This window comes from Phocoena sinus, chromosome 9 (genome assembly GCF_008692025.1).
Source record: "Phocoena sinus isolate mPhoSin1 chromosome 9, mPhoSin1.pri, whole genome shotgun sequence".
Taxonomy (NCBI): domain Eukaryota; kingdom Metazoa; phylum Chordata; class Mammalia; order Artiodactyla; family Phocoenidae; genus Phocoena; species Phocoena sinus.
In genome coordinates this window covers 31,139,883-31,211,971 of record NC_045771.1, presented here as the reverse complement: position 1 = coordinate 31,211,971, position 72,089 = coordinate 31,139,883, and positions in this window count along the sequence as shown.

Below are 72,089 nucleotides of genomic sequence, written 5' to 3'. Positions count from 1 at the left end.
TGGTGTCAGTACCATACTGTCTTGATGACTGGAGCTTTGTAGTATAGTCTGAAGTCAGGGAGCCTGATTCCTCCAGCTCCGTTTTTCTTTCTCAAGATTGCTTTGGCTATTTGGGGTCTTTTGTGTTTCCATACAAATTGTGAAATTTTTTGTTCTAGTTCTGTGAAAAATGCCATTGATAGTTTGATAGGGATTGCATTGAATCTGTAGACTGCTTTGGGTAGTATAGTCTTTTTCAAATGTTAATACTTCCAATCCAAGAACATGGTATGTCTTTCCATCTGTTTGTATCATCTTTAATTTCTTTCATCAGTGTCTTATAATTTTCTGCATACAGGTCTTTTGTCTCCTTAGGTAGGTTTATTCCTAGATATTTGATTCTTTTTGTTGCAATGGTAAATGTGAGTGTTTTCTTAATTTCACTTTCAGATTTTTCATCATTAGTTTATAGGAATGCAAGAGATTTTTGTGCATTAATTTTGTATCTTGCTACTTTAAAAAGTTCATTGATTAGCTCTAGTAGTTTTCTGGTTGCATCTTTAGGATTCTCTATGTATAGTATCATGTCATCTGCAAACGACAGCTTTATTTCTTCTTTTCCGATTTGGATTACTTTTATTTCTTTTTCTTCTATGATTGCTATGGCTAAAACTTCCAGAGCTATGTTAAATAATGGTGGTGAGAGTGGGCAACCTTGTCTTGTTCCTGATCTTAGTAGAAATGGTTTCAGTTTTTCACCATTGAGAACAATGTTGGCTGTGGTTTTGTCATATATGGCCTTTATTATGTTGGAGTAAGTTCCCTCTGTGCCTAGTTACTGGAGGATTTTTATCATAAATGGGTGTTGGATTTTATCGAAAGCTTTCTCTGCATCTATTGAGATGATCATATGGTTTTTCTCCTTCAATTTGTTAATATGGTGTATCACATTGATTGATTTGCGTATATTGAAGAATCCTTGCATTCCTGGGATAAATCCCACTTGATCGTGGTGTATGATCCTTTTAATGTGCTGTTGGACTCTGTTTGCTAGTATTTTGTTGAGATTTTTTGCATCTATGTTCATCAATGATAATGGCCTGTATATTTCCTTATTTGTGACATCTTTGTCTGGTTTTGGTATCAGGGTGATGGTGGCCTTGTAGAGTGAGTTTGGGAGTTTTCCCCCCTCTGCTATATTTTAGAAGAGTTTGAGAAGGATAAGTGTTAGCTCTTCTCTAAATGTTTGATAGAATTCGCCTGTAAAGGCATCTGATCCTGGGCTTTTTTTGGTTGGAAGATTTTTAATCAGAGTTTCAATTTCAGGGCTTGTGATTGGTCTATTCATATTTTCTGATTCTTTCTGGTTCAGGCTCTGAAGGTTGTGCATTTCTAAGAATTTGTCCATTTCTTCCAGGCTGCCCATTTTATTGGCATACTGTTGCCTGTAGTAATCTCTCAGGATCCTCTGTATTTCTGCAGTATTCATTGTTACTTCTCCTTTTTATTTTCTAATTCTATTGATTTGAGTCTTCTCCCTTTTTTTCTTGATAAGTCTGGCTAATGGTTTATCAATTTTATTTATCTTCTCAAAGGACCACCTTTTAGTTTTATTGATTTTTGATATCGTTTACTTCATTTCTTTTTCAGTTATTTCTGACCTGATCTTTATGATTTATTTCCCTCTGCTAACTTTGGGTGTTTTTTGTTCTTTTTTCTCTAATTGCTTTAGGTGTAAGGTTTAGTTGAAATGTTTCTTGTTTCTTGAGGTAGGATTGTATTGCTATAACCTTCCCTCTTAGAACTGCTTTTGTTGCATCCCATAGGTTTTGGGTGGTTGTGTTTTCATTGTCATTTGTTTCTAGGTATTTTTTGATTTCCTCTTTAATTTCTTCAGCGATCTCTTGGTTACTAAGTAGTATGTTTTTTAGCCTCCATGTGTTTGTATTTCTTACAGATTTTTTTCCTGTAATTGATATCTAGTCTCATAGCGTTTTGATCAGAAAAGATACTTGATATGATTTCAATTTTCTTAAATTTACCAAGGCTTGATTTGGAACCCAAGATATGATCTATCCTGGAGAATGTTCCATGAGCAGCACTTGAGAAGAAAGGGTATTCTGTTGTTTTTGGATGGAATGTCCTATAAATATCAATTAAGTCCATCCTGTTTAATGTATCATTTAAAGGTTCTGTTTCCTTATTTACTTTCATTTTGGATGATCTGTTCATTGGTGAAAGTGGGGTGTTAAAGTCCCCTACTATGATTGTGTTACTGTTAATTTCCCCTTTTATGGCTGTTAGCATTTGCCTTATGTATTGAGGTGCTCCTGTGTTGGGTGCACAAACATTTACAATTATTATATGTTTCTCTTGGATTGATCCCTTGATCATTATGTAGTGTCCTTCTTTGTCTCTTGTAATAGTCTTTGTTTTTAGTCTATTTTGTCTGACATGAGAAATGCTACTCCAGCTTTCTTTTGAATTCCATTTGCATGGAATCTTTTTCCATCCCCTCACTTTCAGTCTGTATGTGTCCCTAGGTCTGAAGTGGGTCTCTTGTCAACAGCATATATACGGGCCTTATTTCTGTATCTATTCAGCCAGTCTATTACTTTTGGTTCGAGCATTTAATCCATTTATATTTAAGGTAATTATCGATATGTATATTCCTATTCCCATTTTCTTAATTGTTTTGGGTTAGGTATTGTAGGTCTTTTCCTTCTCTTGTGTCTCTTACCTAGAGAAGTTCCTTTAGCATTTGTTGTAAAGCTGGTTTGGTGGTCCTGAACTCTCTCAGCTTTTGCTTGTTTGTAAAGATTTTAATTTCTCCATCAAATCTGAATGAGATCCTTGCTGGGTAGAGTAATCTTGGTTGTAGTTTTTTTCCCTTCTTCACTTTAAATATGTCCTTCCCCTCCCTTCTGGCTTGCAGAGTTTCTGCTGAAAGATCAGCTGTTAACCTTCTGGGGATTCCCTTGTGTGTTATTTGTTGTTTTTCTGTTGCTGCTTTTAATATTTTTTCTTTTTATTTAATTTTTGATAGTTTGATTAATATGTGTCTTGGTGTGTTTCTCTTTGGATTTATCCTGTATGGGACTCTCTGTGCTTCCTGGTCTTGACTAACTATTTCTTTTCCCATATTAGGGAAGTTTTCAACTATAATCTCTGCAAATATTTTTTCAATCCGTTTCTTTTTCTTTTCTTCTTCTGAGACCCCTATAATTCGAATGTTGGTGCATTTAATGTTGTCCCAGTGGTCTCTGAGTCTGTCCTCAATTCTTTTCATTCTTTTTTCTTTATTGTCCTCTGGAGTAGTTATTTCCACTATTTTATCTTCCAGTTCACTTATCCGTTCTTCTGCCTCAGTTATTCTGCTCCTGATCCCTTCTGGAGAATTTTTTATTTCATTTATTGTATTGTTCATCACTGTTTGTTTGCTCTTTCATTCTTCTAGGTCCTTGTTAATCATTTTTTGTATTTTCTCCATTCTATTTCCAAGATTTTGGATCATCTTTACTCTCATTATACTGAATTCTTTTTCAGGTAGACTGCCTATTTCCTCTTCATTTGTTAGGTCTGATGGTTTTTACCTTGCTCTTTCATCTGCTGTGTGTTTCTCTGTCTTCTCATTTTGTTTAACTTTCTGTGTTTGTTGTCTCCTTTTTGCAGGCTGCAGGTTTGCAGTTCCTGTTGTTTTTGGTGTCTCCCCGCAGTGGCTAATATTTGTTCAGTGGGTTGTGTAGGCTTACTGGTGGAGGGAACTAGTGCCTGTGTTCTGGTGGATGAGGCTGGATCTTGTCTTTCTGGTCAGCAGGTCCACGTCTGGTGGTATGTTTTGTGGTGTCTGTTGCCTTATTATGATTTTAGGCAGCCTCTCTGCTAATGAGTGGGGTTGTGTTTCTGTCTTGCTAGTTGTTTGGCATAGGCTGTCCAGCACTGTAGCTTGCTGGTCATTGAGTGGAGCTGGGTCTTGGCATTGAGATGGAGATCTCTGGGAGATTTTTGCCGTTTGATATTACATGGAGCTGGGAGGTCTTTTGTGGACCCATGTCCTGAACTTGCCTCTCCTACCTCAGAGGCACAGCCCTGACTCCTGGGTGGAGCACCAAGAGCCTGTCATCCACTTCGCTCAGAATAAAAGGGAGGAAAAAAGGAAAGAAGAAGGTAAACTAAAATAAAATTAAAATGTTATTAAAATAAAAATAATTATTAAAAAAATTTAAGTAATAAAATAAAAAGAAAGAAAGAAAGAAGAGAGCCACGAAACCAACAAACAAATCCACTAATGGTAACAAGCACTAAAAACTATACTAAAAACAACAACAACGAAAATGGACAGACAGAACCCTAGGAAAAATGATAAAAACAAAGCTATACAGACAAAATCACACACAGAAGCATACACATACACATTCACAAAAAGAGAAAAAGGGAATAAAAAAAATATCATTGATCCCAAAGTCCACCTCCTCAGTTTGTGATGATTCCTTGTGTATTCAGGTGTTCCACAGATGCTGGGCACATCAAGTTGATTGGGGAGATATAATCTGCTGCTCCTGAGGCTGCTGGGAGAGATTTCCCTTTCTCTTCTTCGTTCGCACAGCTCCTAGGGTTCAGCTTTGGATTTGGCCCGCCTCTGTGTGTAGTGTCACCTTAGGGTGTCTTTTCCTCTCCCAGACAGGACGGAGTTAAAGGAGCAGCTGATTCGGGGGCTCTGACTCACTCAGGCTGGAGGCAGGGAGGGGTATGGAATTTGGGGCGAGCCTGCAGTGGCAGAGGCCGGCGTGACATTGCACCAGCCTGAGGCACACTGTGTGCTCTTCCGGGTAAGTTGTCCTGGGATCACAGGACCCTGGTATTGGTGGGCTGCACAGGCTCCCTGGAGGGAAGGTGTGGATAGTGACCTGTGCTTGCACACAGGCTTCTTGGTGGCTGCAGCAGCAGCCTTAGCATCTCATGTCCGTCTCTGAGGTCTACACTGATAGCCACAGCTTGCGCCCATCTCTGGAGCTCCTTTAAGCAGCACTCTTAATCCCCTCTCTTCGCCCACCAGGAAACAGAGGCAAGACAGTCTCTTGTCTCTTCAGCAGCTCCAGACTTTTTCCCAGACTCCCTCCTGGCTAGCTGTGGTGCACTAGCCCCCTTCAGACTGTGTTTATGCAGCCAAACCGAGTCCTCTTCCTGGGATCTGACCTCCAAAGCCCAAGCCTCAGCTCCCACCCCTTGCCTGCCCTGGTGGGTGAGCAGACAAGCCTCTCGGGCTGGTGAGTGCTGCTCGGCACCAATCCTCTGTGCGGGAATCTCTCCGCTTTGCCCTCTGCACCCCTGTTGCTGCCCTCTCCTCTGTGGCTCTGAAGCTTCCCCCCTCCGCCACCCGCAGTCTCTGCCCACCAAGGGGCTTCCTAGTGTATGGAAAACTTTCCTCCTTCACAGCTCCTTCCCCTAGGTGCAGGTCCCTTCCCTATTCTTTTGTCTCTGTTTTTTCTTTTCTCTTTTGCCCTACCTAGGTACATGGGGAGTTTCTTGCCTTTTGGGAGGTCTGCGGACTTCTGCCAGCATTCAGTAGGTATTCTGTAGGAGCTGTTCCACATGTAGATGTACTTCTGATGTATTTGTGGGGAGGAAGGTGATCTCTGAGTCTTATTCTTCTGCTATCTTGAAGCTCCTCTTTTTATAATAAAGGACAGGGACTTCCCTGGCAGTCCAGTGGTTGGGAATTTGCGATTCCACTGCAGGGGGTGTGGTTTCAATCCCTGGTCAGGGAACTAGGATCCCCCATGCTGTGCGGTGTGGCCTGCATTGTTGCTAAGAATGTAAATCAGTGCAGCCACTATTGAAAACATTACTGAGGGTTCCAGCCCGCTGTCCCCAGGATGTCACGGCTTTGGCTGGTGCGGCCCCTCCAGAGCCGGCCGCCTCAGTGAGGCTGCCCTCCTCTTGGGCTCTGGGGCAGTTCAGTGATGGCAGAGGGAAGAGACCCTGAGCCAGGAGTTCCAGCTCTGCAGAAACACGGGCTCCATTCTGGGTGCAGGGGGTGGGACTACTCTCCAAAACTTTCTCTTTATCTTCGGTGTTTAAAGTTTAGATATTCAATGTTAAAAACTGTTAGAATCTTATTCTCATAGTTTCAATTTCTCATTTATGCTTTTCATCATACACATTGTACATCTTCTCTACTAGTGTCTTTATGTTAATTATAATTATTTTAAACTCTTTATCTGGTAGTTCTAATAGTTGTGCTGATATCTAAGTCTGAATCTGTTAAGTGCTTTGCCTCTTCATAGTAGGTCATTTTTTTCTTGCTTTTTAGTGTGTCTTGTAATATTTGATTGAAAGTTAGACATCATATGTTGAAAAATAGAGACTGAGGTAATTTTTGTTTAAGTCTGAGTATAGGCATGGCTCATTGTGCCTTATGACTTTACACTGGGGGAATTGAACTGATGTAGTCAGAAGTTGACCTAAATTTGAGTGTTGCTGTTATTATGGTTACTTGGGTGTACAGCTGGCTTTATAATTTATTTAGTGTTAACTAGTATACAAGGAGAGGTCTGGATTTCTGAAGGGTTTTTCTTGTTTGGTTTCATACTCATTTTAAGCTTTTTCTCATGATTCTTTCAGAGAGGGCCTGTCTCATGTTTTTGTTATTCCCCCAGCAGAAGGCTGTTACCTTGTTTGCTAGCCTGTACTGGAGTGGAGGTATGCTCTGTTGTCCTGGTCCAGACTCAGACACAGGCAGGCCCTGAGTCCCTAGATCTCTGTAATGGACTTCTCAGTTTCCCTTAATGGTAGGAGTTATCTTGTAGTCTGGACAAGGTAGTTTTATGCCACTTTCTCACTGGTAGAATTTTATGTTGCTTCCCACTCCCCAGCTGCAGTGTGTCTTGACATTTGCCTTGGGTATGACAGATTTGTTTACCTTTCCATGGCAGCTTAAAGCTTTTATCCTTGAGTGATCATCCAGAAGGGGCTTTCTGCAGGGATTTATGGCTTTTCTGCAGTAGTGTTCACTCCCCTTCCCCAATCAGGCACCACTGGTGGAGGTTTTATCCAATACCCACCCTGCCCACATTCTTTCTCCTGAATGTTCAGTGATGTTCTGTGGAGAAGAGTCTGGGATTGGGTTAAAAACTACCATTATGTCTACAGATCTAAGGGATTTCTATACTATCACCCTGATTCATACTCAACTTTTAACAATTTGTATATATATACAAATATATATATGAATTCTTAACTGCTGGCATGGCAGCCTGGTCTTCCTCCAGTGCTGTGCTTAACATGAGTCTGACCATGTGCTATGTTTCCTTGGAGGTGCCTGTATTTCCTTAAATTTTAAGCAAGTTGGCTGTCCTCCCATCGCAGTTCTCAGACATTTTCAGGAAAAGTTATGATTTTGTAGATTATCCACCTTTTTCTTGTTGTTACATGGGAGCAATGATATTTCCTACTCTCTTCATTTTAAGTGGAAGCCAGTAGTCTATGCCTAGATTTTGATATTATTTTGCCTCTATCTTTCAAACTCCACTGCAACCCTGGTATCAGTTCAATGTCACATCAGTATCTACCTCAAGCACTTAGGAATCCAGTAAAACTTCAGTGTGTGAGGATCCCACTTAATCCAAATGAGAAGTAAGAAGGAGTATCATCTGACAATTTTAATTTCCGTAAGATTCTAAACTGATTCCCAACTTCATAGCATATTCATTCTTTGGTATCTGACTTTGATTGTTCCATCATCACAATCTAAATCTACTTAAGAGCAAATTATAGAAATGTATAGTATTTAAAAACCCATCTTCAGTGTATTCTTTTTTTCCCCCTATAACCACATCTGAATTGAAGTATTGTGTTCAAGGTTCTGAAAACCGTTTAGGGGAAAATATCCCATCCCAGTGACCCTCAATGGATTAGGTCAACCAAATGCTTCTCTGTTCTCTTGTTCAAGGAAACAAATTAATCATTTCTCATGACATTAGGTAGTTTGACTGCTTCTGGTTTTTTGCATGAGCTGTCCCACTCTATGTAAGGTTTATGCCATTAAAAGGGAGCCTGAAGATAGTGTTAACATTCAGGTCTTTTGAAGAATGTCTGGAGGGTAGAAGAATGGATGCAAAAGTAATTTAAAATTCACCACCACCTTTAATTAGACTAGTTTAACCTTGAAGGCTCAACAAATGAGCTTAGCTAGATCAAGTGAGTTTTTGTTAATGTTTCTAACATCATCCTAGATATTAATTACAGGTCTGTACACAGACTCAGAATTGATGAGGCATGCAATATGGGTGTACTTCTGGCTCCAGAGAAACTGTGACCTCTTTAACAATGAGAAAATGCACAAAGGTTATAGGGAAATTCTTTTCTAGATTCCTGGAGGAATTTATTATAGCTTTTCTTGGACTGTTCCTTGGCTTAATAGTCAGTTATAGCTTTAAGAACTTAATTATCTGACAAAAGCAGAAGTTAAATTCTCATTAGAACAAACATTCACTCTGAGCCTCTGCTGCTTTGCATTTGGTTTTCATGCCTATTTTCTCTGATTAAAAATGATTCCTATGTTGAAGTTGAATGGAAAGGAAATTTTATAGCAAGGGCATAATATTAGGCAAATGTTAAAACTTTCGTTTTGTAGATATTACTCTTCCTCAGCATTATCTAGAAACATGCTGATTTATTGCTGTTCAGAAAAAAAATCAAAATGTTTAAAACACTCTAACTTAATCATATAATGTTAAGTGTCTCTGCATTGGTGCTTACAAAAATACTGCAAAGTCACATTAAGAAGAGATATTAAGGCATATTCAATATTCGTCCATTACTGATGATGAAACTTTCTGTGTCCTTGCAAAAATTATAATTTAGAGTAAATCTCATTAATTCAGACACTAGTGTTTCAAATTTGCAGAAATTTAGACAAGGATTAGGATGGTACTTAAAAGAAAAGTGTTTGCTACACAAATGCATGTTATAATAATGATTAAACTACTTAAGAATAAACACTGTAAACATCCTCAATTTCTTCAGAAAAGCAAATTTAGCTAAAAATAACCTTTAGATTTACAGATTATTTTTATCCATTTATTATAGCAGATTCTTAAAGATTTATGTCGGTCATGCTTTTTAAACCCCATTTTATAGACCATTGGTAATTAGTGTGGTCAAGTTACATTTTTTTCTTTAGAAGGTACTATACTTTAGCCTTCTTACAATGTAGATTTCTCTTCCAAATTGGTCACAGGAACTGAGGTTTCATTTAATTTTTATGTTACATATGGAATATTTTGTAGGAATACATGATTACCCATTCCCCCATGTCTAAGTCCAATGACTAATTACATAAAAAGTAATTAGAATTATTTAGTTTTGTACAATTCTTTACATTTTTTGTGGTGTCCCTTGCAATTGCTTTGCAGTCTTTTTACATACACTTTTATAAGTGAGAGTTCTACTGCCTTCATCATAATGGATTCAAGGAGTAAGAAAGCAGAGGTTATGGTAGACAATGATTTACCATGCCTTATGTTTCTAGAGTAGCATTCAGCTACATTGACATTTCTCACCTCTCTTCCCATTCAGTTAATTATGTAATTGGTGAGTACTACTAAGATCTTCTATTCACTCTCTCATTATTAGTAATAGAACATAAAATTTACCTCAAGCATCACTGTCTGACTGAAAGACTAAATTTACCACTTTGTATTGCAATAATTGTGGCCATGTGCCTGTTTTCATTGATGAGATGGGAAGAGTTGAGTGGTATTTTAGGAAGTCTCCTTAATACAGAGGGTGGGCTCTTTCCCTTTCATTTCTCTTGCTGCTGGCTGAGTGCAGATGAGATGGTGGTCTTGCTGTCATTGTGACTCATATTTAGGAGGGTCATGTCTTGTTCAGAAGGGTGGAACAGCAAGTCAAACAGCTGTAGCATTCATGGAACACTTACATCCAAGTGGCTATAATGTAGGATTGGTCTTGTTTATCAATTGATAGTTTGTATTTTTCTGTGACAAGCAGTCAAACATAAACTAAATGATACTCTGATTTTGAGAGAAGTTGCAGAGCATGCTTGGCTCAGCCTTTTCTTTCTCTTTCCCTGATCTGTAGATTTGTCTGCCTACAGGGTAGCTGCATTCAGGACTGATTGCTTAAGGGTAGTTTGCAGATGTCAGCTGGGTTGGGAACAGGAGTAAATCTATCGAGTTTTGCATCATAGGCTTAGAAAACTCATTTGACTGCAGATCTAAAAGCAGCTTCTTAAAACAGTTATCAACTGAGGGGTCATTGAGATGAATGAAAAAGCCACATAACTATATATAGCAGTATACTGGTAAGTGTTCAATATAGCAGTATACTGGTAAGCAGTATACTGCTTGTATATAGCAGTATACTGGTAAGTTTTCTTACTCTCCAGAAAAATTAGTCTTGATTTTTAAAAAAATATTTATTTATTTTATTTTCCTTATTTTTTTGGCTGCATCGGATCTTTTTTGAGGCATGTGGGATCTTTCATTACGGTGCACGGGCTCTTCATTGCAGAGCTTGGGCTTCTTTTTAGTTGTGGTGTGTGGGTTTTCTTTCTCTAGTTGTGATGTGTGGGCTCCAGAGCATGTGGGCTCTGTAGTTTGTGTCAGGTGGGCTGTCCCATTGAGGCGCACGGGCTCAGTTACCCTGCGGCATATGGAATCTTAGTTCCCTGACCAGGGATTGAACTCGCCTCCCTGCATTGGAAGGCGGATTCTTTGCTACTGGACCACCAGGGAAGTCCCTAGCCTTGATTCTTAGTGTTTGCTTATTTTGATGGTTGAAATACTCTCATAGCCAATTTCAAGCTATAAATGTGACATCACTGCGTGAAGTTGGACAGCAAGTACAGCGGCACATAATTATGTGGTATTTCTGCCACACAGAGACAAGAGATGTAATTAATCTCAAGAACTTATGTAATAGTAACATGATAAAATAATCAGAAAATGATGTTTTTAATATGAACTACCTTCATATTTACTATAATTCATTCAATTATAAGTTTATATAATTTAGTTGTTCTTTTTGTTTTGTTCTGTTTTGTTTTGTTTTGTTTTGCGGTACGCGGGCCTCTCACTATTGTGGCCTCTCCCGTTGCGGAGCACAGGCTCCAGACGCACAGGCTCAGTGGCCATGGCTCACGGGCCTAGCTGCTCCACGGTATGTGGGATCTTCCTGGACTGGGGCACGAACCCGTGTCCCCTGCATCGGCAGGCGGATTCAACCACTGTGCCACCAGGGAAGCCCTAATTTAGTTTTTAATAATAGTTGTCTTTAATAAGAAACTTTCAAAGTTTCTGAAGATTAAACATTAGCCCTCATGAGTCAGTATGTATTGGCTGTCACATTTACACACTAAATATATATATATATATATATATATAATGCATATGTGTGTGTACATATTAGAATTATTGTTTATGAAAATTCTGTATCTAAATACTACATGTGAATGTTGTGCTTATAATAAAATGCTATTTTAATAATTAATAATGCTTTGTTTCCACACTGCAACTTATTTAATCCTAAAAAGCTGGTTAATTAATCCCATGCAGAGGCAAGATGTATAGGAGTTTGTATTTCCCTTCTACATGAGCCAAGTGGAATGATTTTCTGTACTTCTCTCTTGAGGTGTCAGGTTCCTAGTACTCACTGATTATTCTTAATAACTTCCTAGGGTAATTTCACATATTATCTCCATGAATATGGGATTTCAGGTATGAAGACAAATACAATTGGAAGTATTAGTTTGGGTCTATTAAAATGCTTTGCTCATTAAGTTACATTGATTTATATTTCAATTTTTAGTTATCAAGTACTTTTTTTCAGTTTTTTTTTGTATCCAGTCTTCATATTTTGTTCAAAGTTCCCAGGAGTTGATCACTGAGAAGTGTTTTTTCTCCTTTGATGAATAAAGTGTTTTTATACTCTACCATTTAATACTATTTAATTATAGTGAAGCTCACTTTCCTTTTATGTAAAACATGTGAACAGTGATAGACTGAAGTTGCCTTGTGAGGATTAAGGAGATGACAAATGTAAAGCAGCTAGGGTATAATTGGTACATACCAAGATCTCTCTATTTGATTTTCTTACTCTTCCTTGACTCTTAAAATGCCAAACTTGTAAACCAGTTGCTAGAGTTGGGTTAGATTCCAAGAAGAAAGCTTGTTTAAAAGAGGAGTTAAGAAGTTATACATATGGGACTTCCTGTGGCACAGTGGTTAAGAATCTGCCTGCCAATGCAGGGGACGTGGGTTCGAGCCCTGGTCTGGAAGGATCCCACATGCCGCGGAGTAACTAAGCCCGTGCACCACAACTACTGAGCCTGCATGCCACAACTGCTGAAGCCTGCATGCCTAGAGCCCATGCTCCACAACAAAGAGAAGCCACCACAATAAGAAGCTGCTCACCGCAATGAAGAGTAGCCCCCTCTTGCTGCAACTAAAGAAAGCCGGTGCACAGCAACGAAGACCCAACACAGCCAAAAATTAATTAATTAATTAATTTTTTTTAAAGTTATACATATGTAGTGACACTTTGTATCCAAGGAGAACCAAATGTCAGAAGGATGAGGAATCTGAACATCAGGTCATAACAGAAGAAGGTAAGTGGCAAAACAGTAAACAGAGCCATTGATTTTTAGACTCAAAGTCTAGAAATGCATGAAAGGATCAAGAGGTCAATTTTGTCTGATGTGTAAGGGGTAAACGAGGACACTAGAGTTCTGAAGTGTTACATTAGCGTTGTTAGCTCTGCCGCTTCCAGTCATTAAAGAAAGAGAAACATTTTATATCTGACTCTTAGGGTAGACATTGACATTTATATCCATCAGAGAACATTTTTGAACAATGGACATGAATATAAAACAGAATAAATCTAACTTATTGTGACTGAGGTTATAGAAAAGCAGTTTCCATCAAAATTTGGAACTTGATGTTTCAAACTGTACTCTTGATTTCTTGACTAACTTTCCAGCTAGTATTTAAGGCTTTGTTAAAATAGATATCTGAGTTCATTCGTTATGTGTTCCTCTCAAAATCCTAGATCAAGGAATGTGAATAATACATAAATACTTAAGCTATTTTTGATATAAGTTTTATAATGTCTGATTGTGTTGTTGGAGTGAGCAGTGTCCGTACCCTGAGGAAGATGCATTTCATATTTATTACTTTTAGTATAGGTGAATTATTACCCTGTAAATAATTAATTTTATGAAATGGAAAATATTATCAGAGGATTAAGGAGATACTCATAGGATGTACTCATTCTCCTGGCAGCTGGCTGCCATTGCCAGTGTGTCATTCAAAGCTACCAGCCTGCCTCTCAGTGATGACAGTTGTTTATGTTGCTGGGAGCCTGCTTTTTAGTGATGCAGCTTTAGTCCAATCTAAAACCTCTGAAACTAAAAAAGCGTTGAGAGTCTTATTGCAGGAGAATATAAGGGAACTTTCCTAATTGGAGGGCCCTGACTGATATGTCTGTATGTAGAAAATGGTGGTTGTGCCTTATAGAAGAAACTAAGCATAGAAAGCATCTCACACACACACACACACACACACACACACACACACACACACACACACACACACACACACACCCTGATTCTTAAGATTCAAGAATCCTAAGACTCACTGATCCCTCCAATGGCCTTTGTTTAATAAGGAACAAATGACCCCCCATGGTACTGCTAGTCTCCCTACATAATTATTGAATTCAGTAGCTGGTACAGAAATATAATATTTTTGCTTATTAAAGCCTAGTCTTGAGTTTAGGTATCAGATGTTATTCCCTTTCTTCCATTTGTGTATCCAGGTGTAATATTTTTTCCATAGACAATTTACATATGTTTCATATAAATGCTGATAAGAACAGAATGATTAGTGATTAGCCTTTAGGTAAGGAAAAAAAATAGATAATGTTGTAGTAAAATTTAAGATTTTGATTACCTTAACATAAGTAAATATACCAAGTAAAATCCAGTACTTAGTTCAGATATCAACACTCAGTATACCTTGGGCCAGTCACCTAAACTAATTCCTCTGGTTTTTCTTTGGAAAAAAAAACAAAACAAAAAAGCAATACCAAACAAACAATGAAAAACCAAAAATAAGAACAAGGTACCCTGGTTTACTGGACTTTCCAATATGCTTCCCTCCTCCCCTTAAAGAAAGAGATAGATTATCATAAATCAAATCATTATGATTAATAAAGCTATATCTATGCCCTGTCATGTTCTTTATCCAGAGAACTATTGATAGTACTTTTGCCCTGACACAAGGAAAATAAAATCTGACTAGGGGGCCAGGACCTCAGGCATAATTTTGGACCTCCTTGCCTCATTCACCAGAGCTCTTGCAGAACTTCACTCTTAAAGCTGTTGACATCTGTTGAAATTGCTGTGTGTCAAAAAGATGTAGCCTGCCTTCAGATGAGGATGCTTATTGTATGTTCTGGCTATCTATTTCTGTGTAAAAACTTACTCCAATATTTAGGGCTTAAAACAACTACCATGTTTTCATACCTTATAACTGTATGGGTCAGGAATTTGGGGCCCAGCTCAGCTGGATGAGGCTTTTGCTCTATATGATACAGAGAGAAGACTTGGTAAGATTCAGCCAGCAGATGGAATGGTCTGGAGTATTCAAGGTGATTTTACACACGTATCTGTCTTCTTGTCTGGGAATGGTTGGAAGGTTGGACACACCTGTGATTGGTAAACCAAGCTCCTGAATGTCATAGCCTCTCATACATGGCTATCTCAACATAGCCGGACACTTTTGAGCTACAGGGCTGCCAAAGGGATTGTTTCATGAAACACGAGGTGAAAGTGTCCTGTCTTTAGGGCTCAGGACCTAGAGTGTCACACCCACTGTTTTCATTACTATGACTCATAAGTATTTTAAGATATCTTGAATAACGATCAAAAAGAGTGAAAATAAGTTAATGAAAACAAAACATTTTAAAAACAGTTCTAAAATATATTTTCTGAGGATTCCCGTCAATTCTACAGAAATTGCTTGTAGAACATTCATTTTACACTTGGAGGGCATTTTTACTTTGTTGTTTTCTATTTTTGTGTCTAAATATCCAACATATTCGCTTACTCAAGTTGATCTTCCTTATATTTTAACTTAGTGAAAAGGTCAATATGGATATCCTTATACCAGTACCATACTGGTTGATTATTGTAGCTTTTTATAATTTTTTGAAATTGGGAAATGTGAGTCATCCAACTTTTTCCTTCTTCATTAAGATTATTTGGCTATTACCGTAGCTTGAATTTCCATCATTTGGAAGTTTAACTTTAGGTTGTCAATATCTGCAAAGAGTTGGGAATTTGACAGTGGTTATGTTAAATCTGTAGATTACTTTGAGGAGTATTTCCATCTTAACTATATTGTTTTCCAATCCATGGACACATATGTCTTTCTATTTATTATGGCCTTCAATTTCAGTAATGTTTTGTAGTTTTCAGAGTAAAAGTTTTACACTTGTTTTGTTGAATTTTTTAAGTATGTTATCTTTTTGATGCTATTGCTAAGTATAATTATTTTCTTAATTTCATTCTCAGCTCGTTCATTTACAGTATAGAAATGGATTTGATTTTTGTATATTAATCTTATATCATTTAACCTTGCTGAACTCTTTTATTAGTTCCAGTAGATTTTTAGTGGATCTTCAGGATTTTCTGTTTACACTGTGCTACCTGAAAATAGGGATATTTTTACTGTTTCAATCTGGATGCCTTTTATTTTATTTTCTTGCCTAACTTCCCTGGCTAGACTCTCCAGTACAATGTTGAATAGAAGTGATGGAAACAGATATCCTTGTCTTGTTCTTGATCTTAGGCAAAAACATATTGTCTTTCTCTGTTAAGTATGATGTTGGTTCTAGGTTTTCCCAGCTGCTTTAAATCAAGATGGGGAATCTCCCTTCTATTCTGAATTTGTTGAACCTTTTCATCACAAAGGGTTGTTGGATTTTGTCAAATACTTTTCCTTTCTCTGTTGAAATGATCATGTGGTTTTGCCTTTATTTTATTGGTATGATGTTTTTTTTTTTTTTTTTTTTTTTTTTTTTTTTTGCGGTACGCGGGCCTCTCACTGTTGTGGCCTCTCCCGTTGCGGAGCAACAGGCTCCGGACGCGCAGGCTCAGTGGCCATGGCTCACGGGCCCAGCCGCTCCGCGGCATGTGGGATCCTCCCACACCGGGGCACGAACCCGTGTCCCCTGCATCGGCAGGCGGACTCTCAACCACTGCGCCACCAGGGAAGCCCTGGTATGATGTTTTATAGTAATTGTTTTTCTGATGTTAAACCTAACTTGCATTCCTGGGATAGATACTTGGCCATACTGTATAATCTTTTTCCATATGTTGTTGTTCACTACTAGTTTTTAGAATGTTTGCATTTATATTCATAAGATATATGATGTGAAGTTTTCTTGTGATGTCTGTCTAGTTTTGGTATTAGGATAATACTGTCATCATAGCATGAGTTGGAGAATGGTTACTGATCCTTTATTTTTTAGAAGAATTTATGAAGAACTGGTATTAATTCTTCTTTAAATGTTGCTAGGATTTACCTACTGGGTCTTGACTTTTCATTGTGGAAATATTCTGATTACTAGTTCTATCTCTTTATTTGTTATAAACATATATAGCTTTTCTATTTCTTTTTGAGTCCATTTTGGTAGTTTGTGTCTTTGTAAGAATTTGTTCATTTCATCTAAATTATCTAATTTATTGGCATATATTCTCTTACAGTGTTTTTTTCCTGTAAAATTGGCAGCGATTTCTTCTCTTTCATTCCTGATTTTAGTAATTTTACTACACTGTCTCTCTCTTTCTCTCTCTATTAATCTAGCTAAAGGTTTGTTAATGTTGCTGATTATTTTTAAAAATCAACTTTTAGTTTTGTTGAATTCCTCTATTATTTTTTCTATTCTCTATTTCACTTATTTCTAACCTAGCCTTTATTATATTTTTCTTCCTTATTATTTTAAATAGGTTTATTTCCCTGTTTTTCTCCAGTGCTTTGCAGTAGAAGGTTACGTTATTGATTAGAATTTTTCTTCTTTTAAAATAAAAGTATCTACAGCTATACATTTCCCTATGAGCACTCTTTTTATTGTATCCCATAAGTTTTAGTATGCTGTGTTTTTGTTTTCATTTATCTCTAATTTCCTTGTGCTTTTTTCTTTGACCCATACTGTTATCCATAATGACTGTACTACTTTACATTCCCACCAGCAGTGCAAGAGGGTTCTCTTTTCTCCACTCCCTCTCCAGCATTTGTTGTTTGTAGATTTTCTGATGATGCCCATTCTAACTGGTGTGAGGTGATACCTCATTGTAGTTTTGATTTTCATTTCTCTAATAATTAGTAATGTTGAGCAGCTTTTCATGTGCCTCTTGGCCATCTGTATGTCTTCTTTGGAGAAATGTCTATTTAGGTCTTCCACCCATTTTCTGAACACTTTTTTAATTTTAAACTGCTCCTCTCTGAAATGCCTTTTTAGTGTGTTATGTTACATCTGGCTTTGTAATGAATAATCACCATTTTCCTATAAACTTGCTGATTTTTCAAATTCTAATCTTAGTCCTTTAAGTCAGTGCTAGGTAAAGGCTTCTAGCTGTAAGTAGAAAATCCATTTGTAACATATGTTAATTTTAAAAATGCCCTGTCCTATTTAAATAGGAGTCATGAACAAACATAAGTATCATTTTTGCAAAGCGATAAATGAATAAGTACAAGTTTCTATGGGACCAAATGACACAGATGAGTGTATAGTTAATTCTGCGTCAAGGAGAGATTTATTTTAAGGATTGCTTATGAAAAAAGATGATACTTGATCTGGACCTTAAAGAGTAAAAATAAATAATTCCTCCATGGGATGGAGTAAGTAGGGGATTGTAGAAGAGAATAGTGTGTGCAGTAGCATGGAAGTGAAAATTTGCAAGACATGATTAGGCATCAGAAAGGAGAATTACTTTACTGAAGTCAAGTGTTGATGTGGGGAAGCAGTGAGACATAAGGAAGGACAGGATGGAGACTCTTTTTAGAGAAGTTATTTATTTCCACAAATGTTTATTGCCTCTATATGCCCAGTATTGTGAATCTGGCAGGAGAGGAAGCTATTGCTGAGACTGAGTGGAGAGGTATTGGGAATGCAGATTTGAAGGGTGACATATTTCCTTTTTTTAATTGATTATCCTTTTGTATTAGAAATGTTTTTATAATTTATGAATGTGTCAGGGAACAAATAATAAAACAAACGAACATATCTTTGAAATGGAGTCACTTCAAGAGGCAAGCCAATAACATCTAATAACTTCTTTCTACAGACAGTACATTAGAGAGTTAAGACAAATTAGACTTTTATGTCCCTAGTTGATGAAATCAAGAGAATAGTAAAAAGTTGAAAGTTCCAGGTGAGGGGTTGGATGTGAGAAAAGGTGATACTAACACTGCCTGTTAGGATTTTTTCCCCCATTTCTTGTATTTTGTCAGTTACCACTTTCAGCTTAATAGAATCTGTTTTTACCTGTTATTTAAGGAAAAAAATAAAATGAAAAATAATGAAAAGGGATGAGAAGATGGGAGAATGATGGATTGTGTGTAGAGATTAAAGGAGGGAAAATGACAAGATGAGTACATGGCAGCATGATTTTAAATCATGGGAGAGAAATTGATGGTGAAGAGCAAAAGCATAAAAAAGAATGAAGATGACAGAACACATAAAAGAGACCAATGGTGTTTTATTCCATTTATTCCCAAACTATATGATGCTGGCTTTCTGCTTAAACCTCTTACCCTTCCTTAGGTGTTGGTTTCATAGGTCATTGACTGCCCTTAAGGGTCTGAGGGTGTTTTATTTTGTGAGAAAATCTATTTCTGTGTTAGCAGATATAAACCATTTTAAACTACATATGTTAAAAATACTCATATATGTATTGATAATTAAATGCATTTACTTTAAATTTTAATATATAGGAAGGTGAATTGTTTTAAATATATGCAAAGGACTATATAGAATCATATGAAAATATCTTTCTTATTTCAAAATTTTTATATCCTTTGCACTTCAGAATTAAAACACAGATATTTTGATTATTTTGTTAAAGTTGAAATAATTATATATCCATGTTAACACAAAGACCATTTATTGAATTCTTCTATGTGGGGTACTAAATTCTAACTTTTTAAATAACTAATTATTCTACAAGTGTTCTACAAGTTCTCACTCTGTGCCATACAGAGTTTAGATATTTGAGATTCAGCAGTGGATAAGACAGACAAAGCCTCTGCTTTTATGGAGCTTAACTTTTATTAGGGAAGACAGTCCAGAGTAAATAATGCATGAACAGGGAAATATCAAACAGTAAGTGGAATAAAGATAAAAAACAGGGAGTATCTGGAGTGTCTTTTAGTGAGGTTGGCAAAAGAATGTATCACTGGAAGAAAAGGAAATAAAAGGAATCCAAATCGGAAAAGAAGAAGTAAAGCTGTCACTGTTTGCAGATGACATGATACTATACATAGAGAATCCTAAAGATGCTACCAGAAAACTACTAGAGTTAATCAATGAATTTGGTAAAGTAGCAGGATACAAAATTAATGCACAGAAATCTCTGGCATTCCTATATACTAATGATGAAAAATCTGAAAGTGAAATCAAGAAAACACCCATTTACCATTGCAACAAAAAGAATAAAATATTTAGGAATAAACCTACCTAAGGAGACAAAAGACCTGTATGCAGAAAATTATAAGACACTGATGAAAGAAATTAAAGATGATACAAATAGATGGAGAGATATACCATGTTCTTGGATGGGAAGAATCAACATTGTGAAAATGACTCTACTACCCAAAGCAATCTACAGATTAAATGCAATCCCTATCAAACTACCACTGGCATTTTTCACAGAACTAGAACAAAAAATTTCGCAATTTGTATGGAAACACAAAAGACCCCGAATAGCCAAAGCAATCTTGAGAACGAAAAAAGGAGCTGGAGGAATCAGGCTCCCTGACTTCAGACTATACTACAAAGCAACAGTCATCAAGACAGTATGGTACTGGCACAAAAACAGAAAGATAGATCAGTGGAACAGGATAGAAAGCCCAGAGATAAACCCACGCACATATGGACACCTTATCTTTGATAAAGGAGGCAGGAATGTACAGTGGAGAAAGGACAGCCTCTTCAATAAATGGTGCTGGGAAAACTGGACAGGTACATGTAAAAGTATGAGATTAGATCACTCCCTAACACCATACACAAAAATAAGCTCAAAATGGATTAAAGACCTAAATGTAAGGCCAGAAACTATCAAACTCTTAGAGGAAAACATAGGAAGAACACTCTATGACATAAATCACAGCAAGATCCTTTCTGACCCACCTCCTAGAGTAATGGAAATAAAAACAAAAATAAACAAATGGGACCTAATGAAACTTCAAAGCTTTTGCACAGCAAAGGAAACCATAATAAAGACGAAAAGACAACCCTCAGAATGGGAGAAAACATTTGCAAATGAAGCAACTGACAAAGGATTAATCTCCAAAATTTACAAGCAGCTCATGCAGCTCAATATCAAAAAAACAAACAACCCCATCCAAAAATGGGCAGAAGACCTAAACAGACATTTCTCCAAAGAAGATATACAGACTGCCAACAAACACATGAAAGAATGCTCAACATCATTAATCATTAGAGAAATGCAAATCAAAACTACAATGAGATATCATCTCACACCAGTCAGAATGGCCATCATCAAAAAATCTAGAAACAATAAATGCTGGAGAGGGTGTGGAGAAAAGGGGACACTCTTGCACTGCTGGTGGGAATGTGAATTGGTTCAGCCACTATGGAGAACAGTATGGAGGTTCCTTAAAAAACTACAAATAGAATTACCATATGACCCAGCAATCCCACTACTGGGCATATACCCTGAGAAAACCAAAATTCAAAAAGAGTCATGTACCAAAATGTTCATTGCAGCTCTATTTACAATAGCCCGGAGATGGAAAGAACCTAAGCGCCCATCATCGGACAAATGGATAAAGAAGATGTGGCACATATACACAATGGAATATTACTCAGCCTTAAAAAGAAATGAAATTGAGATATTTGTAATGAGATGGATAGACCTAGAGTCTGTCATACAGAGTGAAGTAAGTCAGAAAGACAAAGACAAATACCGTATGCTAACACATATATATGGAATTTAAGGGGAAAAAATGTCATGAAGAACCTAGGGATAAGACAGGAATAGAGGCGCAGACCTACTGGAGAACGGACTTGAGGATATGGGGAGGGGGAAGGGTGAGTTTTGACAGGGCGAGAGAGAGTCATGGACATATACACACTAACAAACGTAGTAAGGTAGATAGCTAGGGGGAAGCAGCCGCAAGGCACAGGGATATAAGCTCGGGGCTTTGGGACAGCCTGGAGGGGTGGGAGGGGGAGAGTGGGAGGGAGGGAGACGCAAGAGGGAAGACACATGGGAGCACATGTATATGTATAGCTGATTCACTTTGTTATAAATCAGAAACTAACACACCATTGTAAAGCAATTATACCCCAATAAAGATGTTAAAAAAAAAAAAAAAAAAAAAGAATGTATCACTGGAGGGATGGAATTTGAACACAACCTGAGAGATCCGAAGGAACCAGCAGTGTGAAGACTTGGGATAGCAACTTCCCAGGAGAAAGAACTGCAAGAATAAAGCAGTTTTAAGGGAACTGAAAGGAGAGCAGTATACCTAGAGTAGAAGTGATTAGAGGGAAGAGTGGGAAGAAATGGAACAGATACTTGGGCAGGGTTTGTGCCAGGGGCTCTCAGGCTCTATTTAAGAATTTTCTTGGGGCTTCCCTTGTTGTGCAGTGGTTGAGAGTCCGCCTGCTGATGCAGGGGACACGGGTTCGTGCCCCAGTCCGGGAAGATCCCACATGCCACAGAGCGGCTAGGCCCGTGAGCCATGGCCACTGAGCCTGCGCGTCCGGAGCCTGTGTTCTGCAACGGGAGAGGCCACAACAGTAAAAGGCCCGTGTACCACCAAAAAAAAAAAAAAAAAAAAATTTTCTTGAAGATTTCCTATAATATATTTTCATTTAATAGATGAATGTTGTTATGGACTGAATGCTTGGGTTCCCCTCACAATTTTTATGTTGCAGCCTTAACCACTAATGTGATGGTATTTGGAGGTGGGGCCGTTGGAAGGTAATTAGGTTTAGATGAAATCTTGAGAGTAGGAGCCCCATGATTGGATTAGTATCTGAACATTTAAGATTTAGAAATGCATTTTTAACATTTTGAGTGTACTTAAGTAGGCAATGTTGGCCATTAGCTAAGGAAAAAAGATTAGGGTCAAAAAGTCATGGACCCCTTACTCATTTGCTGTCTGACCATGGCAAATCACTAAATTTCTCTAAAGTATACTTGTCTTAGTCAGCTCAGGCTGCTATGAAAAAACACCATAGAGTGGATAGCTTAAATAAAAGACATTTATTTTTCATAGTTCTGGAGCCTAGGAAGCCTAAGATCAAAGTTCCAGCAGATTTGGTTCCTAATGAAATCCCTCTTCTGGCTTGCTGATGGATGCCTTCTCTCTGTGTCCTCCACATGGCTGAGAAAGAGAAATTTCTAGGGTCTCTTGCATACTGATAATTAGCTTAAATGTAAATGGATTAAATGCTCCAACCAAAAGACATAGACTGGCTGAATGGATGCAAAAACAAGACCCGTATATATACTGTCTACAAGAGACCCACTGCAGACCTAGGGACACATACAGACTGAAAGCGAGGGGATGCAAAAAGATATTCCATGCAAATGGAAACCAAAAGAAAGCTGTAGTAGCAATTCTTATATCAGACAAAATAGAGTTTAACATAAAGACTATTACAAGAGACAAAGAAGGGCACTACATAATGATAAAGGAATCAATGCAAGAAGAAGATATAACAATTTAAATATTTATGCACCCCACATAGGAACACCTCAATACATAAGTCAAATGCTAACAGCCATAAAAGGGGAAATAAACAGTAACACAATCATAGTAGGGGACTTCAGCACCCCACTTTCACCAATGGACAGATCATCCAAAATGAAAATAAATAAGGAAACACAGGCTTTAAATGACACATTAAACAAGATGGACTGAATTGATATTTATAGGACATTCCATCCAAAAGCAACAGAATATGCTTTCCTCTCAAGTGCTCATGGAACATTCTGCAGGATAGACCATATCTTGGGTCACAAATCAAGCCTTTGTAAATTTAAGAAAACTGACATTTTATCAAGTATCTTTTCCGACCACACTATGAGACTAGATATCAATTACAGGAAAAACACTGTAAAGAATGCAAACACATTGAGGCTAAACAATACACTACTAAATAACCAAGAGATCACTGAAGAAATCAAAGGGGAAATTTAAAAATACCTAGAAACAAATGACTGAAAACACGACCCAAAACCGATGGGAAGCAGGAAAAGCAGTTCTAAGAGGGAAGTTTATAGCAATACAATCCTACCTCAAGTAACAAGAAACATCTCAAATGAAAAACCTAACCTTACACCTAAAGCAGTTAGAAAAAGAGGAACAAAAAAACCCCAAAGTTAGCAGAAGGAAAGAAATCATAAAGATCAGCTCAGAAATAAACGAAAAAGAAATGAAGGAAGTGATAGAAAAGATCAATAAAACTGAATGCTGGTTCATTGAGAAGATAGACAAAATTGATAATCCATTAGCCAGACTCATCAAGAAAAAAAGGGAGAAGACTCAAATCAACAGCAGAGGGTGGAACACTCCCAAACTCATCCTATGAGGCCACCATCACCCTGATACCAAAACCAGACAAAGACGTCACAAAAAAAGAAAACTACATGCCAATATCTCTGGTGAACATAGATGCAAATATCCTCAACAAAATACTAGCAAACAGAATCCAACAGCATATTAAAAGGATCATACACCATGATCAAGTGGGGTTTATCTCGGGAATGCAAGGATTCTTCAGTATAAGCAAATGAATCAATGTGACACACCAATTTAACAAATTGAAGGATGAAAACCATATAATAATCTCAATAGATGCAGAAAAAGCTTTTGACAAAATTCAACACCCATTTATAATAAAAACACTCCACAAAGTAGGCATAGAGGGAACCTACCTCAACATAGTAAAGGCCATATATGACAGACCCACAGCCAACATCGTTCTCAATGGTGAAAACCTGAAACCATTTCCTCTAAGATCGGGAACATAGTTTTGGAAGTTTTAGCCATGGCAATCAGAGAAGAAAAAGAAATAAAAGGAATCTAAATTGGAAAAGAAGAAATAAAACGGCCACTGTTTGCAGATGACTTGATACTATATATAGAGAATCCTAAAGATGCAACCAGAAAACTACTAGAGCTAATCAATGAATTTGGTAGAGTAGCATGGTACAGAATTAATGCACAGAACTCTCTTGCATTCTATACACTAATGATGAAAAATCTGAAGGCAAAATTAAGGAAACACTCCCATTTACCATTGCAACAAAAAGAATAAAATACCTAGGAATAAACCTACCTTAGGAGACAAAAGACATGTATGCAGAAAACTATAAAACACTGTTGAAAGAAATTAAAAAATGAAACAAACAGATGAAGATATATACCATGTTCCTGGATTGGAAGAATCAACATTGTGAAAATGACCATACTACCCCAAACAATCTTCAGATTCAATGCAATCCCTATCAAACTACCAATGACGTTTTTCACAGAACTAGAACAAAAAATTTCACAATTTATATGGAAACACAAAAGACCCCAAATAGACAAAGCAATCTTTAGAAAGAAAAATGGGGCTGGAGGAATCAGGCTGTTGGACTTCAGACTATATTACAAAGCTACAGTAATGAAGACAGTATGGTACTGGCACAAAAACTGAAATATAGATCAAAGGAACAGGATAGAAAGCCCAGAGATAAACCCACGCCCATATGGTCACCTTATCTTTGGTAAAGGAGGCAAGAGTATACAGTGGAGAAAAGACAGTCTCTTCAATAAGTGGTGCTTATAAAACTGGACAGCTACATGTAAAAGAATGAAATTAGAATTCTCCCTAACACCATACACAAAAATAAGCTCAAAATGGATTAAAGACCTAAATGTAAGACCGGATACTATAAAACTCCTAGAGGAAAACATAGGCAGGACATCCTTTGACATAAATCACAGCAATATCTTTTTAGATCCGTCTGCTAGAGTAATGGAAATAAAAGCAAAAATAAACAAATGGGACCTAATTAAGCTTAAAAGCTTTTACACAGCAAAGGAGACCATAAACAAAATGAGAAGACAACCCTCAGAATAGGAGAAGATATTTGCAACCGACAAGGGATTAATCTCCAAAATAAACAAACAGCTTATACAGCTCAATATCAAAAAACAAATGACCCAATCAAAAAATGGGCAGAAGATCTACAATACATAGACAGTTCTCCAAAGACGACATACAGATGCCCAAAAGGCTCATGAAAAGATGCTTGACATCGCTAATTGTCAGAGAAATGCATATCAAAACTACAACAAGGTTTCACCTCACAGCAGTCAGAATGGCCATCATCAAAAATCTACAATGAATGCTGGAGAGAGTGTGGAGAAAAGGGAATGCTCGCTCTTGCACTGTTGGTGGAAATGAAAATTGATACAGCCACTATGGAGAACAGTATGGAGGTTCTTTAAAAAACTGAAAATAGAACTACCGTATGACCCAGCAATCCCAGTACTGTGCATATAGCCTGAGAAAACCGTAATTCAAAAAGAGACATGCACCACAATGTTCTTTGCAGCACTATTTACAATAGCCAGGACATGGAAGCAACCTAAGTGTCCACTGACAGATGAATGGATAAAGAAGACATGGCACATATGTACAATGGAATATTACTAAGCTATAAAAAGAAATAAATTGAATTTTTTGTAGTGAGGTGGATGGACCTAGAGTCTGTCATACAGAGTGAAGTAAGTCAGAAACAGAAAAACAAATACCATATGCTAACACATATATATGGAAACTAAAAAAGAAAATGATTCTTATTCTGATGAACCTAGGGGCAGGACAGGAATTAAGACACAGACGTAGAGAATGGACTTGAGGACACGGGGAGGGGGAAATGTAACCTGGGACGAAGTGAGAGAGTGGCATGGACATATATACAGTACCAAATGTAAACTAGATAGCTAGTGGGAAGCAGCTGCATAGCACAGGGAGATCAGCTCGGTGCTTTGCGGCCACCTAGAGGGGTGGGATAAGGAGGGTGGGAGGGAGACGCAAGAGGGAGGGGATATGGGGATGTATGTATGCATATAGCTGATTCACTTTGTTATACAGCAGAAACTAACACAACACTGTAGAGCAATAATACTCCAATAAAGATGTTAAAAAAGTTTAAAAATATCTGTGACATATTCTAGGGTACTGAATTATGATATATTTGAGTGATTTTTAGCTAAAAGTATTTTTAAGTTAGAAAAACAATTTATTTCATCTGAAATATTCAAACCATCACTTTGCTTCTAAGTGTAGCTTAAGCATGTCTATGTGGAAAAGTAAATTTTGAATATTATTGCCAGTAGCATTACAAACAATTCTGTAATACCTGCTATCGAACACCTTAAGTTAATAAAGCTTTAAATATTTATGCGACTATCCTTATCTGTTTTGAAATATTCTGGAATCTTTTCAAACACTAATGCTTATTCACTTAACAATGATTACTCGTACAAAATTCAGCTAAAACCTTTATAATATTCACCAGTCCTGCATTTTTTTCTCATTGCTTTCTGACCATCACTACATGTTTACCAAACCTTTTGATGGTGCATTAAAAATTGTTCCAAAACCTTATTTTAATGTTTTGTGGTATCAAGTGTTCCTATTATTTGCCTGAAAGAATATTCCTTTTGCTTATATTTTCATGGCAAGCTTTAAAAGATCACTATTTATACCCAGCTGAATTTTAAATATTGCATTTTATAAGTCAAATACTTGATATTTAAGTATTTAATATTAAATTTTAGATATTTTAAACTTATATATTTCAAATCCACATTTTTGAACTAATTCACATATAATTTTGAATTCTTCTCTGGGCCATACTACTTATAAAATAATCATCTTTTATTATAGTTTTATAACAGCTTTATCATCTAATATACTTGTTGCTGTGTCTATAGTAGAGAATTTATAAAAAAGCTTTTCTCTAGTCATAACCACCTCTGTCACAAATTCTTTATAGTGTTCTATATTTTTCCATTTTAGATTATTATCTAGGTATTATTATATTATTATAAGGAATTGGCTTACATGATTATGGCGACTGAGAAGTTCCATGATCTGCCATCTGCAAGCTGGAGAAGCAAGAAAGCCAGTGGTGTAATTCAGCCCCAGTCCAAAGGCCTGAGAACTGGGGAGCTGATGATGTAGTTTCCAGTCTAGGTGTAAATGCCAGTATACCAGTAGCGCCAGAGCAGGAAAATTTTCATGTCACAGCTCAAACAATCAGGCAGGAAGGACCAAAATCCTCCTTCCTCTGCATTTTTGTTCTATTCAGGCCCTCAGTGAATTGGGGAGGGCAAAACACTGGACTGAGTCCACAAAATCAAATAATAATTTTTTCCAGACATACTCTCACACCGAGAAATAATATTTAGCCAAATATTTGGGCATCTTCTGATCCCGTCAAGTTGCCACATAAAATTCGTCATTACAAAAGGACTTTGGCTTTTACTCCGAGTGAGATGGGAAGTGAATAGAAGGTTTTACGCAGAGGAGTGACATCTTAGTCCTGCAATAAAGAACACTGCTAGATAAAGAAACGACTATGCAGTGGAGATGAGGATGGGAACAAGGACACCAGCTAGGAGGATACTGCAATTATGCAGACAAGAGATGATGGTTATATGCTGCTTGATCACGATTTCTAATTTTGGATGCATTGTTGCATAGAATTAGCTAAGGTTCTATTTACAATTTCTCATGTATATTTACCTATTAATTAGGCCTAGAGATGTTTTTCTAATTTATTTTTTTAGTTTAGTTATAATGGCCTCATATTCTGAAGTAGACAGATCTCCCTCACTTTTCCTTTCCCCCCTTTTTTTTTCTTACTATTTATACCATCTCATATAAATGGGATCAAATATTTTAATATATTCTGAAAGTCTGCTGGAAATCACGTGAAATAGCATCTGGGCATGGTATTTGTTTATGAAAGGTAGGTTATGACTACCATTTCCATTTCTTCAATATCTAATTTTTCCATAATTTTCAATTCATTCTTATGCACTTTTGGCATTTTGTATTTTTTAAGAAATTTAGTAATTCTATTTTTAAGGTAACTGTGTTTAACTATTCAACTACTGTTTTATTCTGTTCTTTATTTGCAGCTTGTCTCTTTTTTCCTTTGTGAAACTTGCTAGAGATTTAAATTTAAATTATCCATTATTTCAAAGTACCATCTTTTATTTTACTAATTAGTTTTATTCTTTAATTTATATACTGTGGTGTCATTTTATTTTAATCTTTCGTATTTCTTTGATGCTTTTTTATTTCATTATTTTGGTTTTTGGATTGAATGTGCAACTTATTTTCTTCCTATTTTTTGATAAATAATGTATTTAAATTCTATTTCTGTTTTTTTAATAAATAATATATTAAAAGCTCTATTTCTCCTCTAAGCACTGTATGAACTATTTGCATATATTTCACCATGTAATTTATTGTGTGTATAAGTATTTCATACATTTTCTCTTGGGTTTATGTTTATCCTTGGATTATTAATAGCTTTGTTTTGTTAATTTTTAGACCTATGTCATTCTTAAGCTATTATCTGGCTATGGATTTCTAATGATATTGTGTTATTTTTCTCACTTCTGGAGTTCCTATAGTTCCTTGCATCTTTATATCTCAAGTTTTATTTTATATTTTCCACTCTATTTTTCCCTGGTATTGTTCAGGGTGTTTAGTGCTTTCCTACTTTTCTAATTTGTTGTAAGGCCACATCTACTGTGCTGTTTAACCTCTCTACTGAATAATTTATTTCAGTTTTCATATTTTTTATATTTAATGACTCCATTTGGTTGCTTTTATGACTGATTGTCTTTACGTCATTCATTCCATATCTTTCCTTATCCCATTAAATTTATTTTATGCTTATTGAAATTCTATTTCTTTCTGGTCCATCAATCCAGCTTACTTTGTCATAGGTGTGTCAAAGCAAAAATTGCACTAGACAATGTTAAGCACACAAGGAAGACTTTATTCAATACTGTGACAGTAGAAGGGAGAGACCAAACTCGTCTGAACTCAACTCCACTGAAATAAAAGGTGGTAGAGATTTCAAAAGCTGGAATGAAGTGGAGATCTTAGGCTTTTGTGTTTGTTAACTAGCTTTACCACAAGGAAAATTACACTTTTTGGTATCTTTATGACAGAAGATAGTTCTGGAACTTGAAACAATGTACCCTCTGAAGTTAAGCTCCTGCCCTCTCACAGACAGAAATTGGGAAGTAGGGGGACTATTATCCTCCTCAATGATTATATTTTAAAGAGATGGTTCCTAAAGGCCTTAAAACATTCTTGGGTTGTAAAACAGGCAAGAAGCTTTTAAAAACATTTACATCTCACAGGTGAAGAGAAATTATTTACAATTAAAAGTTTTTGAAAATAATTTCTCCAAGACAAGGGAGGTCAGGGCCTAGGATCAGGACGAAGCTCTTCTAAAATAAGTACCAACTGAGGGGAGGTTTAAGGTGTGTTAATTAGTTGTTCAGTTATTTGTCTCTTTCATGGTAGTCATCATCCTAAAATATTGTGGTATTTATCCCTGGGAATGCACACTTACTTGGAAATTGTAACTGCTTTGTATGGTGATACGAATTTGGAGGAGGAGGTGAAATCTCAGTGTCTAGCTTGTGAATACTCTGCAAACTATGGATGGAGATCTAGGGTGAAAAGGAAGGAAAACTACTGTAGATGAGGTAATGGGATATTTTGCCCTCTTGATCCTCAGAGACTTTCCCTCTTACTTCAATTTGTAGGAATTATACTTTTTCTAAGTACTATCGACCACAGTTGAAATAATCTAATGTAATGGGCTTGAGAGGTGGGAGGGAGTGAAGAGACAAGAGAGAAGGGTCACAGAAAATTCATGCTCCTGTTCTCATGTTTATTACCCTCTCTCCCACAGACTCAGCTCTGATACTTCCTTGATGGTACATAGCTAAGAGTTAACAGGGGCAGGAACTACTATTTTTCTTCCTCATATCAAGTAGTTCAGGCAGTGATCCATCCAGGGCAATATAGTGGAGACACAAAAGAACATGAAAAAAGGTTGATCCTACACTGCCCTCTATCCAGGAATCCAGATGCTTTCCTCTGTGAGGCTGTTTTCTCCCCACAAAATGGGTCCAAATTTTTTTGTTTTCACAGATAGTTCTCCCAGCATGTATGTTCTGGTCCAACTACTTATGTGCTCCTGCTGCATCTCTGAAGTTGGCCTCAATGTTATATCTTAATGATATGACCTCAAAAGTATAATTCCTAGAGAAAATCTCTGGAGAGTTATGAATTTGGGGATTTAGGGATTTATTGCAAAGAGTGGGAAGAAATGAGGATCATATTGAGACTGTTACATAGTTGATACATACTTGATATTTATATCTATGCAGAAGCTAGTGTTTGACTAAAGCAGTTATACTTATTTTAAATAATAAATATTATCAACCTAGACTACTGTTTGTTAAAATTTTTACTTACAGCCTACATTACTTAGAGACAAAGAATAAAGTTTCAGGTTATATTTATAATTGAAAGTGAAGCTATTGCTGATGTGTTAATAATTAATTTCAGTATTAAAGACTTATTTCTAATCCTGTCATGTGCATAGAATTCTTTCAGCAGCTTGTTATTTTTATTTTCCCAATTTTGTGCAGTCTGTCTGACCTCTTTCCTTATCTCAATGCTTAAATCTGTGTAAAGTATAAACACAGAAGGGCGATCTTTTTCAAGTGGTAAACTCTATTATACTTAATATCACTTTAAAGGTGCATTTTGGAGTTCTCATTGTTTGGAGGGAGGAATATTCAAAGATATTCCTTGAGTTTACATTCACTCTGTATATTAAATTTCTCTTTTCATTAATCATGGAATGTCTAAACTTTAAAAAAAGAGCAGAAAATGCAGATATTCTTGTCCATTGTAAATGCAAGAATTTTGTGAAAATCTTGTATATCATGATAAAAAATTGTGTGGTTTTATTCTATCATATACTAAAATGATTATTTCTGTGGTCACTGGAAGTTAGTTTTAGTGGAAGGAGAAAACTGACTTGTTAACTTAAATGAAGTGGATAAGGTGTGGGGCTCAGTGTAAGGATTATTGTAAAATACAGTTGTATTTAGGTCTTTAGTGTTTTGAGACTGATTTCCAAATTAGGAGAATGAAAAATCTATTGAACATTCTATTTTTTTTTTAACATCGTTATTGGGGTATAATTGCTTTACAATGGTGAGTTAGTTTCTGCTTTATAACAAAGTGAATCAGTTATACATATACATATGTTCCCATATGTCTTCCCTCTTGCGTCTCCCTCCCTCCCACCCTCCCTATCCCACCCCTCCAGGCTGTCACAAAGCACGGAGCCAATATCCCTGTGCCATGCGGCTGCTTCCCACTAGCTATCTACCTTACTACGTTTGTTAGTGTGTATATGTCCATGACTCTCTCTCGCCCTGTCACAGCTCACCCTTCCCCATCCCCATATCCTCAAGTCCGTTCTCCAGTAGGTCTGCGTCTTTATTCCTGTCTTACCCCTAGGTTCTTCATGACATTTTTTTTTCTTAAATTCCATATATATGTGTTAGCATACGGTATTTGTCTTTTCCTTTCTGACTTACTTCACTCTGTATGACAGACTCTAGGTCTATCCATCTCATTACAAATAGCTCAATTTCATTTCATTTTATGGCTGAGTAATATTCCATTGTATATATGTGCCACATCTTCTTAATCTGTTCATCCGATGATGGGCACTTAGGTTGTTTCCATCTCCGGGCTATTGTAAATAGAGCTGCAATGAACATTTTGGTACATGACTCTTTTGGAATTTTGGTTTTCTCAGGGTATATGCCCAGTAGTGGGATTGCTGGGTCATATGGTAGTTCTATTTGTAGTTTTTTTGGAACCTCCATACTGTTCTCCATAGTGGCTGAACCAATTCATATTTCCACCAGCAGTGCAAGAGGGTTCCCTTTTCTCCACACTCTCTCCAGCATTTATTGTTTCTAGATTTTTTGATGATGGCCATTCTGACTGGTGTGAGATGATATTTCATTGTAGTTTTGATTTGCATTTCTCTAATGATTAATGATGTTGAGCATTCTTTCATGTGTTTGTTGGCAGTCTGTATATCTTCTTTGGAGAAATGTCTATTTATCTTCTGCCCATTTTTGGATGGGGTTGTTTGTTTTTTTGTTATTGAGCTGCATGAACTGCTTGTATATTTTGGAGATTAATCCTTTGTCCGTTGCTTCATTTGCAAATATTTTCTCCCATTCTGAGGGTTGTCTTTTGGTCTTGTTTATGGTTTCCTTTGCTGTGCAAAAGCTTTGAAGTTTCATTAGGTCCCATTTGTTTATTTTTGTTTTTATTTCCATTACTCTAGGAGGTGGGTCAGAAAGGATCTTGCCGTGATTTATGTCATAGAGTGTTCTGCCTATGTTTTCCTCTAAGAGTTTGATAGTTTCTGGCCTTACATTTAGGTCTTTAATCCATTTTGAGCTTATTTTTGTGTATGGTGTTAGGGAGTGATCTAATCTCATGCTTTTACATGTACCTGTCCAGTTTTCCCAGCACCACTTATTGAAGAGGCTGTCCTTTCTCCACTGTACATTCCTGCCACCTTTATCAAAAATAAGGTGTCCATATGTGCATGAGTTTATCTCTGGGCTTTCTATCCTGTTCCACTGATCTATCTTTCTGTTTTTGTGCCAGTACCATACTGTCTTGATTACTGTAGCTTTGTAGTATAGTCTGAAGTCCAGGAGCCTGATTCCTCCAGCTCCTTTTTTCATTCTCAAGATTGCTTTGGCTATTCGGGGCCTTTTGTGTTTCTATACAAATTGTGAAATTTTTTGTTCTAGTTCTGTGAAAAATACCAGTGGTAGTTTGATAGGGATTGCATTGAATCTATAGATTGCTTTAGGTAGTAGAGTCATTTTCACAATGTTGATTCTTCCAATCCAAGAACATGGTATATCTCTCCATCTATTTGTATCATCTTTAATTTCTTTCATCTGTGTCTTATAATTTTCTGCATACAGGTCTTTTGTCTCCTTAGGTATGAACATTCTATTTTTATATTATCATTTTCCCTTCCTTTAGAAAGGTTCTTAATATAGGCAGCAGTGTTTGTTGTAATAGGTTAAAAATGTTGTGTTGAAAGAAATTTGATATTGTAGAGTAAGAATATCAAATGAAATTCTCTAAAGGGTTTACGACAGAGTGCTAATGTGCATGTCCTTGTAAGTTACCATATTTCTCTGTAGGGCAGCTGCTTTTCAAGAGACTGAAATAGTGTCCTCTGTTCTCCCATTAGTTTTTTGTCCTTTATATTTTGGGGGAGATTTTTGATCATGATATGCAAAATTATTAAATCATTACAATAAAGTGAAAGACCTTTGCAAGAGTCAGTTCACCTGAGAAGAATTAATTTCACTGAATTCATTTTTGTCATATTTAAAGTAATTTTCAAATCATTAGTTTCACAGCTGTTAAATTTGTGGAATTGAATGGGGAACAGTTTTACAAACTTTTAGAGTAAAAATGTATGTCTATGCTGAACTTCATCATAGGTAATTTATGAACTTTATGTTCAAACTTGGGACACATTAAAAATGGTTTGTGAACTTTGCTCCAGTGGAAAATATATAGTTTCATAAATCCTGCATCATAGCCAGCTGTTATTTCCTTGGATATGAGTCTGGAACAAATGCTAAGGCATGCAGATAGTGTGAAGTAAAAACACATGCACAGACGCACAACACACACAAGGTTCATGTAGCTTTATACCTCCTTAAAGCCCCCAGTTATAGATAGACAATTGAATTCTTGCCTCTGAGCATATCTGTATTGCTCTTTTATACATGCAAAAACCAATACTGAACTTGAGGTAGAAACATAGCATGAAATAATGTATTTTGCATTATTACTCAATACCTACCATGATGTAGGGGAATTGTAAATATTATACAACATTCACCAGACCCACTTCTTTGCTGTCTTTATTCTATTATGTTTTTTTATCCATCCTAGATTCTTTAATTGATGATTATTATAGCTCCTTTACAAATACTCTCAACTCTGTTGCACCTATTTGACAAAAACCTAAACCTAATATAACCAGCTGCCTAGCAGCTAATCATTGCTACAGAAAACTCACACAGCCAGGAAGGTGTATGGTGATGACTTTATACTGATACTGCAAATGGGTCCTTAATACAGCCCTCAGATCCCATTATTTTTCTATAGCAAATGAACTCTGCCTCTCATCACAAGACTTTTTCATACCTTGTCTTTACTGTCCAAAACTCCCGCCTCTTTTCCCATGTTACTTCCAGTTGACAACCTTATATCATACTTCACTGAGCAAACAAAAGACATTAGACGAGTGCTTAACTCTTCATAGTCAAATCTATAAACTAACGAATATTGGTGCCATCTTCACCTCTTGTCCTCCTTTTACAATGGGAAGAAAACCATTGTAAAATGGAGAAAACAGAATTTCCTCAATTTTGCCCTTGGGTTCTGAAGCATATTCATATACATCTCAGGGATTTAGCTTCTTTTTAAAAAATCTCCCGAAATTCTCTTGTGTCACCAGCCTTGCACTGTGTCATTCTCATCAGTGTACAAATGAGTGCTGCTTACTATTAAGACACACATCACAGTCCCTGGCACTAGGGTTTAATGTAATTTGAAATGAATGGATGAATGGATGGACTAACTGACACAGAATGTGAAATGATCCTTTAGGAATTTACCAGTTTATAAAAAAAATACTTCGATAAAAAGATGTGAAGGTTTAGATATAGTTATTTATTATTTTAAATTATTTATTAATTAAAAAAAATTTTTTTAATGTATTTATTTATTTATTTTGGCTGCTTTGGGTCTTTGTTGCTGTGCATGGGCTTTCTCTGGTTGTGGCGAGCAGGGCTACTCTTCATTGTGGTGTGCGGGCTTCTCATTGCGGTGGCTTCTCGTTGTGGGGCATGGGCTCTAGGCATGCGGGCTTCAGTAGTTGCAGCACGCAGGCTCAGTAGTTGTGGCATGTGGGCCCTAGAGTGTGCGGACTTCAGTAGTGCAGCCCGCGGGCTCTAGCACGCATGGGCTTCAGTAGTTGTAGCACTCAGGCTCAGTAATTGTGGCTTCTTTGCTCTAGAGCACAGGCTCAGTAGTTGTGGAGCATGGGCTTAGTTGATCCCACGGCATGTGGGATCTTCCTGGATCAGGGATTGATCCCATGTCCCCTGCCTTGGCAGTCAGATTCTTAACCACTGCACCACCAGGGAAGTCCCATAGATATAGTTATTTATTAAATAAAATCTACATGTGACTTTGTACAAAGTATATTACATATCTGATTAGATATTATTTAATTGTATTAGGCAAAGTGAATAAATCATGAAATTCTGTCTTGGAATATCTCTAAGTAAGATATCACACAAGATATTTACCTTGGGGAAAAACACAGGACTTTTTCAAGAAGTGTACATTATGAGGGAAGTAAAAAATGTTTCATTTTTTTCTTTTAATATAGATTCTTGATGCAAAAGCCATTAGGCATTTTCCTATAGACAGCATTATTTTAATGTAAGAGCTCTAAAGGTTGGTCTACAGTTAGTGTACAGCTTCCACATCTCTGAGAACAAGGACTAGTAGGGGAAATTAGCAGCCTTGTTTCTCATCAATGATACTTTACAGAATACTGCCAACTTTCTGTAATCATAGCATAAGTATAAACATAGTAGAAAGCATATATTTGACTTTAATATGGTTGTTTTTTGGAAGAAGAGAAAAAATACATTGAAAGTAAGGAAAAAACAAAGTCAATTAAATTTAAAGACCTACTAAGGATTATAGTTCATTGTTTATTATCCAGGTACTTAAGCTTCTTGAAGAAAAAGTGTGAAGCCAAGAAAATATTATAAAAGGTTTATGGTTGAGATCATTCTTATTGCTCTATTAATGTTAGATTGGATGGTGATGGCTTTCAAGGGATTTCATTGGAATGAAGTGTCTGCTGGTTGATGCCTTTATCTCATAGGCACACTACTAATGTGTTCTTCAATTGCCTAATCTTAATTGCAAACTGTTCTTCTATGAAGCAAGGTTTGAGATCTCTTCATTTCACTCTCATTTCTTTCTTTTTTTTAAGGTTTGTATTTTGAAGGAGAATCAGTTAATAAATGCAGATGATGATGCTGAGAATGACCTTCTCATTAATAAATTATGTTTGTAATTTCACACATTGCCAGTTGGAATAAGAAGATAACAGGATTTTTTGTTCTGAGTCTTCCCTCTCCCCATATTATTTGAAAATTCATTTAACATGCCCTCTCCTATCCTCTAGAAAAAGAAATGCAATAGCAAAAATGAAGCTAAAGAAAATCAAAATCAAAACCAAATATGCTGGTCTTTGCAATGCAAATTCTGCTTCTGTAGAGATGATTTATCTCACCTTATATCGACTGTATTTTTTTCAAAATAAAATTGGCAGTGCCCTTTGAGTAAGGGCAATGTGCCATACAAACAGATGGGCAGGAAAGTAGGTAGCTTAGAGACCACACTTATTTGTCAGATTTGTTTATGGAGGCTGACGTTCATGCCAGAATGGTGAATGTTGATTTCTCTAAGTTCCTCTGCCTTTGGGAAGACTGTTTCTCTTTTAGAGCTGAAACTCATTTGAAAAAAAAAAAAAAATTATCTCTGGTTCATGGTCAGATTCAAGAAAACACAGACTAAGTGGATCACTTTTTCTGGTGGAATAGTATTCTAATGAGTTATGTGACTATAGGGAGCTGTCACTAAATCTAAAAAAAAAAAAAAAGAAAAGTATTTGAAAAAGGCAAGAACATGATTTCAATAAATTAAGAAGGCTAAATGAGTTGGAAACATATGTTATAATTTCTCCCTCCCTTATACAAGCACAGCATGACATACATGCTAATAGTGCATTTTCAATTCTCTGGAATTCTTTCTTGGTTATCTATGAAAAGGAAAACTTTCACATAGGGATCTAGTTTCATCCTTTTACATGTTGCTATCCAGTTTTCCCACCATCAGTTGAGGAGACTATTCTTTTCCCATTGCATATTCTTGCCTTCTTTGTTGTGGATTAATTGACCATATATGCATGGGTTTATTTCTGTGCTTTCTGTTCTGTTCCATTGAGCTATTTGTCTGTTTTATGCCAATACCATGCTGTTTTGATTACTATAGCTTTATAATATAGTTTGAAATGAGGAAGTATGATGCCTCCAGCCTTGTTCTTCTTTCTAAATATTGCTTTGGTTATTCAGGAACTTTTGTGCTTTCATTAAAAAAATTAGTGTTTTTAGTTTCTGTGAAAAATGTCATTGGAGTTTTGATAGAAAATTCATTTAGCCTGTAGAATGCTTTGGGTAGTATGAATATTATATTTTTACAATATTAATCCTTACAATCCGTGAATAAGGAACACCTTTCTATTTATTTGTGTCCTCTTCAGTTTCTTTGTCAATGTCTGACAGTTTTTCAGTACAGATATTACACCTCCTTGGTTAAATTTATCTCTAAATATTTTATTTTTTTGATGCTGTCGTAAAGGGGATGGTTTTCTTAATTTCTCTTTCAGATAGCTTGTTCATGTATAGAAACACAACTGACTTTTTTTTACTGAATTTTGTGTCCTGCAAATTTACTAAATTCATTTATTAGTTCTAACAGTGTTCTGGTGGAGTCTTTAGGGTTTTCTACATATAATATTGTGTCATTTTCAAACAGAGACAATTTTACTTTTGCCTTTCTGATTTGGATGCCTTTATTTCCATTTCTTTCCTAATTACTTGCTAGGATTTCCAGTATTACATTGAATAAAAGTGGAGAAAGTGGGCATCCTTGTATGTTCCTAATCTTAAAGGAAAGCTTTCAACATTTCTCTATTGAGTATGATATTAACTGTGGGTTTGTCATATATGACCTTTTTTACACTGAGTTAAGTTTCCTCTATACCCAGTTTGTTGAAAGTTTTTATTATGAAAGGCTATTGAATTTTGTCAAATGCTTTTTCTGTATCTACTGAGATGTTCATACGATACCTATCATTCATTTTGGTTAATTCATTTACACATATTGACCATCCTTACATCTCAGTTTAAAAAATCCCACTTGATCAAGATCTTCTAATGTATTGTTTAATTTGGTTCATACTATTTTGTTGAGGATATTTGTATCTACGTTCGTCAAGGATATTGGCCTGTAATTTTTTTTTTTCTTGTAGTGTCCTTGCCTGGCTTTGGTATCAGGGTAAAGCTGCCCTCATAAAATAAGTTTGTAAGTGTTCCCTCCTATTTTTGGAAGAGTTTGAGAAGGATTGGTATTAGTTCTTTAAATGTTTGGGAGAATTTACTAGTAAAGCCATTTGATCTTGAACTTTTCTTTGTTGTGAGGTTTTTGATTACTGATTCATCTCCATACTAGTAGTAGGTCTGTTCAGATTTTCTATTTCTTCATGATGGCAATTTGTATGTTTCTAAGAATATATCCATTTCTTCTAGGTTGCCCAATTTGTTGAAGTATAATTTTTCATTGTAGTCTTTTATGATTCTGTGTATTTCTATATTATCAGTTGCAATATCTTCTTTTCATTTATATTTATTTGTGTCCTCTCTCTTTTTGTCTTGCTAAGTCTAACTAAATGTTTATATATTTTGTTTATCTTTACAAAAACATAACCCTTAGTTTCATTGATCTTTTCTGTTGTCTTTTTGTCTGTATTTTATTTATTTATGTTCATGTATATGTTATTTCTTTTTTCTTCTAACTTTGGGCTTAGTTGTTGTTTTTTTTTTCTAGTTTCTTGAGATGTAGGTTGTTTGAGATCTTTCTTTTTCCTTAATGTATGTGTTAAAATGAACTTCCCTTTTAGAACCTCTTGTGCTGCATCCCAAAGATTTAGATAAGTTCTGTTTCCATTTTCATTGCCTCAATATATCTTTTGATTTCTTCTTTGACTCATTGCTTGTTCATGTTGCTTAATCTCCACATATTTGTGATTTTTCTATTTTTCTTCTTATAAATGACTTCTGTCACCTACCATTGTGGCCTGAAAAGATGCTTGATATGATTTCAGTCTTCTTAACTTTATTACGACTTGTTTTGTGGACTAACATATAATTCATCCTGGGAAATGTTCCATGTGCTTTTGAGAAAGTGCATTCTGCTACTGTTGGATGGAATGTTCTGAATATATTTGTTAGGGCCATATGAGCTTAAGTCCAATGTTTCCTTATTGATATTCTTTCTGGATGATCTATCTATTGTTGAAAGTGGCATATTGAAGTCCCCTGTTATTATTTTATTGCTGTCTATTTCCTCCTTCAGATATGTTAATTTTGCTTTATATATTTGAGTGCTCTTATTTGGGGTACATAATAGTTATAATAGTTATATCCTTTTGATTAATTGATCCCTTTATCATTATATAGTGACCTTCTTTGTCTTAAAATTGTGCTGCTAGATGTTCCTTAAGTCCTGAGGAAGAAGCTCGGTGATGGGGATCCCCTCCTCATTATATGGTGCTGTATTGGATTTGAGGCTTATGGTGTGAGTGTCTCAGTCTTTTTCACCCATTTTTATTTGGATATTCTCTCATTTATCCAATGTGTAGGAATTGCTCAGTTAGTTTCTGGGGTCTCTTTCAGAGGGAATGTAGCAGTACATTTGGTGCATCCATGAGAGGAAGAGAGCTAAGGAACCTCCTATGTCTCCATCTTGGTTAATTCTAAATTGATATAAATTTAGAAGCAAATGAAAACCTTCCAAAGAAGCTCTTTTGAAAAGCAATATACCTTATGCTTGTTTTATTGATTAACCAAATGTATGCCACCAAAATATTAACAGCCATGGGCATTGCTTAAGGCAAAAAAAAACCATTTGCTTTCTTCAGGAGAGATCATTTGTGTTTATTTATGGAGGGAAAAAGTAAATCATACAAGCTAGAATTTTTGTCTGAACAATATGTGAATTATCCCTGTTTTTCTAAATATCACAACGCCTTATTCTAGGATGCACAGCTGCTAAATCATTATTCACTACATGAGTAATAGGTGCAGATGCTTTTACTGATTAATGGAGTATGGCTATATTACTGGTGGTTTCCATGTGGCAGCTACACAGCTATTGATGTTGTCATGACAAGGGCACTGTGTTGTGATAAAGAGATACGGAGCTCCTGGGCATGGTGCTGCTTGGCTGTCCTTTCTACCTTATCTCTGTGCAGATCTTTTCTTGCACTGCTCTTCTTCTTATCTCCTCCACTACTTGCCATAATACTCCCCTTAATACATGGACTAGAGATATTAGGAAATGAATATTTTCTCTTTTTCTCCTTTATCATGTAGCATTTCAGATTATGTTTTGCTCCTTCTGATTATCAGATGCAATAACACCAATAAAGATATCTCTCCTTCATATGTATCTAGGGACCAATTTTTATTCTTCTGGTTTGGTGACTCTTGCTAGTTTATCTGGGGAATATTTGGAGGCTTTTGGATTCATTATTTCAGAAATTAATTTGAGGAGACTAAAGAGGTAAATAACTTGAGCCAAGGAGCCAGTAAGGTATGGTTGGCCACATTGTTTTGTTTTGTTTTGCTTTCAGTATACTTTGGTTTGAATCCATTTTGATCCTTACCAACTAAAAAATTTGGACTGGTTGATAAACTTTATGTGCTCAAGTTTTTGATCTGTGAATGAAGTAGGGCCTGTAAAGTATTCAACATAGTATCTTGTGCATATTAAGTATGTAATATTTACTAGTTCTGGTTAAGTTGTTTGTGCATATTTCAATGTAGTCTACACTCCTCAAAGAGAGAGAGCAGGACTTGCTATTTGTTGAATCTTTCATCATTGTACAAACGTGTGTCACAGGCCTTTATTGTGTGTACACCTAGTAGGTGTTCTTAGGTAAATGCTTGCTGAATGAATGAACATAAAGACATTCTATTCATGGCATTTAGTTTTTACAGACATCTAAACTATCAGGAAATTGATGATATTTTTCATTTTCAACTTAAAAAAAAAGAAAAGGAAAGTGGTCTCTGTTTCTCTGACACTAATATCATGGTTTCCTCTAATCAAAGTCACTTAAGTGACTTGAACGTAAATTTTATGTTTATTATATCTTAAGGAATGAATTTTCTAGCTGTATTATAGTATTTTGAGAATGGCAATTCAGACAATCTACAGAAGATCATTGATCACATTTTATATATACCATACTGTATTAAGGGAGACACCTTAACTACCCAAAGCAGTCAGGGGTAGAGGAAGCAAGAACTAGTCTACTGTTGCAAACGCTAGGCTTGGGACCACAAAATTGCTTCTGTGTTATTAACTGCATGTCCTTGAGGAACTAACTGTTAGTATTTTGAATCTCACTTCCTCATATCTACAGTGAGAATACCGACCACTCTCTAATTTACAGCAGATTTAAAATTAAAGCAGAACTGAGAAAATAAGGTGATGCCACTTTGAAAACTTTTAAGTACTCTACAAGCATATATTTTTATATAGTCCAGAAACACAGTCTTAGTTAGAGAAGGGGAAGAATAGCAGGAGATGGACTACTCAGAGCAGAAAAATTTGGGAAAGTAAAGAGAAGATGAGGTCCAATGCCCGTTGCTCTTACATGAGGTCACAGAATTAGAGAGCCAGGATGAAAAGTGCTTGTCTCCAATGCCAGGAGGAGGGCACAGGTATCTGGAAAAGATCCCAGAGTGCAGCCTGCCCAGCTATGTTAAGAAGGTAGCCTGAAATGAACAGAACTTAATTTCTCTCCATATGAGTGAGAGATTTAGGGTGTTGAGACCATTGTACTGAAAATTTCTAAAGCATATTTATGATGGCATTTTAGGAAGGGAGGAAACAGTCTAGACTATGTTTTGATGGAACATTGTGTAAAAATATAAGTTTTCAATGTTATTTAGAAGCTGAGGAAATTGAAGTGAATTCAGCCTTTGGGTTGTTGGCATCAAGTTATACAGCAGAAGCAGCAGCTGCTTCAGTCTGTGGGGATTCCTCTAGGTCACTGAGATTCTAGCTGGTATCCCAGTGAGCTCTTCAAACCCTGTGGGTTAATCATTTAATTCTAACCTGATCTCTGGAGCCTAACCCATTGCCTTTGATCAAGCAACCATGACTTGGCTGCCATCATTTGACTTTGTTGCCTGTTGGGCTTTTTCCTGTGTTATTTACTTTCTATGTCATAGGCTTGTCTTGCTGGCATACTCACAACTTGACATACTCTCTAGATTTGATGTTCTTGTCTCAAATAATGATATCTATAAATTTGGCTGACAGCATTTTCAGTTTCAAGATTAAGAATCTATAAAAGAGGAGGAGACAGGTAATTGTCATCACTGGGTAGCAAATGAACACTTTTAGACAAGGCTGACAGTTCCTTTGGCACCATATAAAGGTACTGAGAAAAGCTGGCCAGATAATGATGCAAGTCACTGCACCTGAGTAGTTAAAAATTTGATTGCTTGTGAAGTGATCTGTATTTCATTTAGCTCTCAAAAATGCTAGTTTGGATCTGTGGCTAATTCTTACTTATAAACTTATGAAGTTTCTTTTATTTTCCCCTCCCTCTTTCTCTCCTTCTTTCTTTCCTTCCTACCTTTCTTTTATGTGTGTGTGTGTGTGTGTGTATGTGTGTGTGTGTGAAAGAAAAGTAGGCAGTGTTAAGTGATATCTGTGGAGATGTGCTTATATCTAAATATTCATGAAGAAAAATCTATGCATGATAAGAAAACACTTTTTAAAATTTTATTGTGATAAAAAGACTTCACATGAGATCTCCCTCATAAGAGGTTTTTTAGTGTATGATATAATAATGTAAACTATAGGCACAATGTTGTACAGCAAATCTCTAAACTTACTCATCTTGTGTAACTAAAATTTTATACTCATTGATGGGCAACTCCCACTGTCCCCCTACCCCCTACCCCTGGCAACTAAAATTGCATTCTTTGCTACGAGTTTAACTTTTAGATACCTGATATAAGTGAATCATGTAGTATTTGTCCTTCTGTGACTGGCTTATTTCGCCTAGCATAATGTCCTCAAGTTTCATCCCTGTTTTTCCATATTGCAGGATTTCCTCCCTTTTTAAGGTGGAATAATATTCCATTGTATGTATATATCACTCTTTTTATTCATTCATTCTTCTATAGACATTTAAGTTGCTTCCGTATCTTTGTTACAGAATGCAAGTTTGTGTGCTCAATGCACAGGGAGGCCAAACAATACCAAAACTCTGGAGTCTGTAGCAGAGAAAGGTTTATTGCAGGACCATGCAAGGAGACAGTTGACTGTGCCCCCAAAACCCCGAACTCCCCAAACGGTTTCAGCAAGGCATTTTTAAAGGCAAGGTGAGGGAAGGGTGTGGTTAGTTGTTGCAAACTTCTTGGTGTCAGGATCCTTTGTTCTTGTGGCTGTCCATGTAGGTCAGGTCATGATGTTTCTATAAACCTCCAACAAAGCAACTGTTATTCTCTGTTCTGCAACTTTTGATCTTTGTATGAATGGACTCTTAATGGACAGAGTGCTGAGAATAGGCTATCCTGTTTATTTCAGGCTAAAGACAACATTCTTTTACAGATGGTGCAGAGCCAGCATGACTAAGCACAGGCAACAAAGCACAGAGGTTAAAGTAAAAGGAACAGATCTAATATGGAGTCAGATTTGTTCTTCCCTATTATGTCTTGGCTATTGTGAATAGTGCCACAATGAACATAGGAAGGCTAATTAATCTGTCTTCAAGATCCTGATTTCAATTTGTTTGTATAAATACTAAAAAGTTGGGTTGGTAGATCATATGGTAGTTCTATTTTTGAATTTTAAAGCTGTATGGAACTTCCATACTGTTTTCTACAGTCACTGCACTAGCATTCCCATCAACAACAGTGTAAGAGGGTTTCAATTTCTCCACACCCTTGTTAACACTTGTCTTCTGTGTTTTTGATAACAGCCACCCCAACAGGTGTGAGGTAATAATATCTCATTGTAGTTTTGACTTGCATTTTCATGATGATTGATGATGCTGAGCATCTTTTGTGTATTTATGTCTTCTTTGAAGAAATGTCTGTTCAAGCCCTCGGCCAACTTTTTAATAGAATTATTAGTTTTTTGCTCTTGAGCTATAGAATGTCCTTATATATTTTGAAAATTAACATGCCATTACATAGATGGTTTGCAAGTCTTTTGTGTGCAGAAGCTTTTTAGTTTGATGTAGTCTTGACTATTTTTGCTTTTGTTGTCTGTGCTTTTCATGTTATATCCATGAAATCCTTGCCTAGGCCAATGTAAAGAAATTCTCCTTCTATGTTTTCTTCTAGGAGTTTTATAGTTTCAGATCTTGAATTGAAATCTTTCATCTATTTTGAGTTGATTTTTGTGTATTGTGTAAGATAAGGATTTAATTTCATTATTTTCCACCCAGTTGTTGAAGAAAATTTAGACACCAAAATTTTATTTATTTTTTTAGTCAGTCTTTCTGTATTCACTTTTCATATTAGCAAGAACTGAGAGAACAAAATTCCGTGTTTTCTTTCATACAAATCATATTTTCCTTTCACAGGCAAATAATAAGGTTTAAAACTAAGAATACTTTAAAAGAAAAGAAGATCCTTTTATGCTAAGTAGATTTTATTCCTTCACATTAGGCTTTAGAAACTAAAACAAACACATCACTGATTTTATGTTATTTTCTCCCAGACAAGAAAGCAATGAGCAATTAACATTGCAAGCAGCTTTAAAAGTTATTTTTTTAACAGGAATAAAATGAAAGGCTAATGAATTAAGACATTTATAATATTCTGTAGAGCTTTGTTTTTGCAAAGTCCAAAAGAATTATGATGATTTGAAAATAACTCTTATACATTAATAGTTCTGAAAAATTTGTGAATATTACTTTTCTGAAATTATCTCAAATATAGCAAAATTTTTAATTGCACATGTATATAAATATATGCATATTTAAAATGAATATTATATATACAATAAGGACAAATATATTTTTGCCTAACATATATTCTCATATTATTTACACATTAACATCATATATATATCATCATTGTTTTCCCAAATTATTTTAAACTACATTTAAAATATAAACTATATTTCAAATATATTTTTGCCTAACATATATTCTCATATTATTTACACATTAACATCATATATATATCATCATTATTTGTTTTCCCAAATTATTTTAAACTACATTTTAAATATAAACTATATTTCAAGTAGATGTATGAGAACATATATATTCATATAAGCATTCTTTGTTTTTCAAATATATATATATACTCATATATGTATGTTTATGTTTCTCTCTATCTCTATCTCCATATGCATATATGTTTGTTCTCATAAATTTGGGTGTTCTTTGAAATTCTATGTAATTCATTTTCCATGATAAAGTGACATAAATAGCTTAGGGTTATTTATGTTAAATATGGATAGTTGGCCAGGGTAAGTTTTAAATGCTATTAAAGGAATGAAATCTGCAAATGATTTGTTGAGAGCTAGATGAAAATCATTCTGTCGAAAGCATTAATCAAGAAAGAAAGAGAAAAGACAGTGACTGTATTAACATTTTTTTTCTTAAATATCCTAAGTGAATATTTAGGGTATGTGAAACCTTTTCATTATACACAGTGATCTGAATATTTACATGTATCCAACATATATCTCAACAATACTGTTTTTCCTTTTGCCCTAGACTTATTTTTTCTTCCAGTTTTAATGAGATACAATTGACATACAATGTCATATAAATTTAAGGTATACAGCATAATTATTTGACTTACATATGTCATGAAATGATTATCACAATAAGTTTAGTGAACATCCATCATCTCATATAGATAAAAATAAAAGAAAAAGAAAAAAATGTTTTCCTATTGATTACTTGATTACTCTTAGGATTACTCTCCTAACAATTTTCATATATAACATACAGCAGTGTTAATTATATTAATCATGTTGTACATTATATTCCTAGTACTTATTTATCTTATAACTAGAAGTTTATACCTTTTGACCACCTTCATCCATTTCCCCTCCCCAAACCCCACTTGTGGTAACCACAAATCTGATTTCTTTTTCTATGAATTTGCTTATTTGTTTGTTTTTGAAGTGTAATTGACCTACAACACTAGACTTGCTTTAAATATATTTAAATTTATTCATTTCTTTCCAGCTTTATTGAGATATAATTGACATATAACATTGTGTAAGTTTAAGGTGTACAAGGTGATGGAGGTGGTAAATTTATCCATTTTTATTACGTTAAATTGCCTTTTTAAAATTAAATGATTAAATGTAAAGCCTGGTGGTAAAATATTGACTATTTCTACCTGCAGAAGGATTTCTGCTAGTCATATAAGAGGTCTGATCCCTTAATTAACACACAGAATTCAAAAAATTATAATTTAACTCATGTTAAATGCCATGAAGTCCTTATAAACATTTGTAAATCAAACATGGTGGCTGAGTTAATACTCATGTGGGAAATTGCCTTCTCCAGAGTTGGCTGACTTACTTGTTGCTGTGAAGTTGAATTGTCTTGGAGGGCTGCTAATCCTTTAGTGCTCAGATAAAAGTACTAACCATGAAAAGAGACATGATTTTTCTGTGCAATCTATCTGTGGGTTTATTTTTTTTTAAATTATGCAACTCTTTACGGGAGAACACTTTGCTTTGGTGGATTTTCTGGGTCATTTCCCATAGAAAACTAACTTATATCTAAGTACTTTTGCCCTTCATGTCTTCTTAAAAAGCCATATTTTCAATGCAGAAGTAGAGTTGTTAAAAAAACATCAAATGAAGCAGTTATAAATCACTGTCTAAGTGAACTTACAACAGAGAGTGAACAAAGAGTAAGGAAAGATTGGGAAATTTGGGGTGAAAATGTCATTTGTGCTCTCCTGCCCATATCTTTTTCTCTAGACTCTGTGTCTTAAGTGATAAGTTTAATAGACATATCTACTTAGAATTTCTAACTTCGGTATCATAATTGAGCAGAAGTTCTGAGGGAACTTCCTTCTCTATAAAAAATTAAGCCCTGGATTAGACAGTTTTTGAAGATTTACTGTGATGGTTAATTTTATGTGTCAACTCGGTTAGACTGTGGTGACTAGTTGTTTGCCAGTTGTCTGATCAAACACTAATATATATGTTGTTGTGAAGGGTTTTTCTTTAAGATGTGATTAACATTTAGAATCAGTTGACTTTAAGTAAAGCACATTGTCCTCTATAATGTGAGTTGGCCTCAATCAGCTGAAGGCCTTAAGAGCAAAGACATGCTTCCTGAAGAAGAAGGAATTCTGCTTTAAGACTGGAACCTAGAAACTCTTCCGTGAGTTTCCAGCCTGCTGGCCTGCCCTACAGCTTTTGCACTTGCCAGCCCCACAAAACTATGTGAGCCAATTCCTTGAACTCTCTCTCTTTCTTCCTCTTTCCTTCTCTCTATCTCTGTCTCTGTTTCTATCTCTTTGTCTCTCTCTCTCATATATATATATATATATATATATGAATATCAGTAGTACTTGGTCATCAAAACATGCTATAGAACCTTTTAAAATGTTAAGCAATGAATCATTATCATTTCTTCTTTTCAGTTTTCTCAGAACCTCCTAAATAAGGCAACTATGATGATATTTTGTACTGCCAGTAAAGTAATTCGATTTTAAATGCCTTGGGACCAGGGACAGTGTTTATATTCCTTCTTTTCACTCTTAGTAACAGGCACTGTGTCTATAATTGCTGCTCAGTAACTATACTCTTAAATATTTTTAGTATATACTGGCCTCTGATTTCATGTATACTATCTACAATGCTAAAGGCTGATAGGAGCCTTAAGTATACAATGGCACACTTGAGAGTTGCTGTATTATGTAACATAATCCATTCAATGGAGTTCCTTTTAAGTAGCTCACTGCGATTTTCAATTCAATTACAAATAGATAAAAGCATGTCTGCAAAATGAATTTGTGTAGTTTCTTATATGCATCAAAAGGATTAAAAGCAGCATTCTACTTTTTGTTTTTAAACATCACAGTGCTTTTCCACTGACTGCACTCTATTTTCCTTGGCAAAGGATCAGAAAATAAAGCATTTTAACAAATAGACTTCCAGTGAGAGGGGTAAGGTGACCTAAGTAGCCTTACCTATTGCTCTTAAATTTGGAAGACGTTATATTTTTTTTAATGATGAGATGTCCCTTTTGGTTTATCTTTGAATTTGACCTTCAAACTTTCTTATTTGAAATTGAATGTTTGGAGTCAGTTCTGTGTGAAGCTATGAAAACTACACGCCTGCAGAGCTGGAAAAAGAACATTGCTTGCCTCTATTCAAAAACACACTGATGGCTATCATTCGGGAATTTAAAAAAAAGAAAAAAACTTGCCTTGCTGCCTAAATTTCCCTCATTCTGTGTTGCTCTTTCTATACCTTTTCATTTCTTCTATTTTCATTCTTCTAATTTTCTGTTGTGTTTTCTGTTGTGTTTGCTCTGACTTCCTTCCTTTTGACTACATCATACTTTTATTTGGTATTTTTCTTATATATACTGCTATCTATTCCTTGTTATATTCCTTTCTCTGCTCCTCTTCTCCTCCCTACCCTAAGGCTTCTTGGAGATCAGGATTGCTATTGTAAATCTGAAAATTACCTTTTCTTTATTTTGGAAAACTTCAGCTCACAGACAAACTCCCTGTTGATCCCACAGCTGATCCACAGATGTCCTTCAGCTGACAGATGGCAGACAATACTTTTGAAGAGCAAATGGGTCCACAAGGTGTCTGAATTTATAAACTTCCCACAAACCACTTAGCTTTGAGGGGTGAGTGGCACACAGGTTTGGGGGAAAGATATTGCTGTCCTTCACATTTAACCCTGGGAAAGAAATGCAAGTGCAGGTGTCTTTCTGAGTAGGACTTGGAAGAAGAAATGAGAAAGGAAGGTGTCATCGTCAATCACCTATCCTTGACATTTGTTGATTATAGGAAGAAATTGTTGCAAATGAATATAAGTTTGTACTTAAACATTTAAATTTTTCTCCAGTTGATATGGTGTATTTTTATATTTCATACCAGAAAAGACTGCTCATTCACAAAATCTTTGACTCTAGAATTTCTCTGTGAGCTGAATTCTTCTCTTTAGTTTTTCACCCTCTTTTTTTCATCCCTTTACACTTTCTTACACCCTTAATTCACTGTTGAATAATTTAAGCAAAGGTGTGTTTTTGTCTTTTTTTAACCTCTGAGAAATGTGAAATAACTTATTCTATTATAGTGAACACTGAATCTGGGAATGGAAATGAAAATTGTAATGCTTTCAGTTTTGTTCATGAAAAATCCTAGCAATGTTTCATTTTGCTGTGTGTTCAGATGTGCAAGTAAAGTGTGTTATACACAATACTCCTTAAAAAACAAAAATCCTTCCATGAGATTTTTGTTTTCTTGGAAAAAAATTTACTCATCTAGCACATTGCAAGAAACAGGTTGTGTTCACCATAAGTATGAATTGAACAGATGACATTTAATTGAAGAGTTGAACAAATAGGTGTACTAGGTATACTCACGGCTGTATTCTGAGCAGAAAGTTCGACATATTTTTCCTTATATTTTCAAAATAGCATCTTTTAAGAAAATGTATCATTTTTATTCCCATCTCTTCATTCCTCTTTCCTTCTTTGTTTCTTTGTTTTTAATGTTTTATTTTTTTTTTCTTTTTTCTTTCAGTTACTATTTAATGAGAGCCTCTTTGGACAGGCATTGTGCTAAATACTCAGGATACAGAAGTGCATGTTATATCTTTCCTCTAGTACCTCACAGTTTAATAGGGTAGACAACTATAGAAAACCCATTCTGGACTTTCAGCATATTCCAAGAAAGACTGTGGATAAGTCAGGGCAATTATAAATCCCTTGCTGACAAACTGTCCTAAAATTTTTGTGTGTGAGCATGTATGTGTGTGTGTGTGTGTGTGTGTGTGTGTGTGTGTGCATAAATAAATAATTCAAAATCTTTACTTTCCTTATTTCTTTTGTTTCTAATTAATGTGCTTTTAGAGTCTAGGTGAGGAGACATGTAATAAAATGAATACTTCACCAAATAAGTGCTAATAATAACATGAATTTTTATATTAAAAATTTTGCAATAATTTTCATTATAAAATGAGAAATATATTCTTTAAATATGGGGGTGGGGGGCTGGTGATTATCCCAAATTGTACCTAAGAACTCAAATAACACTTAAAAAATTCCCAAACATAAATGAAAATAGTATTTCAGGTCAAAAGCTAATAAGGCTCTCAAAACATAATAAAATTATAGTTCTTCTTACATGTTAGGGAAATTTTTCTGAATTACAGCATTGGATAATTTTTAAATGTTTTTTGTTGGATTTTCACCCCCAGACCCAACAGATACCCTTTTGGTTCATCTCTACTTGTGTTCCATTAAATTCTTCCTTACCATTCTTTTTTTTTCTTCTTCTTATTTACTGCAGTTAAAGACTTTACTTTCTGTCAGCAAGGCAACTTCTAGCAGTGTCTATTATGTTTATTATTTGATTTAATTTTTTGACTTAGTTGTTTATTGGTATGATTTTGGTTCTCAGTTTGCTATTTTCTTTGACCCTCACAAGAGGTAGATTTTATGGTCATTTTATAACCAAGGAAACAGGGTCCAGGTGAGGAATTAACATTGCTAAAGCCCAAATAGAGTTGGTTTTCAGACTCAAATTTGCCTGATACTTGTTTATCTTCTATACCTTATCCAATTGTTTTTCCCAGGCAGGTGACTGGTGATAATTGTTTTTTGTTTTTGGACCAAATTAATAGAGGCTATAGTTTTACTCACTTATTATTTTTTATACCAATGTTTTTAGTTCCATACTATATTTTAAAAAAATTATTTTGAACATTAGTGCATAAGAAAATAGGATGTTCATTTAGTTTTTTTTACTTAAGTATGCATCACTGAAAGAAAATATTATTTTGGGTGGCTCAATTCAGTGATACTTGATAGTGAGTAGAGGTTTCAAGAATTGAAATGGGTTTTAAATTGCAATAATCTGTTAGAAGGCAACATACAATATTTCATTTTAGTTATGTGAAATCTTGCTTAAAAAGAGGATTATGCCAAGCAGTCCACTGAATTTCTATAAATAAAAATTTAGCCAATGGAGATTTGTGGTTCACAGTCATAGACGCTTAGATTCCTCCACCTATCTCTCTCTCAAAAAAAAGAAAAATACAGCTGAAAGAATTAAAACAAAATAAAATAAGAGTGTTTTCAAGATTATTGTTCCCATGCCCATTGGGAGAGACTGAGCTTCTGAGAGCTGGGGTTGAGATAGGAGGTAGACGGGCCCCTGAGATGAGCAGCTGGAGTTTGTCAAGCTGAGTAAATTGGAGCTTGTCTCCCTCTGACATTTCAAGGAAAAAGTTACTGGTGGGAGCAGAGAGGAGTTGAGCTCTGCTAGAGTAAAAAGATAAGATGACCATATTTATCATTTTTGAGGTCAGGGAGACCTCCCCCAGTGCACATGTGCAGAAAGGCTCCTTGGGGGTCAAAAAAGGGATGGGGCACTATTTCATAATATGTGCTGTCAACCTCCCAGAGACCCTCATGCTGGAATCCATCTTAGCTAAAAGATGTGCGTGCATATTAAGGAGGGCCCTGGGTCAGATTTGATATGGTAAAGAAAGCAAGATGATTGGCCAGAGGAAAACAAAGACCCAGAAAAACCGCCCTCATATAAGTGATTTAAACCACCCCTTTGGCATGCTCCTTATTAGTGAGGATGCCCACACCCTTCTCTGGGTGTGTGTAGCTCTGTGCTGCTTCTGTCTTAAATAAACTGCTTCTGTCTCAAATAAACAGCTCTCCCACATGTGCTATGCTTCTAATAAACTCTGTGCCTGTTTTACAGTCTCAGTCTCTTTGTAAATTTTTTTTTCAAAGAAGACAAGAGCCAGGGCCCTGCTTCTAGCCACTAGCCCCTGGTGGACTAATGGTTAGGATTCCTGGTTTTTACCCAGGCGTCCCAGATTTGATTACTGGACAGGGAACTAAGATCTTTCTTCTAGCCACTGCTCACTGCTGACTCCCTGAGAGCAGAGTTTCCACCTGAAAATTAGGGGCCTAAATCTAGAGACCAATGGAAAGGATTGAAAAATGAGGGATTCTGTAAAGGGTTAATATGACATTCATTTGCCAAACATACATTCCCTTTTTATTGGGGGAGATTAAACGGTCCTAGGAAATTTGACTTGAGCAAAATCAGTCAGGTTGATTGGGGCAAGTCTTGCCAATTCTCTTTATATTTTAATATAATGATCAGAAAAATAAGTACTTGACTTGATAAGATAGACATAAATTCTTAGTCTATGGCTTAAGGAAATAAGCAATATAACTAATTTTACATAGTATTTTTGCCTAACACATTTGATAACCATAGTAAATGTCTGTAAAAAATGTAGTAGAAAAAGGTCCTTAGGTGCAGACTCCAAACAGATTCTGAAGCATCAGTATGTGTTCGTGTGCACATGTATGTGTGTGTGCACATGTATGTGTGTGTGCACATGCATGTGTATGTATAAATAAGGAGTAAAAGGACATTTGAGACCTTGGTAGTGGACCAGACTTTCATTGGCCAACACTCTGAAACACTTCACATTGTAGGACACAAAAACACTTAAATAGGTAGCCCCTTTCTTGCCCTCTTCTCACTCTCCCAAAACCTACTTTTATGCAAATGTAAATAAAGCCCCAAGGACAATAGATTCTAAAAAAATCGTGTTTTTGTTTGTTCTCAGTAGTATTTCATAATTCAAGTTTTAGTAGTGCCCTTTATTTTGAAAGAGACAAGAAGATCCCAAATTGTGATTATAGCTTCATCATTCCTGAAGTCTCTAGGAGATATTTCTTTAACACATTAGGGGACTTTTGAAATGCTTTAACATCTTTTTCATCCAAGGTTTATGTAGTACCCTCAACTTCTCAAAATAAAGAGAATAATGTAGAAACAAGTGGAGATATTTTTGAGGCCTTTAAGAAGCCAAGTTACAACTCTCAAAGTTTGTACCATCTAGAAAATGGATGGCATTTTCATTCTTTCTGGACTGCAAAATTCTAGTTTGCTTTTGTTTTATAAACATTTTAGCTTAATACTGTAAACTAACGTTTGACTGATCCAAATGCTCTTCTGATTTAAACTTTGTCGATTGGCAGATATCCTACATCTCTCCAGAAGTCTACATCTTACACTCCAGTGGCTTCTGTGGAATGTTTACTACCCAGTAATCATTTTAGCTCATTTACAGCTGATAAGAAATAGGCCCTGTTCTCTCTGTGACCAGTAAGTGTCCCCTTTCTTTTCCTTCAGTACCACAAAGAACTGTTTAAGACCTCAAACTATTTATCTCAGTTTCTTTTGGGGAGACCTAAGCTGGTTTAATAGTTTTTCTTTGTGTTAAATAGGATTGCCAAGCCTTTGAGTACAACTCATTTTTCCTAAAGAACCAATTTTATCTTTCAGTAATGAATGGATATAGTATTCCCCCAAAATTGCAAGAGTTCTTTTTTTGTGCCAAAATGAGGATCAGGGGAATTCTTCTTTGGTTTGTATTCTGTCCTTTTTTCTTTTCTTCCCCCTGTCTCTCAGTAAAGAGAGAAATTTAAAAATGTGGAGATAGCAGTGACTTTTTGAAGAAGTATGTTGTATTGTAATTACATTTTTTAGCTAAAGTATAAGTGTTTTGATAGTATTTATTCATCTTGAGCTCTGGGTAAAGTTTTCTGCATAAAAATAAGCAGGTTGATGAGAGGGGCTAGTGCCTTAATCTTTGGTTTTAATATTTATGTTGAAGTTCTATAATTGTACTCTATTTGGCTTTTTGATGAAAACATTTCTCATGCAAAATAGCAAAGAACAGACAACAAATGAATCCAATATTTTCATTATTTCTAGAATTAAAAAATATATATATTTTACTGACTGGAGACAGAGAAAACAATCCAAAATATCTTCAAATTATTACCAAATCTAATTTTAACTTACAGTTCCAGCCTCTATATTAAAATAGAATAAAAATGATTTTCATGTACCTTTTTCTTTACAGCTAATGGACAATGAAGTGCATTAAAAGTACACAAGTAATGTTCTTTGATAGCCCTTGGGCTGCATGTATAGGAGCCAGAAAAAATGAGCATGTTATTTGCAGATACCTGGGCATGTATTAGTTTGGGAGTATCCTTGGTGCTAATTTGAACTGGAAATATCTGAAAATGCTTCAGATATTAAGAGTAATGCTTTAGATATCAAAAAGCTTTAGATATTAAAATTCTCTTTGAAATCTGGGAAACTATTGCAAAACACTGGATTTTAAAGCCAGACAAACTTTAATTCCCAATTTTGTCACTTAATATCTGGGTGAACATGGATGAGTTACTTTAATCCCCTGACAAGTTAAAATTTTACCATTATGTTTATATTGCAGAGAGAGTATTAATATAAAGTATTTAATATGTGTTGTCACATATAGCCCTGTCTCTAAATGTTATGTTAATGTTTATATGTATATTACGTATGTTCATAACTGTACTTTTCTTGTAGATCCTCCTTCTGCCTTCCCAATCATTTTTCTATTAAAGCACAGGGAGTTTTTTTTTTTTTATAAAATTAATATACCTACTTTATGTTTTAAGAGAAGTTTTATGTGTATGGAAACATTGAGTAGAAAGAAGTACAAGCTCTCTATTGATGTAGTGGTATGATTTGAGGGAGGGGAAGCATTTTATAATCCTATGATTAGCTCCCAGTCTTTTAGTTATCCTGTGTCTCAAGCCCAGGGGAGTTGTGATATTTCTTGGTAAATAAAATGTTGGTGCTTCTCAAACTCTAGTGAAATATTATATACAAATTCTTTTTTTCAGCTACCCTTTTAAGGGAACTGAAGGAAAACTGACATGCTATAAATGATGGAATTTTGATTTTTTTAATGCTAGTTTGTATATATTTCTAATTTAATGTCTATTTATGTTAGAGATTTACTGTGAAGTTTTAGAATATAATAAATTATACAATTTGGGAAGTGCTTGAACTCAGACTTTGTAGATTAGTAATGACTTATTGGTATTCCAAACTTGATTATCCCTTGATTATTCCTGAAATCTCTAGTAGATATTTGTGTAATCCATTTGGGGGCTTTAAGAATGCTTTAACATCTTATTTATCCAAAAGACTTTCAGTACCATCAACTTCTCATAACAAAGAGAAGAATTTAGAAATTCGTGGAGATATTTTGGATAGCCTTTAAGAAGCTAAAACAGAATGCCTAAATTTCATATAAAAAGTCCAGGTACTTTGTTTACAAATCAATCATCAAAGCCTATAGCCAGATACACATTTTACAGATTCCCATAAAATTGGTTATCTATCTTATTCCTAACATACAACAGTTAATCAGCATTAGTAATAATAGCTTAATAGGAGAATAGGTAGGAAGGTTTTAAAACCATGAAAACATTTAAAAAAATAACAGCATACTGGCTTAGTTTAGCATACTGACAAACTGCTTCATTGTCCATAATTGGCATCAGATTATAGAAAAGAAAAAATGATTATGAAGATTACCCAAGTTTTAGGGAAAATACATGCACATATATGTATTCATGGATGTTATTTTGTGTGCAAAACATTTTAGAAATATGTTGTTGTTTAAACTGTGTTGGAACTCTTTGGTGAATTTAATTTTGAGACCTCTGGGTTCCTGGGTAATGTTGGATAGTGATGAGTTGTTGTGTATAACAGATGACTTGGCCTGCACAGATTTTGACTTTCAGCAAAACTAGATTTTCAACAGGAGAATTATAAACAGAATAAGAGTCATAGAAAAGGAGAGACAACTGCCTAAAATAATAGTGATATTTTCTTTCAAATGAAAAGCTTACCATAAGTGAGAATTCTTATTTTTTGTTTTCTTTCGATTTGGTTTTGTTTTGTTTTTAACCTTCAAACTTCTTTTAAAAGCAATTGTTCAGTGTCAGTCATAAAGGGAAAAAAATACCATTTCTATTCTATTGAGGAATCACAAACTATTCCTCAAAATTGAAAAATATAGGACATTCTCCAACTTATTCTGTGAGGTCAGGCTGATCCTGAAATCAGACTGATATTTCAAGGGAAAAAAATGCTATAGACCAGTATCTCTCATGAACATAGATGCAGAAATTCTAAACAAAATTTCAGTAAATTAAATCCAAATTGCATTATATAATAGTATAATAACTCAACATCAGATGAGATTTATCTGTTAAAATCAAGGTTAGTATAACATTCGAAAATCAATGCAATTCATCATATTAACAAATGGCATGAACAAACTTTTGGATGATGGAAATGTTCTGTATCATGGTTACATGACTGTATAACTTTGTCAAAACTCATAGAATTATATCCCTGAAAAAGATGATTTTTTACTCTAAGTGTATTATACCTCAATTAATTTTATTAACCTCAATGAAAAATTAGTCAGGTTGAAATTTATAATGTATTAAAAATATTTTGCTAATTCATATATAGCTATATATCTTGAAGAGAGTATTTTGATATTTTACTGAAATGGTGTGTTTCTTCATGATCCCCTGACCACAAAAATTAATGACAGATGACAATTAATCAAACATTTTTTATGTTAAAGTACAAAGCTGAACATAGTATCCCCTGCCTTAGATCTTCTTGCCCATGTGGTGAAGGTACAATATTGGCACTGAAGCTTAGTGTCCATCTGAACAGAGATACATTTATTGAATGAGGTAAAACTTTCAAAATCAACCATCTGTTTGTATGCCATTTTTGTAAAAAAACAAAAACATGTAAATAAAATAAAACAATATGTACATAAAAAGGAGTGTTCATAGAAACAATGCGACATTTAGTTCACGTAGTTAAAAGCCTTTCAAAAACATATATTGTTAATTGTCAAGTGTAATATTTTGCTATCTTAAAAATATAAATACTCCATATTATTTGTGCAATAATAGCTAATGTTTGTGTTGATCATCAGAACCAAAAGTTTCTTACCTATTTTCATATATGTTCCCTTCTCCTGGTAATTCATGGTTGAGGCCAAACTAGGTTTTTACAGTTTTATTTAAAAATGTTCATCACTTTTGATGTTTGTGGATTATTGAATGCCAGTGAGTAGAGAAGTAGATTAGTAAATAAAGTGTAATACTTATAGGGGATTGGTAGTTAGTCCTTAATTGCACGTTACTTCCTCAAGCAGAAATGTGAGATTATTAAAAGCACAGACCTTGGAGTTACACATAACAAGGTTCAAATCCTGGTTTTTTTCTCTTACTTTGTGACCTTAGGCAGATCACTAAATTTGTTCCTCAACTTCCTAATCTGTGAAGAAGCAATAATAATATCAGCTTGTTGGTTGTTTTGAGGATTATATGAGATCAGAGAGAGTATAGTAGAATTATCACTTATTGACATGAATAAAATTTGTATTATTATGGTCATTATCTTAAAAATACTTGTTTCTCACATGAGTATGAGTAAAGAGGGATGATGAATAGAATCCTCTGGGAGATGTGGAAGTAGGCATTGAAAACAATATTTTTCATTTTGTCTGTTATGAGGTAGGTTTAATGTGCTGCCCACATAGCTATTCCCTATATCTTGTCTCTGAACTGTCTTGTAGGTTAGAGTGAGATCATATGGACTTGAGAAAATAGAATACCTTCAAGATTTGTTATAGAACCATTTTCTGTCTTTGTTGGCATTTCGTGTGTTGCTTACTTTTAGACAAGAAAAGTGTTAGATTTTCTAATAACAGCTTCTGTTAAAGTGCTCTTTTTATGGATAAAATATTTCAATATGAATTTTATTTCAGATGAAATTAAAACTTTCTTTGAACAATGTCTGTATGTTCAATTATTAGAATCCAAAGTTCCAGATGATAGTCTCAGATTATTTATTTGAGCATACTTCCTAATTGAAGCAGTTCTTCCCTGAAATTAGATCAACAAACTGAAAAAAAAAATTAGCTCTTTCCTTTTAGTACTAATATAGTATTAGAGCATTTGAGTCTGAACCTTTTAAGAATTTGGTCTCATGAAATATTTCTGCTGTTTGATTTTTGATTTCTAAAAATTTTATTTTTAAATAACATTTATATATATTTAGGTGTGCAACATGGTAATTTGATGTACATATACACATTGAAATGATTACTACAGTGAAACTAATTAACATACTATCTAACATGTTTATCATTTTTGTGTACATGTAATAAGAATATCTAAAATCTACTCTCTTAGCAAATTTCTAGTAGTCAGTACAGTATTAACTATAGTCAGCATGCTGTATATTAGATCTATAGAATCATTCATCCTACATAACTACAACTTTGTATCCTTTGACCAGTATTTTTAGGTTCTACATATAAGTGAGATTATGTAGTTTTTTTCTTTCTATATCTGGCTTATCTTACTTAGCATATGTCCTCCAGGTTCATCCATGTTATTGTATATGGTAGGATCTCTCTTTTTTAAGGCTGACATCAGTGATATGTATATTAATTACTTTATGCATTTATTCATCAGTGAACACTTAGGTTGTTTCCATATCTTGACTATTGTGAATAATGTCATGAACATGGGAGTGCAGTTGTCTCTTCATGGTCTAGGTGACTTTAAGTTGTGAGCAGGCAACTATCCTCGAAATGAAATTGTTCTCTAGGAATAGTATGCGATGACGCTGAACAAATACTTATGTAAAAGTTTTACCTTTTTAAATGATATTAAACAGTTATGTTACTATAATGTGCGTTTGAGTGTAAGAATTATTGTGCACCACTGTAAGTAAACAAAGAGTAAGCATTTCACTCACATTGGTATAACCACTACTGAGGTGAGGCTGCCTCCTACCCTTCAACATAAAAGAATCTCATATTTATATATCTCTGTGTGTGTGTGTGTGTGTGTGTGTGTGTGTGTGTATATATATGTATATATGTAACACAATCTATTTCTAGACCTATAGACTTAATTATCCTAACTCTTGACATGGTTCAGATTTCCAACTGCCGAGATGAAATTTTATTCTCTCTATATTAATGAATATACATTAGGGAAAAACCTAGAAAATTCTAATATTAAGGTTATTTTAGTACCTCAATTATTGGATTAAACAGTTATTTTTTCTCTTATAATGCATGTTTTGTGGTTACCTAGTCTACCAAATGTACTAAGTCAAAAGTGAATATAAAACACCTTAAATTTGTAAGTAATAATTTAAATAATCTATTACTTCTGTATTAATTTCTTGTGGCTACCCTAACAAACTGCCCCAAATTTGGAGATTAAAACATCAGATATTTATTCTTTCAAATTTCTGGAGGTCATTAATCCAAAATTAAGGTGTTAGAAGGGTCATGGGTGAAATTTTTCCTTGCCTCTTCCTTTTCAGGAGGCTTCAGTGATTCCTTGGCCTGTGGTCACATAACTCTATAATCTCTGCTTCCTTCTTCACCTGGTCTTTTCCTCTATGTTTATCTCTCCTCTTCTCTTGGAAGGATGTTTATCAGTCCCTCATGGGCCTGCCTTAATCCAGAATGATCTCGTATTGAGGTCATTAATTTAATTACATCAGCAAAGTTTCTTTTTCCAAATAAGATCATGTGCACATTTTCCAGGGGACACTTTTTTTTTTTTTTTTTTTTGGAGAGGCAGTGTGGTCATCACTCAACCTACTGCACTTATTTGGCTGTTCTTCTTCCTACCATACCCTGCTTTGAAAGAGAATCACCTTAGTTTTGCTCATCTTACTTATTTTTGCACCCAGACTCATAAAATAGTTTTATTCAAAGTGTTCTAATCTTTTATGTAAATCTTGATGTGAAACTTTGTGCCAGTGAATCTGAAATTCCCAATGTAGCATTTCTGCATCTACTGATTCTCATAAGAGGTAAGGACATGACTGAGTGCTCAGTGATTTTGTGGAACATACAAGTACAAAAAAACGCATTAGATTTAGTGGTTTGAACTTTATCTATAATTGTCAAAGTTGGAGGAATCAACTCTACAAATGTTGTGAACTCAGTTCTAAAATCATAACAATTTTAATGTAAAATATAGGCCAAGAACGCAAAGGAGACAACTGAACATTAATCACAGAAGAGTGGGATTTCAGTTCCTTGATGACACAAATCACATCTGTTTTCCTAGCTAGTCTATACATGAGTCACTCAGTTTTTCAATTTCTGAAATAAAGAAACGCATTTATGTTTCCTAATCAGATTTTTTTAAATGCTAGCGACCCTAAAAATCCTTCAAATACTTCCTCTGGCAAACTTCTGATATTTTCAGATTATATATTGGTTAACTATGGGAATACTTACTAAACTTCTGCCACCGTAAAAGAAAAGAAGTCGCACAATAAAAATATCAAATATATGTGTGTCTGGAAAATGATGAAGTATTTTGTGAGCAGTACATTTTGGGGACAAGATTTTAATGAAAATCAAGACTGTCAGAGAAGAAAAAATTCTTCCTAGCTTTCACTAGTTTTAAAGGTAGTATTCCAGATTCAGTAAGTTTAGGAAGTGTGTTGTTGCTAAGATTAATATGGCATTGGAGATTATCAATTTATAGTAAGTATATTAAAATAATATCATTCTGATAATAGTAATAATTATGTATAGATTGTTAACTAGTATAATGAAAAGAATATTCTTGGCATAGATGACCTGGATTTGAATCTTGCTTCTTTCTAATATCATGATTTTGGACAAGTTTAATATCAAATCCAAATTTCAGATAATAATCTAAAAATAAGAGTAATAGTGCTTACCTAAGTTACCTTGGAAAGATTAAGATAATATATCAATAGGTAAAACCAACTGTAGAACATTAACAATAAACATCATTAAATTAGAATTTCAGTATATGCATATTGAAATTTCTACTAGTTTTGGCTTGTCAGACTCAGATTTTATCAAAATTTAATAATTACTACCATAAATTAGTGATTAAATTGCACATTTATTCACATTCTTTTTGGTGGCAACATTTAAAACATTTTAAGAGTGAGTTTACAGTGTTTGATTAAACACCTGAAATCAGACCACAGCAAGAGCAAAATTCTGTTATTTTCTATGTCAAGGAAGAATCTGAATTAAGATGATCCTGTCACAGACAGTGCTGTAGCATACTGCTGTTCATAAAAAGGAAAACAACATTTATGCCACTGCTAGTTTGAAAAACTTGAGCTTGCCATGCAAATATGTAAAAACTCTTCCACTTTTTTTTAACATCTTTATTGGAGTATAATTGCTTTACAATGGTGTGTTAGTTTCTGCTTTATAACAAAGTGAATCAGTTACACATATAAATATGTCCCCATATTTCTTCCCTCTTGCATCTCCCTCCCTCCCACCCTCCCTATCCCACCCCTCTAGGTGGTCACAAAGCACCGAGCTGATCTCCCTGAGCTATGCGGCTGCTTCCCACTAGCTATCTATTTTACATTTGGTAGTGTATATATGTCCATGCCACTCTCTCACTTTATCCCAGCTTACCCTTCCCCCTCCCTATATCCTCGAGTACATTCTCTAGTAGGTCTGTGACTTTATTCCCTTCTTGCCCCTAGGTTCATCATGACCATTTTTTTTTTTTCAGATTCCATATACACGTGTTAGCATACAGTACTTGTTTTTCTCTTCCTGACTTACATCACTCTGTATGACAGTCTGTAGGTCCATCCATTTCACTACAAATACCTCAATTTCGTTCCTTTTTATGGCTAATATTCCATTGTATATATGTGCCACATCTTCTTTATCCATTCATCTGTTGATGGACACTTAGGTTGCTTCCATGTTTTGGCTATTGTAAATAGAGCTGCAATGAACATTTTGGTACATGACTCTTTTTGAATTATGGTTTTCTCAAGGTATATGCCCAGTAGTGGGATTACTGGGTAGTATGGTAGTTCTATTTTTAGTTTTTTAAGGAACGTCCATACTGTTCTCCATAGTGGCTGCATCTATTTACAATCCCACCAACAGTGCAAGAGGGTTCCCTTTTCTCCACACCCTCTCCAGCATTTATTGTTTGTAGATTTTTTGATGATGGCCATTCTGACTGGTGTGAGATGATATTTCATTTTAGTTTTGATTTGCATTTCTCTAATGATTAATGATGTTGAGCATTCTTTCATGTTTCTGTTGGCAATCTGTATATCTTCTTTTTTTTTTTTTGCGGTACACAGGCCTCTCACCGTTGTGGCCTCTCCCATTGTGGAGCACAGGTTCTGGACGCATAGGCTCAGCAGCCATGGCTCAGGGGCCCAGCCGCTCTGCGGCATGTGGGGTCTTCCCGGACCGGGGCACGAACCCGTGTCCCCTGCATCGGCTGGCGGACTCTCAACCACTGCGCCACCAGGGAAGCCCTGTATATCTTCTTTGGAGAAATGTCTGTTTAGGTCTTCTTCCCAATTTTGGATTGGGTTGTTTGTTTTCTTAATATTTAGCTGCATGAGCTGCTTGTAAATTTTAGAAATTAATCCTTTGTCAGTTGCTTCATTTGCAAATATTTCTCCAATTCTGAGGGTTGTCTTTTCGTCTTGTTTACGGTTTCCCTTGCTGTGCAGAAGCTTTTAAGTTTCATTAAGTCCCATTTGTTTATTTTTGTTTTTATTTCCATTTCTCTAGGAGGTGGGTCAAAAAGGATCTTGCTGTGATTTATGTCATAGAGTGTTCTGCCTATGTTTTCCTCTAAGAGTTTGATGGTGTCTGGTGTTACATTTAGGTCTTTGATCCATTTTGAGTTTATTTTTGTGTATGGTGTTAGGGAGTGTTCTAATTTCATTTTTTTACATGTAGCTGTCCAGTTTTCCCAGCACCACTTATTGAAGAGGCTGTCTTTTCTCCACTGTATATTCTTGCCTCCTTTATCAAAGATAAAGTGACCATATGTGTGTGGGTTTATCTCTAGACTTTCTATCTTGTTCCATTGATCTATATGTCTTTTTCTATGCCAGTACCATACTGTCTTGATTACTGTAGCTTTGTAGTACAGTCTGAAGTCAGGCAGCTTCATTCCTCCAGCTCCGTTTTTTTTTCTCAAGATTGCTTTGGCTATTTAGGGTCTTTTGTGTTTCCATACAAATTGTGAAATTTTTTGTTCTAGTTCCGTGAAAACTGCCAGTGGTAGTTTGGTAGGGATTGCACTGAATACGTCGATTGCTTTGGGTAGTAGAGGTATTTTCACAATGTTGATTCTTCTAATGCAAGAATATTGTATATCTCTCCATCTATTTGTATCATCTTTAATTTCTTTCATCAGTGTCTTATAATTTTCTGCATACAGGTCTTTTGTCTCCTTAGGTAGGTTTATTCCTAGATATTTTATTCTTTTTGTTGCAGTGGTAAGTGGGAGTGTTTTCTTAATTTCACTTTCAGATTTTTCATCATTAGTTTATAGGAATGCAAGAGATTTTTGTGCATTAATTTTGTATCTTGCTACTTTACAAAATTCATTGATTAGCTCTAGTAGTTTTCTGGTAGCATCTTTAGGTTTCTCTATGTATAGTATCATGTCATCTGCAAACAGTGACAGCTTTACTTCTTTTCCGATCTGGATTCCTTTTATTTCTCTTTCTTCTCTGATGGCTGTGGCTAAAACTTCCAAAATTATGTTGAATAACAATAGTGAGAGTGGGCAACCTTGTCTTGTTCCTGATCTTAGTTGAAATGGTTTCAGTTTTTCACTATTGAGGACGATGTTGGCTGTAGGTTTGTCATATATGGCCTTTATTATGTTGAAGAAAGTTCCCTCTATGTCGGCTTTCTGGAGGGTTTTTTTCATAAATGGGTGTTGAATTTTGTCAAAAGCTTTCTCTGTGTCTATTGAGATGATCATATGGTTTTTCTCCTTCAATTTGTTAATATGGTGTATCATGTTGATTAATTTGCATATATTGAAGAATCTTTGCATTCCTGGGATAAACCCCACTTGATCATAGTGTATGATCCTTTTTTTTTTTTTTTTTTTTTTTATGCGTTACGCGGGCCTCTCACTGTTGTGGCCTCTCCCGTTGCGGAGGACAGGCTCCGGACGCGCAGGCTCAGCGGCCATGGCTCACGGGCCCAGCCGCTCCGCGGCATGTGGGATCTTTCCAGACCGGGGCACGAACCCGTGTCCCCTGCATCGGCAGGCGGACTCTCAACCACTGCGCCACCAGGGAAGCCCTGTATGATCCTTTTAATGTGCTGTTGGATTCTGTTTACTAGTATTTTGTTGAGGATTTTTGCGTCTATATTCATCAGTAATATTGGCCTGTAGTTTTCTTTGTTTGTGACATCTTTGTCTGGTTTTGGTATCAGAGTGATGGTGGCTTCATAGAATGAGTTTGGGAGTGTTCTTCCCTCTGCTATATTTTGGAAGAGTTTGAGAAGGATAGGTGTTAGCTCTTCTGTAAATGTTTGATAGAATTCGCCTGTGAAGCCATCTGGTCCTGGGCTTTTGTTTGTTGGAATATATTTAATCACAGTTTCAATTTCTGTGCTTGTGATTGGTCTATTCATATTATCTATTTCTTCCTAGTTCAGTCTTGGAAAATTGTGCATTTCTAAGAATTTGTCCATTTCTTTCAGATTGTCCATTTTATTGGCATACAGTTGCCTGTAGTAATTTCTCATGATCCTTTGTATTTCTGCAGTGTTCATTGTTACTTCTCCTTTTTCATTTCTAATTCTATTGATTTGAGTCTTCTCCCTTTTATTCTTGATAAGTCTGGCTAATGGTTTATCAATTTTGTTTATCTTCTCAAACAACCAGCTTTTCGTTTTATTGATTTTTGGTATCATTTCCTTCATTTCTTTTTCATTTATTTCTGATCTGATCTTTATGATTTCTTTTCTTCTCCTAACTTTAGGGTATTTTTGTTCTTCTTTCTCTAGTTGCTTTAGATGTAACGTTAGGTTGTTTATTTGAGATGTTTCTTGTTTCTTGAGGTAGGATTGTATTGCTATAACCTTCCCTCTTAGAACTGCTTTTGTTGCCTCCCATAGATTTTGGGTGGTCGTGTTTTCATTTTCATTTGTGTCTAGGTATTTTTTGATTTCCTCTTTAATTTCTTCAGTGATCTCTTGGTTATTAAGTAGTGTGTTTTTAGCCTCCATGTGTTTGTATTTCTTACAGATTTTTTTTTTCCTGTAATTGATATCAAGTCTCATAGCGTTGTCGTCGGAAAAGATACTTGATACGATTTCAAAATTTACCAAGGCTTGATTTGTGACCCAATATATGATCTCTCCGGGATAATATTCCATGAGCGCTTGAGAAGAATGTGTATTCTGTTGTTTTGGATGGAATGTCCTATAAATATCAATTAAGTCCATCTTGTTTAATGTATCATTTAAAGCTTCTGTTTCCTTATTTATTTTCCTTTTGGATGATCTATCCATTGGTGAAAGTGGGGTCTTAAAGTCCCCTACTATGATTGTGTTACCTTCGATTTCCCCTTTTATGGCTGTTAACATTTGTCTTATGTATTGAGGTGCTCGTACATTGGATGCATAAATATTTACGTTTGTTATATCTTCTTCTTGGATTGATCCCTTGATCATTATTTAGTGTCCTTCTCTGTCTCTTGTAATAGTCTTTGTTTTAAAGTCTATTTTGTCTGATATGAGAATTGCTACTCCAGCTTTTTTTGATTTCCATTTGCATGGAATATCTTTTTCCATCCCCTCACTTTCAGTCTGTATGTGTCCCTAGGTCTAAAGTGGGTCTCTTGTAGACAGCATAAATTAGGGTCTTGCTTTTGTATCCATTCAGCCAGTCTGTGTCTTTGGTGGGAGCATTTAATCCATTTACATTTAAGGTAATTATCGATATGTATGTTCCTATTATCATTTTTTAAATTGTTTTGGGCTTATTATTGTAGGTCTTTTCCTCCTCTTGTCTTTCCTGCATAGAGTAGTTCCTTTAGCATTTGTTGTATAGCTGGTTTGGTGGTGCTGAATTCTCTTAGCTTTTGCTTGTCTGTAAAGGTTTTAATTTCTCTGTCAAATCTGAATGAGGTTCTGCTGGGTAGAGTAATCTTTGTTGTAGGTTCTTCTCCTTCATCACTTTAAATATGTCCTGCCACTCCCTTATGGCTTGCAGAGTTTCTGCTAAATGTCAGCTGTTAACCTTATGGGGATTCCCTTATGTGTTATGTCTTTTTTTTTCCCTGCTGCTTAAATATTTGTTATTTGTATTCAATTTTTGATACTTTCATCAATATGTGTCTTGTCATGTTTCTCCTTGGATTTATCCTGGATGGGACTCTCTGTGCTTCTTGGTCTTGATTAAGTATTTCCTTTCCCATATTAGGGAAGTTTTCAACTATAGTCTCTTCAAATATTTTCTCAGTCCCTTCCTTTTTCTCTTCTTCTTCTGGGACCCCTATAATGTGAATGTTGGTGCGTTTAATGTTGTCCCAGAGGTCTCTGAGACTGTCCTCAATTCTTTTCATTCTTTTTTCTTTATTCTGCTCTGCAGTAGTTATTTCCACTATTTTATCTTCCAGGTCACTTATCTGTTCTTCTGCCTCAGTTATTCTGCTATTGATCCCTTCTAGAGAATTTTAAATTTCATTTATTGTGTTGTTCATCACTGTTTGTTTGCTCTTTAATTCTTCTACATCCTTGTTAAAGGTTTCTTGTATTTTTTCCATTGTATTTCCAAGATTTTGGATCATATCATTATTCAGATTTCTTTTTCAGGTAGACTGCCTATTTCCTCTTCATTTGTTTGGTCTGGTGGGTTTTTGCCTTGCTCCTTCATCTTCTGTGTGTTTCTGTCTTCTCATTTTGCTTAACTTACTGTGTTTGTTGTCTGCTTTTTGCAGGCTGCAGGTTCATAGTTCCCATTGTTTTTGGTGTCTGTCCCCAGTGGCTAAGGTTGGTTCAGTGGGCTGTGTAGGCTTCCTGGTGGAGGGGACTAGTGCCTGTGTTCTGGTGGATGAGGCTGTATCTTATCTTTCTGGTGGACAGGTCCACATCTGGTGGTGTGTTTTGATGTGTCTGTGGCCTTATTATGGGTTTAGGCAGCCTCTCTGCTAATGGGTGGTGTTGTGTTCCTGTCTTGCTAGCTGTTTCGCACAGGGTGTCCAGCACTGTAGCTTGCTGGTCATTGAGTCTAACTGGGTCTCGGCATTGAGATGGAGATCTCTGGGAGATTTTTGCTGTTTGATATTGCGTGGAGCTGGGAGGTCTCTTGTGGACCAGTGTCCTGAACTTGGCTCTTCCACCTCAGTGGCACAGCCCTGACACCTGGCTGGAGCACCAAGAGCCTGTCCTCCACATGGGTCAGAATAAAAGGTAGGAAAAAAAGAAAGAAAGAAAGAAGAAAAAACAAAATAAAATAAAGTTATTAAAGTAAAAAATAAAAAATAATTAGTAAGAAAAGAAATTTCTTTAAGTATTAAAAAAGACAAAAAAAGACAGACAGAACCCTAGGACAAATGGTAAAAGCAAAGCTATACAGACAAATCACACACAGAAGCATACACGTACACACTCACAAAGAGATAAAAAGGGAGAAAAAAAAAATGTATCCTTGCTCCCAAAGTCCACCTCCTCAATTTGGGATGATTCATTGTCTATTCAGGAATTCCACATATGCAGGGCACATCAAGTTAATTGTGGAGATTTACTCTGCTGCTTCTGAGGCTGCTGGGGGAGATTTCCCTTTCTTTTCTTTGTTTGCACAGCTCCAGGGTTCAGCTTTGGATTTTGCCCCACCTCTGCGTGTAGTGTCACCTTAGGGTGTCTTTTCCTCTCCCAGACAGGACGGGGTTAAAGGAGCAGCTGATTCCGGGGCTCTGACTCACTCAGGCCGGGGGAAGAGTGGGGCAGGGGGAAGGGTGGGGAATGGAGTGCGGGGAGAGCCTGCGGTGGCAGAGGCCGGCGTGACTTTGCACAAGCCTGAGGCGTGCCGTGTGTTCTCCCACGGAAGTTGTCCCTAGATTACGGGACCCTGGCAGTGCGGGCTGCACAGGCTTCCTGGAGGGGAGGTGCGGATAGTTACCTGTGCTTGCACACAGGCTTCTTGGTGGCGGCAGCAGCAGCCTTAGCATCTCATGCTTGTCTCCCGGGTCCGCGCTGATAGGCGTGGCTCGCGCCCATATCTGGAGCTCCTTTAAGTGGAGGTCTTAATCCCTTCTCCTCGCGCACCAGGAAACAAAGAGCCAAGACAAAGTCTCTTGTCTCTTCGGCAGCTCCAGACTTTTTCCCGGATTTCCTCCCGGCTATCCGTGGCGCACTAGCCCCCCTTCAGGCTGTGTTCACGCAGCCAATCCCAGTCCTCTCCCTGGGATCTGACCTCCGAAGCCGGACCCTCAGCTCCCAGCCCCCGCCCACTCCAGCAGGTGAGCAGACAAGCCTCTGGGGCTGGTGAGTGCTGGTCAGCACCGATCCTCTGTGCGGGAATCTCTCTGCTTTGCCCTCCGTGCCCCTGTTGCTGTGCTCTCCTCCGTGGCTCCGAAGCTCCGCCCTCTGCCCCCTGCAGTCTCCGCCCGAGAAGGGGCTTCCTAGTGTGTGGAAACATTTCTTCCTTCACAGTTCACCTCCCAGTGGCGCAGGTCCCGTCCCTATTCTTTTGTCTCTGTTTTTTCTTTTGCCCTACCCAGGTACATGGGGATTTTCTTGCCTTTTGGGAGGTCTGAAGTCTTCTGCCAGCGTTCAGTAGGTGTTCTATAGGAATTGTTCCCCATGTAGATGTATTTCTGGTGTATTTGTGGGGAGGAAGGTGATCTCCGTGTCTTACTCTTCTGCCATCTTGAAGCTCCCTCTCCACCTTTTTTTTTTTATGGATGGTCTACTTGAGAAAATAGGTATTTATAAAATGTCTTTTATTGTTCTTGACCAAAGATTGTACTTTTTTTAATTCACAAAGCCTGCAAATTATATTAGTTTCCCGTGAACAGTAATAGCACAGGGGATTAGGGCAATGCTTTTATACATTGAAAGTTATTCACTTCTGCTTCCTGTGGGCCTACAGAAACGATGTGACCTGTTCTGGAGGGAAGGTCATCGTATCATGTCTTCTAACTTACTGTAACATAAAACAATTTTGTCTAATATAATTCTCTCACATTTTATTGATTTTGTATGTGGTCAGCACTTGCAGTTGTAAATGATTTAGAAGAAAACATGACATGACTCTGCCCTTAAGGAGCTTAACATTTACTGGGGTTTAGCACAAGAAATTACTAGAACTCTGTATTCATTTATTTGTTATAGGTCTGTTAAGAGTTTCTATCTCTTCTTGAGTCATTATGGTATTTTGTGTTTTTCTAAGAATATATGTTTCCACAAAGTTGTATACTTTCTTTGTATAAAGTTTTGTTTTTAATAATATTGGCTTATAGCTTTTAATTTCTGTGATATCTATAGTAATGAATTTCTGATTTGGTAATATGCCTCTTATCTATCTTTTTTTCCTTGGCTAGTCTAACCAAAGTTTTATCAACTGTTGACATTTTCAGGGAAGCAATATTAGACTTCATTTTTCTGCTCCATTTGTGTTTTCTATTTCATATATTTTTACTCCCATTTTTTCTTTCTTTAGGCTTGGTTTGCTATTATTTTCTGACCATGTATAAATATATATATATATACATGTATATATGTGTGTGTATATAAATACACACATAACCAACAACAATAGCAGATTAGTTGTTCTCAAATGCTCATGGTATTTTGGGGTATAGTGTATGTGTGTGTATATATATGTGTGTGTGTATGTGTGTATATATATTCACATATACACAACAGTATATATTGTATAGATACACAGTACACATTATATGTATATATGCACACATATGTATATATTTATATAAACAATTTGATTAACCATATTCAGTATTCTTCAAAACTTCTTTATCCTTACTAATTTTTTATCTACTTTTTTCTATCATATACTGAGAGAGGGATATTGCTATCTACAACTCATATTTTTTAATAGTCTATCTTTATTTCTGGTATTTATTGTATTACACGTTATATGTTTGGGTGCACTGTTATGTGAATATACATATAAAACTTTTATATCTTATTCTGTTGACCCTTTTATGCTTATGAAATGTATTTAAAAAATTTTTTTTCTTTAGTAGTTTGTTTTGTTTTGCAGTCTGTTCTGTCTTAGTTGAGCCACTCCAATTCTCTTATGGTTAATATTTGTATAATACATCATTTTAATCTTTTAAATTGCAAGCTACTTGCTTTATTGAATATAAAATGTGCTTCTTTTAGACAACATAGAGTTGGATCTGGCTTTTTATTCAGTGTGAAAATCTTTGGCTTTTGTTTAAGGTGTTCAGTCCATTCCATTTAACATACATATTGTTATGCTTGGATTTACATATGAAAATTTGCATATATTTTCTATAAATATCATTTTGTTGTTCCTCTGTTTCTAATTTCATATTTTTGTGGCATACAATTATTTCAATGTACCATTTTAATTATTAATTGATATTTAACTATTTTTTAAAGTTACTTCCTTAATGGTTGCTTTAGTGATTAAAATGTACATCTTAATTTATCATAATCTACTTCAAATTAATACTGAGTTAATTCTGGTGAAATATACCACATTTACTTCAATTAGCAACAGTGAAGTGCAATTATTCTAATATATATTACATATCTATGTGATATAAATTATATTATTATTTTTAATTATTGCCCACTTTTCAACAAAAAATTTGAGACATGAAGGAATGAGAGTGTGACTTGTAAATATTGCTTAATAAAATCTTATGTGATATTTAGTGTAGTCACAATGTTGTACAATAAAGTTATCACACAATAAAATACATTGTATCCATTATGTGGTCACCCTCCATTCCACTTATTCCTATGTCATGGTAACCTTATCTGCTTTCTGTCACTACAAATTTGTACATTCTGGATATATCATGTAAGACAAATCATTCAATATGTGGCCTTTTCTGTCTGGCTTCTTTCAGTTAGCATAATATTTTCAAGGTTATCCAAGTAGTAGCATTTATTAGTATTTTAATCTTTTTGTGGCTGAATAATATTCCATTCACGTATAGCACAGTTTGTTAATCCATTCATCCATTGATTAAAATATGTTTCTGTGTAGATCTGTTTGAATTTATTTGCTTAGAATTTGTTGAGATTTTTGGATGTGTAGCTTTGTGTCTTTTATCCAGTTTTAGATCTTTCTGGATGTTATTTCTTTAGACAGTTTTTCTTGCTCAATAGGTTTTTTGGTAATAGGACCAATTCCTGGAGCTTCCTCCTCCAGCATATTCCCATAGACCACTCTCTCTCCTATTGATGTTAAGATTTTCTCTTGATTTTGTCTTTCAGCAGTTTGAGCATTTTGTATGTAGATGTTGATCTCTTTGTGTAATTCTACGTAGAGTTCATTGAGTTTCTTGACAGGGTGGCTTAATGTTTTACAGCTAATTTCAGGTTTTAAGCATTATTTTTTCAAATATTTTTTTCTATGTTTTCTTTCTACTCTCCTTCTGGGACTCCCATTACAATTTTGTTGATAGACTTGAAGTAGTTCCACAATCTCTGAGACTCTATATTTTCTTCAATTTTTTTCTGTCTTCAGATTT